General features: G+C 48.2%; 2 protein-coding genes across 2 annotated transcripts; one reads left to right on the top strand and one right to left on the bottom strand.

Annotated features, from left to right (window-relative positions):
• Nucleotides 1-1,573: 1,573 nt before the first annotated feature.
• LOC123152864 (probable protein phosphatase 2C 37) lies at nt 1,574-5,063 on the bottom strand. Its single transcript, XM_044572265.1, has 3 exons — nt 4,949-5,063; nt 4,745-4,833; nt 1,574-1,852 (listed from the first exon to the last, which is right to left on the bottom strand). Exons 1-3 carry the CDS (start codon nt 5,061-5,063, stop codon nt 1,574-1,576), a joined length of 483 nt encoding a protein of 160 aa, XP_044428200.1.
• A 34,523-nt stretch (nt 5,064-39,586) lies between these two features.
• On the top strand, nt 39,587-41,388 carry LOC123151522 (cytochrome P450 89A2). The gene has a single exon (XM_044571218.1). It carries the CDS (start codon nt 39,605-39,607, stop codon nt 41,039-41,041), a length of 1,437 nt encoding a protein of 478 aa, XP_044427153.1. The 5' UTR covers nt 39,587-39,604; the 3' UTR covers nt 41,042-41,388.
• Nucleotides 41,389-72,089: the final 30,701 nt, after the last annotated feature.

Consider the following 72,089-nt stretch of genomic DNA (forward strand, 5'->3'; position numbering starts at 1 on the left):
ATAAGTTTGACCATAGTTTGACCACAGTTTGACCATATTTTGAGTAGATTTGACCAAAATTCAAAAAATTGAAATAATTATTTAGTAACACTAATATTCTTGAATAATTATGTAGTAACATTAATACTTCTTGAATAAGTAGTTTGACCAGATTTAACCAAATTTTTTTAAAAAAAACTGAAATTTGACCATATCTTTTTTTTCCTTTTGGAATTTGAGGATTCTAAAAAATTGCAAACAGGCCGTAGGCGGTCTCCATTGGATGCGGATTTTTGTGCTGAATTTTTTGATATATTATACGTTTTGTTCCAACATCATGTGCAAAAGTTATAGCCGTTTTACATTTTCCCTATACTTTTTGCAAAACATGTCCAATTTTAAGTTTTCAAAATTTCCTAACTAGTAGATGTAGTAATATAACTACCTCTCGAAGGATTTTATTTTTTGAAGTTTTTATCATTTTCTTTTGATTTTTTCAAAACTGAAATGGCGATACACGGGGCGGGGGGGGGGGGGGTAGAGTATGAAAATTGCCCCCTTTAGTGTGGGTTCCCTTTAGTGTGGGTTCGTGGCACGAACCCACACTAAAGGCTTGTCCCCTTTAGTGTGGGTTCGTGGCACGAAACAGTACTATTGGTTAGACCTTTAGTGCCGGTTTGTGTCACAAACCGGTACTAAAGGGGCTCGTGGGGACCCGGCCTGGCGCCAGCCTGCCACTACCCCTTTAGTACCGGTTCGTGGCACGAACCGGTATTAAAGGCTCAACACGAACCGATACTAATGCATATGGTGCCTTTAGTGCCGGGCCAACTTCAAACCCACACTAATGTGTCTCACATTAGACCCTTTTTCTACTAGTGCCCCCTACAATGGACGTGATACTAATTTTTTCTACGAGCCAACAAAGTAACCTGTCTTGGAAGAGAGACGGTGTAAAGGTAGAGAGAGGAAAGAAAGAAATGGATGCGAGAAAGGGCACAAGACTCGGAAGGCTGGAGGATGATGAAAAAATGTTCTGGCGTGAAGTGTTTTTGCGTCACACTCGGAAGGCTGGAGGATGATGAAAAAATGTTCTGGCGTGAAGTGTTTTTGCGCCACACTCGTATGGAAAAAAAGGTTCATCGTGTATATGAAAAAATATATTCACCATCTATTCAAACAAGTGTTCATCATGTACTTGAAAAGGTGTTTAACAAATATTTGAAAATGTGTTCAACACATATTTGATAAATGTTCATCTTGTATTTGAGAATGTTTTCAACACATATTTGATGTTCATCGTGTATTTCAAAAATCTTTACCGCATATTTCAAAGCGTGTGCATAAGAACCAAACAAACTATACACGCCTTTGATACAATAGTAATACGTACGTACCTAAAGCCCCCGACATGGCAAGCCCCCCAATCCCGCAGATGCCTGTTGTTGGAGCTCCACGCTTTGCCTCCGGACGCCTTGACGCGCGCACTCTCGTCCGCCCGCTCCAGCTGTATCCACTCCTCATCAAGCTCAAAATTTTTCCAAAGGAGAAAAATACAATGCGCATGACGCGATTAATCTCACCTTTGGTCCTCTCAAAACGGGATGGCACCATAGGCACGGCATAACACGGCGCGGGAGTCGCCGCAGTTGGCCACCAGGATGCTACCGCGGACCAGAAGCGCCACCACGGCAGTGCACCCCATGACGGGCCATCCCGATTCCGACAACCCCATCCCTAGTGCGTCCGCCCGCTCGAAGCTCCGGTTCAGCACCGCCTCCCACGCATGACACTCCGCCTCTTCTTCATTTTCCGGGCCGGCGAGCTCCTCCACCAAGATGGCGTGCATCTGTTCCCTGCACAGGGCTGACAGCTGCACCGCCACGTACCAAGCAAATCAAACGTGTAAGGTAGGGTGCACATGTGTCGAGTACTCGACCTGGATATGGCGTGGAAGGTTCGTAGTCTGGCCAAGTGAACCAACGACTAGGTGAGGAGAGGGGAGGTTACCTTGGGGTCGCCCTGGCCGTCGAAGAAGGCGAAGAAGTGCATGGGCGAGCCGTCGGCCTAGGCGCAGAAGAACCCGCACAGCCCCTTGTCCGCTGTTGACCTGAACGCCAATGGGCCACATGCGCCACACAGCTCATGCCGTCGCCTCAGCGGGCTGTGTAGGAGAGTCGCCACCGTGCGGGAGCTCTCCCCTTCCTCTGGACCCGTGACGTAGCCCTCCAACTGCTCCGAGGATGCATGGTACCCGGACAAGAGAGGTGAGGACTGGAACTCACCTTCCTCCAACTCCACGGCAGGGTTGGCTCCCGACTCGCCGGCGGCGCTGGCCATAACTACAGAGTACAGAGCACGGATCGACCACGCGAAGGGGCGAGCAGGTTGAGCACAATGCCTGCGGGCTACGGCTCAGCAAAGCCTTCGCTACCAAGCAATCTGCGGGGAAGAAACAGGCGCGGAAGAGGAGGAGGAAGACTGAAGCACTCTCTACTTTATCCTATTTTTCGTACTAGTGATCAATGCAATTTTGTGTATGAATCGGGGCTATAGGTGGCAGGCATCGGACAAGCGTCTTTCTTATCCATATTACTAGTCTTAATTAATTAATGTTTCTCCATTTTTAATGTTTCATTATTTCCTCCTATTTTATGGTCAATCTCAAATGATACTATATTTCCAACTCAAAAATGAAAAATACGATCTTTCATTTATTATTTCTCCTATTGATTCTTAGATTATTTTCTCATATTTTTGTGCCGCTGACACGTCATGAGTTCTTCTGCATCTTCTTCCTTTTAACGTTTCATTATTTGCTTCTTTCTTTTCTCTTTCTCAGACAATATCTTCTATTTATTGTTGATAATTTGCTTATTGTTGTCCCATGTACTAGAAGATAGTGAGAGATCCAAATTCAGAGACATTATGTCACCCACGTCCCATCCTCACCCCGAAGGTGTGTCTAGCATCATCGGAAGGCATATGAGAGTAGTCTTCGTCGGATCTCTCAAGATCCTGTCGGTGCATGTCTTCGATGGATCTGTTTGGATCTAGTGTTCGTTCGATTTCGGTCATTGTTGCGTGCTTTACAGTACCTGACGCTGACTCGGCCCGACCTGCAGTACGCTGTTCAGCAGGTGTGCCTCCACATGCACGCCCCGCGTGACTCCCACTGGACCTTGGTGAAGCGTATTCTCCGTTATATACGTGGCACCATGTCCTTGGGACTCACCCTGACGGCCTCCGCCTCCACCGACCTCGTGGCCTACTCGGATGCCAACTGGGCTGGCTGCCCCGACACTCGACGCTCCACGTCCGGCTACTGCGTCTACCTTGGGCCCTCCTTGATCTCTTGGTCATCGAAGTAGCAGCCCATGGTCTCCCGCTCCAGCGCCGAGGCAGAGTATCGCGTCGTGGCTAATGCCGTGGCTGAGTGCTCTTGCTCCGTTAGCTGCTCCAGGAGTTGTTTTGTGAGGTTCATAAAGCTACTCTTATCTACTGCGATAACGTCGGCGCGGTCTACCTTTCCGCCAACCCGGTGCACCATCGCCGTACGAAGCATATAGAGCTCGATATTCACTTCGTGCGCGAGCAGGTTGCCCTTGGCCGTGTTCGAGTTCTTCATGTGCCAACGTCGCAACAGTTTGCTGATGTGATGACTAAGGGATTGCCTACTTCTGTCTTCGAGGAGTTTCGGTCCAGTCTCTGTGTCTCTGGCGACGCTTCGACTGCGGGGGGTGTTAAGTTATATTTTGTGTTGCATGTATTACGTGTTGCGGCCCATCTCCTAGTTGTGTATAGTTGAGGTTGAGGCCTACCCTATATTTATATATACGTGCACCAGCACCCCATCAATACTAGGATTATTGTATTGAAAAACATCTCTCTACAGTTGTGTTGATATGTTAATTTACTTATATAAACTATGTGATAAGATTTCTCATGGTGTGTGCATTTTGAAGTTACCTCATCAATATCGGATACTCATATTTGTGCACTTAGGTGTTGTAGTCACTGAGTCAGCAATTACTGACGTGCTCTAAACTGTTAACAAATTTATTCTATGGAGAAAAGTGACAAGTCTAAAACAGAGAATGATCTTTTTGGGTACAAGAGAGTTCTTGTGGATGAAACTCATCTGGCTACTATTGGTCGCCTTCCAGTTATGGTTAATTCAAATTTATCTTGGTTGCATGAACTCAGGGAAAGTGACTGCCTTTTTTATTCTGGTGGACACTTTTTGATCAGGGGAATGGAGAAGGTATTATTCTACCGCTCTCTCTTAATTTAATTGATGTATCATGTAGTCTGCAGGATGAAGACGAAAAATGTTCTGGCGTGAAGTGTTTTTGCACCACGCTCCTATGGAAAAAAAGTTCATCGTGTATACAAAAAAAAATTCATCATGTATCCAGAAAAGTGTTCATCATGTACTTGAAAAGGTGTTCAACAGATATTTGATAAAGTGTTCAACACATATTTGATAAATATTCATCTTCTATTTGACAAATTGTTCAACACATATTTGATGTTCATCGTGTGCTTCAAAAATGTTTACCGCGTATTTCAAAACGTGTGCATAAGAACCAAACAAACTACACGCCTTGATACAGTAGTAATACGTATGTACCTGCCACGTACCATGCAAATAAAATGTGTAAGGTAGGTGTACATGTGTCGAGCACTCGACCTGGATATGGCGTGAAAGGTGTTGTAGTCTGGCCAAGTGAAGCAATGACTAGGTGAGGAGAGGGGAGGTTACCTTGAGGCCGCCGTGGCCGTCGAAGACGGCAAAGAAATGCATGGGCGAGCCGTCGGCCCAGGCGCAGAAGAACGGGCGCAGCCCCTTCTCTGATGCCGACCCAAACACCGTGGGTCACATGGGCCACACAGCCGCTACCGTCACTTCAGCGGGATGCGCATGAGAGCTGCCATCATGCATGCGGGAGCTCTCCTGTAACGTAACCGTCTGACTCCTCCAAGGATGCGTAGTACCCGGACAAGAGGGGTGAGAACTGGACCTCACCTTCCTCCAAGGCCATGGCGGGGTTGGCTCCCGACTCGCCGGCGGCCCTGGCCATAACTACAGAGGAAGACTGGAGCGCTCAGCTGTACTTTCTCCTAATTTTTGTAGAGGAAGACCCAAGCAGCAGAGGAGGAAGACAGGAGCGCTCCTGAAGCAGTTTTGCGTATATAAAGAAACGCACGGATCAAGCACACGTATCTTGAAATATTCACCGTCTACTTAAAAACTGTCCATCACATATTTCTAAAAAAATGTTCATCACATATTTGCAAAAAAACATGTTCATTGCCTATTTCTGAAAGAGAATGTGGATCACATATTTGGTAAAAAGTGTTCTACACATACTTTTGTTTCTTTGTATATTGTACTTTCTCTGTCCCATAATATAAGATGTTTTTTGACACTACACTAGAGTCAAAAAGCGTCTTACATTATGGGACGGAGGGAGTATAAGATAGATATGTACAAAGCCAATGTTAATGCATGGAAACAAAGCATGTATGTATGTATCTAAAGTGTAGGTAACTCTGACCCTGACATCAAGATTTGCTAAATCCTCCACCGGTCTCCTTGATAATCACCTTTTATTCAACGGAACTTTGGTCGGAGATAGAGATTCGTTTGCTTAGTGGCCACCCGCGGGTCGTTAAAAGTTTCTCCACCCGCGGGCCGATCTGAGGCATGCCCGTGCACGCCTGGGTCCGCGAGTTCACGAAGGTACGACGGGTGGTTCGGGCCTGACGTGTGTTCCAGGGATCTGATCTAGGGCGCCGGAATTATTTCGCCGAGGAAAGGCCGGCTGCTTTGGCTGTCCGTCGTCTACGGTGATCTGTGTAACCACTATAGGCCTCATGATATGTGTAAGTTCCCGTTGTTATTTTTTGCTCTTCCATGAGTCTTTCTGAGGTTGCTGTCTGAGATTGATTGTTACCTCTTGTCTGTCCGAGATCGCTCGGCCCATTCCTCATTGCAACGTTTTCGTTGACTCAGGTGGCAAGGTTGTCCCAGTGCCAGGCTTAGACTAGTCACAATGGGAGTAACTTAACTAGTAACATCACACATTTCAATACAAAATTGCTTATGTGGCAGCTAATTAATGAGGAGAGAGGGGTTTGTGGTAACTTAGCTAGTTACTGTAACATCACGCATTTCAAGGCATAATGAGTCTATAGCCTAATAAATGAACTCTTTCATGATACCATTCATATGTTACTACCCACTATGGAGGTAGTAACATAGACTAGTAACATCGGCAAGTTACTACTCTATGTTACTCCCCACTGTGAGCAGTCTTAGGCAGTACTTCTTTCTTTTTGGTCTACCTAGGCGGTACTCCTTCCGTAAATAAATATAAGAGATCTAAACGACTTTTATCTTTTCTTCGGGAGGGAGTACTTGTTGTATGAGTGCGCCTCGGAACAACTTGTATCCAAACCCCACGACATGGCAAGCATTCCCCGTACGCGCAGCTGCCTGTCTGCGGAGGCGCACACTTCTTCTCCCGCCGCCATCCCACCAGCGGCTCCAGCTGCATCTATGCATCAAGCTCAAATTCGTATAGCCAGACCAGACCAAAGGAGAGAAAGGCAATATGCATGAGGCAATTAATCTCACCTTGTGGTTCTTGGAAAGTGGCAAGCCATTACCGGCGCGGCAGAGCACGGCTTGGGAGTCCCCGCAAATGGCAACGCGGATTCTGCTGCGGACCAGGAGCGCCACCACGGCGGTGGGTGGACCCCATGATGGGCCATCCCGATGCGGACTGCCCCATCCCCGGCGTGTCAGCCAGCTGGAAGTTCCGCTTCAGCGCCGCCTCCCACGCACGACGGTCCGCCTCGTCATCCTCTTTCGGATGCTCCTTCTAGTAGGAACTTGCCCCGCCTGCCAGCTCCTCCAAAATATGATGTGCATCTGGTCCTTGCACATGGCCGACCTCTGCGTCACCACATAGCAAGAAAATCAAAGTTGTAGCGGAAAGAGCATGGATGGTGTCGACCACTAGACTTGGAGGTGGTTTGGAAGGTTACCTGGGGTCGACGTGGCCGTCGAAGACGGCAACGAAGTGCATGGGGGATCCGTCGTCCGGGTGCAGCGATACGGTGTCCTCCATACCATTTCGCTGATCGAGTCCCCACTCCAACGTGAACCGGAAATTGAGGGACCACACTGCCGCCGCCGCCACTTCAGTTGGCAGCACCGCAGCAGGGGCACCGGCACCAAACCCAATCCATCCCCTTCCTCAGCGACTTCCAGGTACCCCTCCGACTCTGACGATGCGTTGTACCCGGACGAGGGCAGTGAGGACTGCGCTTCACCTTCCACGGAGGCCACGGCGGGGTCGGCTCCCCACTTGCCGTCGACGGGGACGTTGTTGACCCCGGCGTTGGCCAACTACAGATCGACGATCACGGGAGGCAGCTTATTGATTAGAACGGGCGAGGAGGGAGGGCGCTGAAGCAGCAGAGAATTCGCTACCAAGCAAAACTTGTGGGAAAGAAACGAACACACGAGGGGCGGAGGAAAGCTAGAGATGAAAAAGAATCCGGTCTTTGGGAGTGAACCAGTTTTGTGTAACGGACAAGATGTATGGAATTGTGGCTACGCAGCAGCAGGCGACAGACACTTGTTTATCCATTTATTACTCGTAATTAATTTCTCGTCTTTTTTAATATTTCAGCATCATTATCTTCTACTCCCTCCGTCCTATAATATAAGAGTGTTATTGACACTACTCTACTGTGAAAAATGCTCTTATATTATGAAACGGAGGGAGTATCTTCCATTTATTATCTTCTTTTCTTTTTTGGTGAAAAACTTGATTGCTCATTGATCAAACTGACATAGCCTATGACGCCCTCCCTCCCATGCGGCTCTCGTGTCGCCTACCGGGCGCCTCGGGGGCCATCAGATCTTTCGTCGTGCCGCCTCCCCTCATCCCTCTTCCCTCCCTCGCCGCTACCAGAGACGACCACCGGCAAAGCCCGCGCGGGCGCCGGGGAAGGTGGCGGCGGGGATCTCGGCGCCCGGATCAAAACATATTCACTGCATATTTAAAGAAAGTTATTTGTATTTAAAAAATATTCACCGTGTACTTAAAAATGTTAATCACAAATTTCTGAAAAAGTTTGCATCACATATTTGTCAAAACAGTTATGCATAAAAATGACCATCATCTCCTGCTGAACTTGCACAAGTTCCGACGTCGACCCGAAAGCCATTGGCCATACTGTCGCCGCTGCCGCTTCAGCTCGTAGTTGGGGTGCTGCCAACACATTGGAGACATCTCCTTCCTCGACGTAATTCACAGGACCCTCCGATTATGTGTAGCACCTCGATGTGGTGTGTGGGGACCTCCGTAATTTAGGGATTGCCACTGAACCCTCCGACTATGTGTAGGGACACCACAGAATGTAGTGGGTGTCATTTCTTTGTGAAATTTCACATGTGGGTAGAGTGGTCGACCATGTATGCGAAAAAAAAGTTCAGATTTTTTTTGAAAAAAAAATCAGTATATTTTTTCCCGAATTTACTATTCATAACGGGTGTGTGTGTCGAACCATGCCCCAAACAAAATTCATGTTCATTGAAAATCTTGAAATTTTAAAATTTCTCAAGCTGGGCTGAGGTACGTATTTGGAAAGTGTTAAAAGGAAAGCATCAAAAATGGGAAATGACAGAAATAAAAACCTTTCAGTTTTACGGCATTAATTGGAATTGACAGCACCCAACATGCGTTCAACAGTGAACGGCACGCTCTGCAAAGCTCTCAGCAAACTTCCAAATCCAAAGAAAGAAAGAAACGCAGTAGTGCTGGCTGGCGCGTCCAATTAGTGCACACGACGCCGGCCAGAACACAGCTGCGCGCAGATCAGATCAAAGCCCCGAGGAAATCCTTCCCTTCCCAGTTTCAATATAATCCCGGTTTCCTGTTTCTGATTCAGACCGCCCCCACGCGACGTGATCGACGATGTACAACCTGTGCCAGCAGCGGCGATAGGCGACGCCGGCTTACACCGACCGGGGCGAGGGCCCTGACCACGGGTCAAGGTTCCATTCCACCGTTGCCGTCGGCGGTGCCGAGTTCAGCTCGCCAGAGTCCGGGTCCCGCACGCTCATCCAGGCGCAGGACGTCGCCGCAAGGACAGCCTTGGAGGACATCGCCGCCAGGGAAGCGTTGGAGCACCCCTCGTCACCTCCGCAACTACTGACAGGTGAGTATGTATGCGCCCTAGCTAGCTAGATCTCGTTTTGTTCAAGATTTTAGGGCTCCGGTTAGCGCCAGATGCATGCGCCGTCGCCGCTCCGCCCCTCGGCAGCTACTTTCCGGTGTGTACGTCTGCGCCTTAGCTAGCTAGATCATGTTTTGTTCAAGATCCTAGTTCTCCGGCTAGCGCCAGATATATGCGCCGTCGCTGCTTCTCAGTCAACTACCAAAGCAGACGTGAGACGACTCCTAAGAACCTGATCCGCCACAACTGATGGGGCCTCGTCGTGCTCGACAAGATCCCAGAAGATCGACTTGTAAACAGTACATCCAGACTCTATACATATATGTGGGTTATGTTGCCGGTTGTTTGCAGACCACCATATATATATAAGTGGTGTCAACTGTGAAAATGAAGGTTTAAGCCGTTTTGATTGCTAGCTACTCAGAGAGCGTCTAGTAGAAATGGATAGCTTATTGGCTATTGAAGATTATTCTTTTGTTTTTTCGGTTCTCTTGATTGGCCTTTACTACCTATGTAGTCATATAAATGCCCCTCATGCCAAAAATTGATTTGATTTTTTTACGTCTCTATCATGCCGCTGTGACGTTTTTATTCCTGCCACTGAAAATGCTCATGATGATCGTTCACACATGTTTCTTCTATATTTGTGGTACTCACTAATTTATTTATATATTGCAGAAATCCATCTTTCTTACAAGTCACAGTTACGAAATTATGCTCAAGACCTACAGAAAGATTTACATTTGTATAACACCACTCAGAGTGGTCCGCATCATGAACCTATCTTCAAGTCAACAGTGACCATAGATGGGCCGACATTTGGAAGTCTGCAAGAATATGCTATAAAAAAGGAGGCAGAATCGGCTGCTGCGGAAACTGCCCTAGAAGCAAAAATATCAGAGCAAATGCTTATGGTTTGTTTCATCTACTTTTTTTTATTCTCATGGGAGGCATTTTACTTGCACCGCCTCGCCTCTATATCAGCACTAACATCGTTTGACATTTATATGTATTAGTAGTAAACACATCCATCACCCACCTCGGATTTCAATATTCAAGAACTGAGTAAAAACGGTATTGATACACTCACTTCATTTAGTGAGAGTTGACAAACTGGATCTCTATCAAATGTTCAGCATAAAAAATAACCCATATACCTCCACACACAAAAAAACCCTGTTCTCTAAAAAATTAACCCAAACTAGCCCTTTTCCTCAATGCCAATCGGTCTGGTGTTCAACTTGGCTAGACTGCTATGACGTTTTGGCTCATTAAAAACCTGTGCCAGAGGTTCAAACGGCACGTAAATGGGCTGGGTATGCCCACCAACTCAAATTTTGCGACGTACATCGGCAAGTGAGTAGCATGTACTTCGATCAGTGAATGCTGATGTACAAAACCCGCATGCGCTGGAGCAATGCCACCACTGGCGTGTTCTTCAGAGCTCACATTCTGAACATGGTTGCCTTGGTCAGCGCCGACAGCAAGGGCACTCCAGCTCGAACAGAAGGAGCTCCCGTAGGAAGCCAGCACAAACATGTCCACTCACACACAGGTCGTCTTGATCCCATGTAGACTGTAGATGAAGCTCCGGTGTGTGCTCTCCGGAGGGGATGCAGCCCCTCGTTAAGTACACCCCGCTTCCTTGGGGAGCCCTCTCAAGCAGTTCTAAAATAAAACTGTACGGGTCCCGCCCATGACATACAGCAGGAGTGTGTTGACCTGTTTTAGGCCGCAGTCACATTGAATCGTTGCCACCACGGTCTAGCTGCATAGTGGATCCTGATGGTAACAAATTTTGTAAGAGGGGGACAGAAACAATCAACTGAAATTTTGCTCACACACATCAGTAGACCAAATTGAGAATTGTCAACTAAAATTGCAATGAAACCCATGGGATAATGCACACTCCATATGAGATGGCACTCAAATTTCACTCATAACATTTTTTGATGATAAACATGCATACAACACATAAACTGATGACAACAGCACATACTACTCAGTAACAGTTTTTTCTATTAAGAATAACAGTCTTCTAGCTAGCAACCACGGAGCCCTCAGCAACTCGCAGAAAAAAATATTGAATCTAACCAGGTCACCCGCAAATGGCATTTCCATCTAAAGTGGCGTTTTCAACAATATGCAGCACAACCTTAGGCTTGTTGTAGGTGTTCTTCCTGTGAATACCGATGCCATAGTTTCAGCATTTTGCCTCTTTTCTTTCTTTTTGAGGAAGGTCGGCCCTCTGTGGACACGTGGTGCTCTTGTGACATTGCTCCAGGCATATACTACAGAAGCGAGTGTGTTTGCTTGCACCGCATCCATCGGCAGCTTTCTCTTCGCACCCTGAATATCATATGGAGGCTTGTCCCTACCGATGGTTGGTCGACCTGGCTTACGCTTTCGTTCTGGAGCCTTTAGAGCGACGAAATTACCAATGTCACTACCTTTAGCGTCGCTCCCACACCCGCTGGAGGGTGCCCTCACTGAATCGGTTCCTTATCTTTCCCCTTGTCTTGATTCAGTCTTCTAGCTCCATTCCATCCCGCAACAGTGGCTATATATAGGTGTCAGTTTAGCCATTGCTGTCTTCAAGATATTTGCACACTCGTATGCACTTGTATTTGCATCTCCCAGCCTTACAACTTCAAGGGCATGGGTCCACATATTTGAGTGTCCGAATGTTATCGAGTTTACACAAATTTTGCCCTGAAGATGTGCCAAGTGGTCTGGCCGCATATCCCTCAATCTTTTGTCCAACGTTTCACAATGAGCTTTGCCTCTATCTAGTTTATACAAGGAAATCGCGGACCTGCAAAACACATAGTTCGTATGCTTAATTATGCTGCTCAACAATTTTTTTGATTTAGCAGGCTTGCAGCAAAAGCCTTGATCATCACAATAAATATTGTTACCTTAACAGTGTGGCAGCGCAGCAAGCCTGTGTGCTCAAAATTACCACACTCACATATCAGTTCCCTGCCCTCCTCAACAACTTCGACTTTGTACACAACCCTGAACCCTGCACCACTGGTCATGTTTTTCTGGATGGTACCGCCACACAAAATAGGTTTTTCCTTTACAGATCTCATCTACCTTGTACTGCCCTGCTTCATATAGGACCTTGCGAAAATGTTCAAACATACCTCGAGTGTAGATTTCTCTAGCGAGCAACTCCAGCAGTGTGTTCATTTTCATTACTGGATATGTCTGCATGCATGGGATGCATTATTAATACTAGCAGGCGGAGGCATGGCGGCATGCCGTGCCTGTGGGGGAGCCTGTCCATGCGATTCCAATGGTTCATTTTATTGAAAGAAAAAAAGGAATAATGAATTGGGAGAGCAGTTGACCTACCATAAGTTTTTATTTATCTAGCAGTTTCATGCAGATCCAACAGATCCTGCACATTTTCGTGGATCATTACAGAAAAGCCTGGCCGTAGCAGTAGCATCACTATATGGGGTAACTTGATGAGACTTTCCTCCACAAGTGCACAGGAAATAGAGCTTTCTGCTGGTGCTCCATAGGTGTCATCACCATCTCCACCACGCCGTCGTGCTGGTTGAGATCCCATCTACTTCGCCTCTCTTGCTTGCTGGATCAAGAAGGAGGAGACGTCATCGAGCCGCACGTGTGCTGAATGCGGAGGTGCCGTCTGTTCGGCACTTGATCGGATTGGATCGTGATTGGATCGCGAAGAGTACGACTACATCAATGCGTTATATACGCTTCCGCTTTCGTTCTACAAGGTATCTAGACACACTCCCCTCTCGTTGCTTTGCATCTCTCCAAGATTAGATGTTGGGTGTTACGTAGGATTTTTTTTTGATTTTCATGTAATGTTCCCCATCATCACTATTTAAAAAAAATAGTTCCTACTAGTTCAAAAGATGAGTTTCAATTTTTATTTTTAAGAAGCCAACCAAGTAACCTGTCTTGGAAGAGATAGGGTGTAGAGGTTGAGAGTGGAAAGAAAGAAACGGATGCGAGAAAGGAGAAAAGACGAGGAAGGTGGGAGGATGAAGAAAAAAAAAATCAGGCGGGAAGCGTTTTTGCGCCACACTCGTATGGAAAAAAAGTTCATCATGTATTTGAAAAATATATCCATTGTGCACTCAAAAAAGTGTTCATCGTGTACTTGAAAAGGTGTTCCACAGATATTTCAAAAAGTGTTCAACACATATTTGAATAAATGTTCATCTTGTATTTGAAGAATGTTCAACACATATTTGAAGTTCATCGTGTATTTAAAAAATGTTAACCGCATTTTCAAAAAATATTCAAAATATATTTCAAAACATATTCACTCCGTATTTAAAGAATGTTCATTTGTATTTCAAAAATATTTACCGTGTACTTGAAAAACTATCCATCGCATATTTCTAAAAAAATGTTCATCACATATTTGGAAAAAAACATGTTCATTGCATACTTCTGAAAAAAATGTGGATCACATATTTATTAAAAAAATCTTTAACACATACTTTCGTTTCTCTGTATATTGTATAAGATAGATATGTACAAAGCCAATGTTAATGCATGGAAACAAAACGTGTACGTATGTATCTAAAGTGTAGGTAAATCTGACCCTGACCCGAAGGTTTGCTAAATCCTCCACCGGTCTCCTTGATAATCACCTTTTATTTAATGGAACTGTGGTCGATCGGAGATAGATATTAGTTTGCTTAGCGGTGGCCCGCGGGTCGTTAAAAGTTTCTCCGCTGTGATCTGGCCCGGGGCCGATCTGAGGCATGCATGCCCGTGCACTCCTTGGTCCGCGAGTTCACGAACGTACGACGGGTGGTTCGAGCCTGACGTGTGTTCCCAGGGATCTGATCTGGGGCGCCGGAATTATTTCGCCGAGGAATGGCCGGCCGCTTTGGCTGTCTGTTGTCTATGATGATCTGTGTAGCAGAGGTGGCGTTTCTAGAGAGAACCGTGTCCACTCTAGGCCTCGTGATATGTGTAAGCTCCCGTTGTTATTTTTTGCTCTTCCGTGAGTCTTACTGAGGTCGCTGTCTGAGATTGATTGTTGTCTCTTGTCTGTCTTAAGTCGCTCGGCCCGTTCCTGATGGCAACGTTCTCTGACTGAGGTCGCATGGTCGTCCAATGGCAGGCTTAGGCAGTACTTCTTTCTTTTTGGCCTACCTAAGTTGTACTCCTTCCGTAAATAAATACAAGAGATCTAAACAACTTTTATCTTTTCTTCCAGAGGGAGTACTTGTTGTATGAGTGCGCCTCGGAACAACTTATATCCAAACCCCACGACATGACAAGCATTCCCCGTACACGCAGCTGCCCGTCTGCCGAGGCGCACACTTCCTCTCCCGCCGCCGTCCCAACAAGCAGCTCCAGCTGCATCTATGCATGAAGCTCAAATTCGTATAGCCAGACGAGATCAAAGGAGAGAAAGGCAATATGCATGAGGCAATTAATCTCACCTTGTGGTTCTCGGAGAGTGGCTAGGCGTTTCCGGCACGGCAGAGGATTCTGGCACGCACCAGGAGCTCCACCACGGCGGTGGGTGGACCCCATGATGGGCCATCTCGATGCCGACTGCCCCATCCACAGCGCATCCGCCCGCTCGAAGCTCCACTTCAGCGCCGCCTCCCACACAAGACGCTCCGCCTCGTCCTCCTTTTCCGGGGGCTCCTTCGGGTAGGCTGTTACCGTGCCCGCCGGCTCGTCCGCAAGTATGACGTCCATCTGTTACCGCAAGTATGACGTCCATCTGTTACCTGCACAGGGCCGACATTGCACCTTGACGTAGCAAGCAAATCAAAGGTGTAGTGGAAAATACGTGGACAGTGTCGACCACTAGACCCGGAGGTGGCTTGGAATGTTAACTGGGGGTCGGCATGGCCGTCGAAGACGGCAAAGAAGTGCATGGGGGAGCCGTCGGCCCGGGAGTAGCGATATGGTGTGCTCCATACCCTTTCGTGGATCCATTCCCCACTCCGATGCGAACCGGAAAGAGAGGGACCACACTGCCGCAGCCGCCGCTTCAGCTGGCAGCACTGCAACAGGGCCGCCAGCACCACACCCGATCCATGCCCTTCCTCGGTGCCTGCCAGGTACCCCTCCAACTCCGATGATGCATTGTACCTGGACGAGGGCGGTGGGGACTGTGCCTTGCCTCCCACGGAGGCCACGGCGGGGTCGGCTCCCCACTCGCCGGCGGCGGGGACATTGTTGACACCGGCGTTGGCCATAACTACAGATCGACGATCACGGGAGGGAGCATATTGATTAGAACGGGCGAGGGCCCTGAAGAAGTAGATAATTCAATACCAAGCAAAACTTGTGGGAAAGAAACGAACACACAAGGGGCGGAAGAAAGCTGTAGGATGAAGAAGAAAAGAAATCCAGTCTTTGTGAGGGAACCAGTTTTGTTGAACAGACATGATGTATGGAATTGTGGCTACGCGGCAGCGTGCGATAGTCATGTGTTTATCCATTTATTACTCGTAATTAATTTCTCCTCTTTTGTAATATTTCGAACAATTTTTTTCAACTAGATGATACCCCGCGCGTTGCTCCGGAAACCTTGTTAAAAATTTGTATAATAGGTGCTACAAAATGAACTAAAACTAAAGCAACACAAACATTAATTTTAAACATTAAAAACATGAAGCATGTAGCAAAATAATATATAAAAAGTGCAAAACCTCTAAATTATAGTACTATATATAAATGCTATTTCTTGCAAAAGAGAAACATTAACTACATAGGTATTCTCTCAGCATTCAACACATGTTGTCGATGACAATAACAAAAAAAAGTCAACACACATACTGTTAGAGTTAGTGTAAGTGCATCTAGTGCCAGCTCTAGTTGGTTTTGGAGTATTGACGACAAAACTAGTTGAGGGACTAATGTGTTTGTGAGAATTGCAGGATAACACAGGTAGAAGTCCCTCATTGATTCGGTTTTTCTACCAGAGATGACCCCTAAAAATGTATGAAGACATTGATGTCAGATGACCTCTCAGAGCTTTACAAGACAGACCCTGAAGAGGATTACAATCAGCGCAAAACACGAATCCAATGGATTCGACGCTATTGGGCAGAACAGTGGTTCAAGTACAGATTTGTGACAAAGGAATATGCTGAAAAGAATGCCATCAAGCGACCATGGGGAGACATCCTCTACAAAAATCTTCAACCCAGGACCAGAGATGAAGCCATTGCTCAAGGCTTCTATCCCTGCATGGTCCGTGGGCCACAGCCTGCAGATGCACACCCATCGTCACTACTATGGTGCCGTGACGACAATCTGTTCAAGCGCAACTTCCAGTTTGCCACGAAATCAGCGAAGCAGAACAAGAAGTCTTTTGGATTAGACTTCAACCCTGGTCCTTCTGCTCCAAGGGCTGACGGCACACGCGATGCGGAACCCAATGTCGTCGGTCCTTTCTACAACTTTGCAGGACTCATCACCCATATCTTGGTTCAAGGGATAGCCGTGAATGAGCCTGCAGCTGACGCTGAATCAGATGAAGCGCCTGCAGCGCCAACGCCAAAGAAGTTGAACAAGCCCAAAGCTTCAAAGCCTGCCCCTTCACCAAAAATCTTAAGGGCGAAGCCACTGGCAACTGCACCTCCTGAAGACAGTGTGCAGTCCGAAGATTTATCACGCATCTCCAAGCCCCAAAAGGCCAAGATGCCTCTGACACACACCGGCCAAGAGCTAACAGCTGCTGCCATTCTGCGCAATGATGACATTGATCTGTCAAGTGATGAAGATCTTGCAGATGACGCTCTTGAGCAACTCATCAAGAGCAAAGAAGAAGCCGAAATCTTCAACGATCTGCCTCTCTTTGATGTAACCATCATCCACAACTTCATTGACGAGTGGTTTGACACGCCAAACATCAGCTTTGATGATCTGCAGCTACCCATTGGCCTCAGTGTCGCCTTCCAAGGCGCCATTGCTTCAGAGTTAGCCATCGCCCATCGCGTTGTTGAACTGAAGCAGAAGATTGACTATGAGAAATCTCAGTTCAAGAAGCATATGGCCAAGCTCAATGTGCAAGAAGTGAAGAACTTCAAGATCATGATGAACGAGCTCAAGGAAGCCTTTCTGAAGAAACATGCAGAAGCTCAAGGTTCGCGTGAGCGCATGAAGGCTCTGGCTGACAGATGTGTGCAAAATTACAATGAGGCTGAGAAGCGCAAGGCCCTTGGGCGTCCTGGCATCGATCCCAGGATGGCTGCCAAGAAGAAGAAGAAGCCCGCTATGGCTGAACCTGAAGCACCAAGGCAGGAAGCAGATCCCATTGTCTTCCCAACTAGCATTGACTGGCCTGAAGCAAAAGGCCAGGTCAACCGCTTCAGAACTGAAGAAGACCAGGACTACTGAGGCTGAAGCAAGGAAGAGAAAACATTCTGAAGCCTCTGCTACTGCCCCCGCCAAGAAGAAAAGAAAGACCAAGCAGGAACGGGCTGCTCCCACAGAGCCCTTGATTGTTGAATCCATTTCCATGGTTCACCCCGACGCTGATCCACAAGACCGTCAACTGACTGTCCATGAGCCTGCTTTCTCAGAGGCTCATGAAGCTGAAGACATTGGTCACCATGACCATGTTGAAGATGATGCAGTCCTTCCTCAGCTAGAGCACCAACAGGTATCATCGCCTGTGCTAACGCACCGCAAACGCATAAGCATTGGTCGTCCACTGACGCCAATTACACAGGATGCTTCATGGGCTGATCGCCCACAAGAGGAAGAAGACTCTGAGGCCCAGCGAACACCAACTCCACAGGCGTCGCCTGCGTTGCGCCGTCTTCGCAAAGGTCCAAGGCCTCAAGTCTCTGCTGAAGACAATCCGGCTGCATCAGCCGCGGAAGAAGAAGTTCCACAAGCTGCTAACCCCCTGTCCTATCAAGAAGCAGTTCTCGAGTAGAACATGCTTGTGACCGACCCTCCAGCTCGTCAAGTGGTGGATGAAAAATCTTGAGGCTGCCACAACCACCAATGAAGCTAATGTGGAGCGCTCCCCACCAAAAGCATCAGAAGACAGTGTAGCCACTGATCCTGACACTTCTGTTCCTGAGTCTGCTGCCGGTCCTCAATTCGACTATCATGTTGAGCACAGGCCTCAGGTCCAGAAGCCAATCCCAAGATTTCCAAGGTTCCCAGGTCCTGCATCAGCACCTGGCTCCTTCAATATCAATGGCTTCAGGGCAGACAACACATTCTTCAATAGCTCCAGGAACCCCTACTCAAGAGAAAGGATATCATCTGATCGGTTCTGGTGGTATCCTCAGCGAAGCTATTACTCATGCATTCTGTACAACCAAGGTCGCATCTTCCCACACAAGCGCCTTGACATTGAAGCTATAGCTGGTCTGCCCTGTCTGGAAGAAACTTTGGATTGCTTCAAGGAAGTTGGACTGCTGCCGTTCGTTACTGACCAAGAGCATTGGAATGAAGAGCTGCTGCTCCAATTTTATGCCACACTTTACATTCGAGGGTATAACAGAGATCCAAAGACTTGGGTCCTGGAGTGGATGACTGGAAACGTTCATCACGAAGCCAAAGCCTTTGACATCATTGAGCTCACTGGCTTGCCCACTCCTGGCGATCTTTATGAGCATGGCTGTCAGCTTCACAGTGAAACTGTTGAGAGCATCTTTCAAAAGACTGAACCCAATATGAGTCAGATGCTCAGTATGATGAAGCCATTGCCCCAAGATGCTACATATCCCACGGAGTTCTTTGTTGAAGACCTTGATTATCTGCCCAAGACCATTTATCATATCATAAGGCGAACTCTCTGGCCAATCAAAGGACATTCTCCCCATGCCAAGCTGGAAGGTGCAATGAAGACTTTGGTCTTCTATATTCTTCATGGAAAATGCTTCAATACATAGGATTTCTTCATTCGCCAACTTGCTGCATCTGGCTCTGATCTGTTTGGTTTGAAGTTCTACGCCCCTTGGGTGATGCGGCTGATCAAACTCCACTCTGCTATCTCATATCAGCCATCTCCCCACAATCATCGGATCTTTTTGCCTGATGTGGATATGTCTATTGAAGCCATATATCCTGAGCCTACCAAGGAACCTCTAAGTCTTCAGAATGCAGAGCATCAAAATTTCTCTCAGAATGTTGAAGGCGTTGAAGCAGTAACACGTGTGTATCCTTTGGCTGTCACTACCCGTGCACCGCATCCTGCTCTTATTGAAGCCACTGATAGCACCATTGCTCAACGACCCAAGAAGCGCACTCATGTTCTCAATGACCGAGAGCTTCTGGTGGCCCTTCATCAGAAACAGGATAGGCATCATGACTGGCTAAAGCGTCAAATGTAAAGCCTCTTGATGGATGTTAATCGCATTCGCAATCTTGCCACGAAGAACGCCTTTGTTGCTCATGAAACATCTCGACGCACATGGAAAGGGCTGATGCTGCTGTGTTCTGAAGAAGATCTGCAAGAGGATGGCTTCACTGAGCGCTTCAAGTTTGGCTCCACACCTCCTCGCAGAGCTGTGCTGCGACGAACTCCATCACTTGAAGACTCTGAGTTCTCTTCCTCTGCTGCAACTGTGAATGCCAGAGTGATCGAGGATGAAGACTATGCTACTTCACCGCCACCTCCTTCAGCACGCTTCGACTCTGCTCCAAGCTCTTCTGCACCGCCAAACACCACCAACGACCCTGCTGCTTCACCTACTCCTCATGGGAATGAGTAGATGCTCTATGTCTTCAAACCATTTTGGTCCTTACTAACAAAAGGGGGAGAAGCATATGAGTTTGATAGTCTTCAAGCGGGTCCATATGGGCGGGTGCTTTATATTTTGTTTCGTGCTTACAACTCTCGTTTTGCTACATTTGGTTCTTTGAGTTGTAACACTTAAACTCGATGGTCATCTGCTACTTATTTGCCACCTTGTGTTGCGATGATAAATTCCGCATGTGCGACGATAAATTCCGCACTTAGATCATTCTGCAGACGTCCATTTTCCATTATGCATGTCATTATCTTCACATACTTTCTCATGCATAGTGGATTGTCATCACAAGTTGAAGTGGATCTCCACAAGTACAACCTGCCATGTGCATTTGCATTCCAAAAGCAAATTACTTAGATGCACATCTTCAGGGGGAGCCCTTGCAACTTATGAAGACAATTTCTTATCCTTTACAATTTCACAGATTATATTCCCCGTTGAAAACTTGAACTAGTTTGTCATCAATCACCAAAACGGGGGAGATTGTAAGTGCATCTAGTGCCACCCCTAGTTGGTTTTGGAGTATTGACGACAAACCTAGTTGAGGGACTAATGTGTTTGTGAGAATTGCAGGATAACACAGGTAGAAGTCCCTCATTGATTCGGTTTTCCTACCAGAGATGACCCCTAAAAATGTATGAAGACATTGATGTCAAAGGTGGTATATGAAGATATTCACATTGAAGACTATGACAAGAGAAGACACCGCATGAAGCCTATGGAGCTCGAAGACTTAGATCTTTCGTAATTCTTTTTCTTCTGTGTTGAGTCATAGCAACCACCGTACTGTTAAGTGGGGTCCAAGAGAACCAGTCAGAATGACTGAAGTGATGCTTAAACAAAAACCTATGTCTTCGAGTGAAGACTATGAGAGCAAATCTTGTCCAGAGTCGGACAAGTCAGCTTTGCTTGTAGCCCAAGTAAAGTTGCCGTGTGAGTTTAAAATCTGACCGTTGGAACACGTGTCAGTTCCTTACTGACCCAGGGTCATTTCGGAAAAATCAGGTCGGGTTGCCTAGTGGCTATAAATAGCCCACCCCCTACAACCATAAACGGTTGGCTGCTCAGATTCAGAGTACGGCTTTTGTCCTTTGAGAGCAACCCACCTCGAAGCCTTTGAGAGAGAATTCCTTGCGAGGATAAAGCCCTAACCACGCAGAGCCAAAGAGAATTAGGCATCACTTAAGTCTTCTTGTCTGAGTGATCTGAAGACTTATTACACTTGAGGACTGTGCATCCTCCAGCCGGTTAGGCATCGCATTCTGAGGATCCAAGAGACATTGTGGATTGCCGATGAACGAAGTCTGTAAAGGTTTGGGAGTCTACCTTGAAGACTTACAAGAGTGATTGGGCGAGGTCTGTGTGACCTTAGCTCAAGGGGAATACGGTGAGGACTGGGTGTCCTGAGCTGCGTGTTCAGGACTGTGTGTCCTTTGGTTTAAATACCTAGCCGCCCTAACCAGATGTACAGTTGTCACAGCAACTGGAACTGGTCCAACAAATCTTTGTCTTCAACGAGTCACTGGTTTCATCCTTCCCATCTCTTTACTTACTGTTACTCTGTGTGAAGTCATTGTATGTTTGCTCTATTTTTTGTCTTCACTGAGTGACTGTGTGATCCGTTTGGCTTCCTAATATCTTCCTGCCTGATCCTTACTACCTAGCTACTGTTAGTCATTGTCCTTTCACTTCATTGAATACATGACTATGGTTTATCTAGTGTAGTCTAACTTCCGCTGCATGGTAATAGGTTTATTTCTATCGTTTGTCTTCGAAACTTCCATGTTTTGAAGACTTTCATAAAAATCGCCTATTCACCCCCCCCTCTAGTCGATATAACGCACTTTCAGTTAGTACATGGGCTGATAGGGTAAGTGGACACAATTGTACACCAAAAAAATTTAATGAGACATCCATCTCTGTTTTAAGTTTTAACCTGTTTTGCACATCAATCTTGGCAAGTATCACCCTCTTTTTCTATAAAAAAAGAGAGATACACATATGTATCATTATTAATTGTATGCATTTGTGTGTATAAGCATAATATGAAGCAACAATTTGATCTTCCAATACGAGATTTGCTCAAATCTCGATGCACACTCTATATGCCCAGTGTAAGCTAGTGTAACAATACTTGAAAGACATGAAACATGCATCTTACGACTACATAATCAGTTGCACTTTCTTCGGACATAAAACAAAAAGAAGACATGAAAGAACTTATTTTTCTTGTTTTACAACACCGTGGATGAAGGTAAATTTTGGTAGTTCATCAGCATATATTGTGAAATTGACCATGAATATGAAGAAAATAACAGGTGGATGACATTAGTGACAAATATATCAATGGATATGAAAGATTTAAATGGGTACGTGTGCACATGTACTGCAAAGCAACAAACATGTCTGTCTCAACAGTGGAGTAATAAGAAGAGACCACAGGTCAAGCGTAAGGAATGATATACAGCAATTAAGTATTAAATTGTAGTCAGGCCATGACTTACTTTCTTCGTAAAAGTAATCTTGTTCATATATATATAGTTCTCACCTGAAACTTTGAGGCAGCTTATTTATGAACGTATGATGCTTTGTCATAACTCTGACATGTTGTTGTACGAAATGATCAGATATTAAGATTTATTCCAGTAGCATCCCACACAAAAAGTTAGTTAGGAACCATATCATACCAGAATGGATTCCAGCAATCTGAACTTTCCCACAATCCTGAAAATTGCCTCCTTTTTTTGCGCCGATGTGAAAATTGGTTCCACCTAACTGAAAGATTCCAAGTTGTATGATACATGTGAATCTACTGCCATCTGTAGAGACAAACTTACATAAAAGAAAATCCAAGATTTTCCTAATTAATTACATGCCAAAGCATGCAGATATCAGATTGCGCAAGTAACTTGCGTAAGTCATGTACATCATACGATTCCCTTTCTATCAAATAAAAAAGGAAGAGAGTAAATGAATGCCACAACTAGGATGTGGTCCTGTTTTTCTAATTCCACATCAGTCTTTTTCTAGGGGACTTCTGATTAATCTGGGAGAAGACGTCTGTACCTCATTGCCTCCGGTTCTTGATGTGTGATGTCGTGTCTAGTCATGCTCTCCTGTCTCTCCCGTCGGCAGAGCCGCCGCCACACTCGGTCATGCTCCCCTACCTTCTCTCTCACATAGCTGCAAGATGTCTTGTCCTTCTCGTCTCTCCCTCTCAGATCGGTCGAGCAGCTGCAGGCGGAAGGAGCCGAGCCGCGGAAGGCAGGAGGTACAGATCAGTCCTCGACCAGATGGACAGCTTCAGCGGCTAAGAGTAGGATCTGGGCGCTTTGTTCAAACCAGTAGTACGGTGGCACCGCTGCAACTGCAACCTCTATAGTCCGCTCAACATGGACGCGGTGGCGCTCGGCTATCGCTTCCCCAGCCAAAAGTTGGGCCGCCACAGAAGCTAGAAGCCATGGCTGCCAGACCTAGGAAAGGGGTTGGAGCACAAGCTCTTAGCTGCCGCTCATCTTCCATGGAGGCAGATTTCCAACCGGAGAGAAGATCGGACGTGCAGACGAAATGAAGGAGTATATGCGGTGGGGAGTTGAGGAGAAGATGGTGTGTCTCTTCAAAGAGTAGATAGACTATCTGATCGGTTTTAGAATACGAAGAGGAACCGATGCGTACTAAAAAAAATTAAATCACATAATTTGTTTTGTGGTGTTTTTTTTTCTTTGGCTGGGGTGGCAAATTTGCTGAGGTGGTTGGTTGCATGTTGTTGCTGATGTGGATAGGCTGCATGTCAAGAGAAATCATCTAGTGGAGGGCTTCTATTTAGATATAGAAGATATCTTCCATTTATTATCTTCTTTTGTTTTTTGGGGGGGGGGGACTCTTTATTGCTCATTGGTCAAACTGAGATAGCCCATGACGCCCTCCCATGCGGCGCTCGTATCGCCTCCCGGGCGCCTCGGGGGCGATCAGATCTTTTGTCGCGCCGCCTTCCCTCATCCCCCTTCCCTCCTTCGCCGCTAAAAGAGACGGCCACCGGCAAAGCCCGCGCGGGTGCCGGGGAAGGTGGTGGCGGGGATCTCGGCGCCCAAATCAAAACATATTCACTGCATATTTAAAGACATTTCACTAGTGCAGAATCGGGCAATAGCACCGGTTCGTAAGGCCCTTTAGTGCCGGTTCCATAACCGGCACTAAAGTATGGTCACTAAAGGCCCCCCCTTCAGTACCGGTTTAGCACGAACCGGTGCTAAAGGGCAACCATGTGGCAAGAGCCAGCTCCGGGGGCCGGGATCCCTTTAGTACCGGTTGGTAACACCAACCGGTACTAAAATGTTTGGGGTTTTTTTGGTTTTATGATTTCTTTTTCATTTAATTTTGTGTTTTCCATTTTAATTCTTTTTCGTTTGCTGGTATTTTACGGTACTACACATTGTACACGTTATGCATATATATATATATATATATATATATATATATATATATATATATAATTTCTAGTAGAACCAATCATATATATATCATCAATGTCTCACAAACCACCATATTAATTCACACATACACACATGTATAGCTATATACAATTTCTCCTACATATGCATGTTGCCTTCGGAGCCAGTGGCATTAGCCTAATTGGTGCCTTCGGAGCACGATGACAATTGGAAGTGGTTCATGACCTGGTCGATAGGGGCGGTAGCGGGTAATAGTATTCTCCCTTCGGATTTATGACCTGGTCGAGCAAAAATCCCGCTATTTCCTCTTGAAGTGCTTCTACGCACTCCGTTTCTAGGAGCTTGTCCCGCACCTCTTTGAACTGTTAAGAAGGAGATCAATATGCATGTGTATTACTTGTGTGACTAGATATCGATAATGGTATAAAAATTGTGAATAGTGTTCTGACAAGCGTATCCATTCTTGTCTTTGAGATCTGCTCCTTTTGGACGCCATCATGCGAATGTTCTCGCAAACGCAGAATGCACACAGATCAGTCCCCTGCGCCTGCTTCAGGGCCTTTATTACGAGAATGAAATTTAATTTGATCAAATAATAATTAATCAAGCATGATAATTAAAGAGATGGTAGCTAACTAGCTAGCTAGTACTACTTAATTACTTACCTTGGGTCGAAACCATTTCAGCTGTCGTTTCCATTCGCCTTCCATGACGCTGATGAACCTTGCCCAAGCCCTGCCCGCCGACAAAGAAAATGAATAAAGGAGTTATTAAATAGTTCATATCATGAAATGACGAACTAAATAGGCCGAGATATATAGTTAATAATGATTGAAATTACATGTTGACTATCCCAAACAAGATGTTATAGTCACTATTTGCTTTGAGTAGCGAGTCCAGTATTTGAACTGTTCCGGCGTCAACTTTAATGATACACAAGATCCAGTGAAATCTTCATGCACACACGTTTGCATGTCTTAGTTAAGCGGGATATGTAAGCAAAAACATATAGCTAGCTAGTAGGCAAAAACAGAGAATTTGTAGTACAAGAAAGTGTTACTCACTGGAAGTTGTAAGGAAGTAGTATATCTTCATTGTATTTGAGGCGCTTCAAGAACTCTAGCATGCTGTCCTCTACCTGCTTCTCAGTCAACTACCAAAGCAGATTTGCCCGAACGACGAGCACACGGATCCGCCCAGGTCCGCGTCCGTGTCGCCTCCGCCCAGGCGACTCGGGCGTCCCCAACAGCCGCCGTCCACCACCCTTCCTTCGACCACCCCCCTCTCCCCGTCGCCGCCGACAACAAGGATCCACTTCCATGGCGGCGGCGAGGATCTTCCCCATCGTGGCGGCGGCGGATCTAGCTCTTCGACGGTGGCGGATGCTCAGGCGGCGAAGTCTCTCTGAGGCGCCGGCAAGGGAAGGGGGATCCGGTGATCTACGGCTGGGACTCCCATGTGATAGCAAAAAGCAAAAAGTAAAATGTGTAAAAGGTGTTGAAGCAAAAAGTAAAATGTGTAGTACATAATATTAGGGACCACCCACGTGATAGCATGCAGCACCATCCATCACGGAACGTGGGAGTGTCAATTGGACGATAAAGCAAGCGGCTGATGTAGACGCAGAAATCAGTCTGATGATTAGAATCTTTCTCCTTTAATTTGCAGCTTTTCAATTTTGCAACTTACTGTCATGCATGGATCTGTCCTTAAGTCTCAACCAGATGAAAAACACCAATCTGCACGAGTAATTGCACCCCAACACTTATTTTGCCCTAACAACAGTTTATGACTGCAAATCACAAAGCTACCACGACAAAACCTAATGCAAATATGTAAATATCAACATCATATTTTACTACTTTTCCAATCATCCATGCACCCTTTTATAAAGGATTGTCTGTTTTACACTCTCTGACTCTTTTTTCTATCCATGGAAATGTATCATCCGTCCATGTTACAAGTTGTTCCACAAACTCTTTTCGACCAACATAAAACCAACCAATGGTGTCAATTACCTCCAAAGATTGGGTAGAATGACTACCAGGTGATATTAAACTGCACGGTGTAGTAATCTGTAGAATTTTGGAAGGCTTAAGTATATTAGCAAGGTTATCAATAATCAATTCAGAGAGACAAGTTCAACAAATGTTGAACGCCGGAACTGCGTTGGTCCAGGGATAGATCAGACTAGCGATGCGGGTTTAGAACACTAACACAACTAGCAGCAACAGATGATATGCAGTACCTCTTGACAAAAAAATATAATCTCCAAAATAGGGTACATTGAAACTTCCTTTCTCTTTCAACTTTTCCTCTGCTTACCGCAGTATCACTTGGAGTCCCCGAAGAGTGGGACGAGGACCCGAACTCTAACCCTAGCCGCCGGGCGCCGCCACACCTCCAGCCTTCCTCTCCCCGTCGCCGCCGGCGAGCGCCGCCGGGCAAAGCCCGCGCGGAGTCGGCGGCGGTGGGTTTTCCTCCCCTGCAAGCAAGGCGGGCTGCGCGGGGCTGCTGCACTTAGCGAAGGCGAGGGGCGCTGCGGCATGTGACTGGGCGCGGGCTGGCGCTGCCCGGCGCGCCATGACAGCGAGTGGCGGAGCGCGCGCGCCGCCGGCGAGAGGAGGTCGCGGGTCCGACAGGCGCGGGGTCGTTGCGGTCGATCGGGGCAGATCTGACCTCTGCCGGTTTGTGGCTGAAGGGCGACGAGGGGGTGCCGGCGTGCGCGCCGTTGGCGCGAGGAGGCCTCTGGCGCCATAGGAACGGGGTTGGCCGGCCAGATCTGGTCGTTAGCTCGCTTACGGTGGGATGGTTTGGCGCCACGGGCCTTCTAATCAGATGGCTGCATTTCGCACCTGGGTCGGCTGCGTTTTTGGCGTGTGGAGGCAGTAGCGGTGGAGTCGGGGTTGCTAGTGGTGTTTCTCCTTCAAGCGCGTACACGACTGCTCCCTTGAGCGGTGGCGCCGTCCAGTTTGCTTGGGGCTTCACGAGGCTTGTGCAAACCAGATCCAGCACGAGTACTCTTGGCCTTGCGCGCAGTGGTGCGGACGGCGCAATTTGGCTTGGATCACGCCCAGTTCTGCGCGCTGCGGTGCCGACCGGCTATGTCCGGCTTTCCCTCGACCTTTCTTGTGCGCTGCGGTGCGGAGGATCGTCCAGTTCTGCGCACGGAGGTAGAGGATGGCCAGATCCGGCTTGGCTCGCCCAAGGTCTGCGAGCGGCTGTGCGGACCGGCCAGGTTGGCGTGTGCTCGCCGAGTTCTGCGTGCGGCTTCGACGTACTCGTTGTTGGTAGTGTTCGCATGGGGCTGTGATGCTCCGTGGCGTTGGTGGCCTCGGATCCTGGGATTGTTGGTGGAAGGCTTGGCTCCGGATGAAAATCATGCATCGACCTTGTCGTTGCCGACGGTAGCGGCATCCACGGATCTCGTCCTCCTCCTTGGAGGTATCATTATGGAGCCGCTTGCCCTTCCTATCCAACGGCGTGAGATCTCCGTCTGAAAACCTAAGATCGGGCAGTGCCAGATCGGGTGACGGTGGTGTTCTCAACATCGTTTTCCTCCTTGGGGGCGTCACCTGGGAGAATCCCGACGATGGATCCGATGGTCTTCACGATTGATGGTAGAGCTTGGGTTTGTGGTGCTGCCGACGGGTCCATTTTATTTCTTTTCTTTTTGCACTGTTTTTTCGGTGCTTTCCTCCTGTGAGGATTCTTGTAACACCTTCTTCTGATCAATGAATTTGGCAGTTCTCCTGCCAACATTCAAAAAAAAAACTTTTCCTCTGAATGTTTTTCCATGATATTTTTCTCAAGATGATTATTCACTTAAGGTTTTCAAAGCAAAAAGAATCACTCAATTCCGAGTTTAGGCGAGGGGTCAATAAAATCTAGAACCGGTCTAAAAAAACTGTGACAAACAGTGGTCTGAAACTCCGAATAGCAGAACATATTTGCAGTAGCAAAAAAGAATGCTCTTGATAACCTGATCAGCATCGATGACTACATTGCGATAGCAGCACATATTTGTACTTTGGTGTTGAACCGGGCAAGTACCAATAACGTAGATAGAATAGATGCAGACATAATAAAGATAGAGCATGGATGGGTCTATAACATAGATTGATAACCCCAATATGTACTACGGCATACAGGCATGCCCAGCTTTCTCTCCATCGCTGAGGAAATAGTCATTGTCTTCTGACTCGGAATCATCATCATACTCAGAATCAGAGGCATCATCGTCATCGGAGTCGACATACTCGATGTAACCCTGCGTGGCTTGATCAGCATCAGGGGCACAAACAGTGACCTTGACATCTTCTTTGATCTTGGCCCACTGCGCCTTGGTCCATGCATTGATCTTTTTCCTCGCTTCAAGGTAGTCGTAGTCGACCTCAAAGTAGCCATGATTCTGAACCGACTCGCGGACCTTTTTCTGGTACTCCTCAAAGTCGTCGTCAATTCTCTTGAACAGCTCCAGATCGCTCTGGTGGCGCAGCCTCCTCTCGGCAATCTCCTCCGGAGTGTACAGCTCGGCCAGGTCGTCCAGGTAGTCAATGCTGGGGAGGTCGCCCCTCTTCAGGGACAAAATGAGCTTGACATCCTCCGCCGGCACCCGAAACATGGCCTTGTTGCCACCTGACAGAATCTTAGTCGACGCTGCTTCTGCTGTGGCATCACGGGCAATAGATCCATCGGCAGCTGATAGCTTCCCCTCAACCAACATCTTGTCAATCTCTGCCTTGTTGGATTTAGAACGCTAGATCCAATCACCAGGAGCTACACGTACGTTCAAGGCTAACACCGAAGCACACCAGCAGGCTGCTTAATTGATTTCTTCTCAATTAATAGCACATGCACGTATCTTGCCGTAGACCTGCGTACGTGTACTTGACCTGGGCTGGCTAGCTTGATCGATGGGATCGGCGTACTTCCGCGTCGTTGGCGAAACACTTGCGAACGAAACAAACTGATCGATAGATCGCACGACCCTTGCTCTTGCTTTGTATTGCTTTCGTTGTGGATAGGGGCTAGCTTAACCAAACCAAGTCGGCTTCTAAAACTAGTCCTAGTCGGACATGCATACACGCACTTGAAATTAACACGTACATGTATGGACTAATGGACTAATAGCGTCATGTTTAACTCTAGGCCACTGCTAGGCGACGGCGCACCGGCCTAAATTTGGGCCGGTCGCACCGCAGCCCCACGATGCGTGCGCCTCGGGCCGCACGATTCAGCGCTCCTCCCCCCGCATCATCCCCTCCTTCTTCCTCCTATCCGCCTTCTTCTCCCGCATCATCAATCGGAAAAAACGGAGCAACAGCCGGCTGTCGGGGAGAGAAAAGTTGCGGCGAGCGCCGGCGACCTTGCCGTATTCCCCTCGCCTAAGATGAGAGCGCCGCCGCACACGCAGGCTCGCCGCCATCGCAGACCCGCCATGGCTCCTAGGGTAGGCCATGGTATGGTCCTCAAGCTCCCGAAGCGGTGTGACTCGGCTGCGTCCAGGGATGCTGGAACCGTCCAGTCCCGATGCTGCGACCGACGAGCACCCAACCCCCGGCGACCGAAGGATTCAGAGAAAGCTTCAAGCATGAAAAAAAGCTACAACCGGCATAGAAGAAAAAGCTTCAAACATGAAAAAAAAAGCTTCAAGCGGCATCAAGAAAAGATTCAACCGGTGTGAAAAAATGTTTCAATCGGAATGGGAAAAAGCTTCAGCCATGGCAGAAAAGCTTCAAGCATGGAAAAAAGCTTCAAGCGGCATCAAGAAAAGATTCAAGCGGCATCAAAAAAAGATTCAACCGGTGTGAAAAAATGTTTCGATCTGAATGGGAAAAAGCTTCAGCCATGGCAGAAAAGCTTCATCCGGTGTGGAAAAAAGCTTCAAGCGGCATCAAGAAAAGATTCAACCAGTGTGAAAAAATGTTTCGATCTGAATCGGAAAAAGCTTCAGCCATGGAAGAAAAGCTTCATCCGGTGTGGAAAAAAGCTTCAATCGATATGGAAAAAAGCTTCCACCATGAAGCTTTTGAAAAACGAGTATTGGTGAGAGCTACGGGGCGACGGCGAAAGCTGCAACGAGCGTTGATGAGAGCTACAAGTGGCTATGGAAAAAGCTTCAACAGTTGCAGCTCCGGCGCGTTCGGTTGCAACTCTGGCGTGGCCGGGTCCGGTGAGGCAGAGCTCCTGTGGGGCAGATCCAAGCAGATCTGGCCGAGGGCCGCCGGATCGGCTGATTCCCGTGGTCGCGGCACCTTGGAAGGCCTGCAGGCAGTGATGGTAAACCATGGCTGCAGGGCCTGAGAAGGAAGCAGAGAAGGAACGAGGGAGATGAGTGGTAAAGAAGAGAAAAAAAGGAAGGAGAAGGATAAGAGGGATGTATGCGTGCGTGCCCTTTGACCGTGTGGCGCGTGCGTGGACGCGTGACCGGCCGAACGCTCGGCCGGTGCGCTGTTCCCAAACGTTTCCCTTAACTCTAACATGCCTCCCCTCTCCTTGACCCGAACGGATCGTAAGATCCTGCCTGCTCTTGTCCTGTGGACATCGAAAGATCGATCCGTCCCTCTGGCAGCTGCTCACCTTCCATGTAGCTGGATCTCGCGGCTGCCATCCTCACCGAAGCATGGTCGATCCCCCGCCTCCGTATACTTGGCAGCAGTGCACGACTTCATCATCCACTTTCCTGGCTCCTCAACTGCCATGGCCTTGATGACCGGAAGCGCAATCGCGATCCGTATAAAGAAGGGAAAGAGGAACCCTGGGCGAGCGACCCCTTCTTGCCTCACCCTGTCGGTATCGGACCCGTTTCGCGCCCCGACTCGGCCGGAACTCGACGACACGCTAGGCTGGGCCCTGCTGCCCCTGCCTCCCCGTCTCCTCTTCTCCCCCGCCCCCTTCTTTATTTTTCTTTCACGTTCTTTCCAGTGAAAAAAGCTTGCTCTTTGTAAAAACATACTATTGTGTATTTAATTTTACAAAATCAGATGTTTGTATCTTTGATCAAGTTCGTAAAGAAATATTATAACAAATTAATAAATTACAAAAATATATTTCAAGAGAAAAGTAATAATACTGAATTGTTATTATAGTTATTGATGTTTTGCTCTATACATTTGGTAAAATAGAGAGGGGTGTGATTCAAAAAAATGCACCATATATTTGGTAAAAAACTCTTTCCTTGACTGTTCCATTTTGAAATACTTAAAAATCTTGTCAAGGTATGTACTTATTGAAAAAACTTATCAAGCGTTTTGATCTATCTCTATAGATCTTGATGCTCAATATGTAAGCAGCTTCATCGAGGTCCTTCTTCGAAAAACTCCTTTCAAATACTCCATTATGCTTTGCAGAATAATTCTACATTATTTCCGATCAATAATATGTCATTTACATATACTTATCAGAAATGCTGTAGTGCTCCCACTCACTTTCTTGTAAATACAGACTTCATCGCAACTCTGTATAAAACTATATGCTTTGATCAACTTATCAAAGCGTATATTCCAACTCCGAGATGCTTACACGAGTCCATAGATGGATCGCTGGAGCTTGCATATTTTGTTAACACCTTTAGGATCGACAAAACCTTCTAGTCGCATCATATACAACTCTTCTTTAATAAATCCATTAAGGAATGCAGTTTTGTTTATCCATTTGCCGGATTTCATAAAATGCGGCAATTGCTAACATGATTCAGACAGACTTAAGCATAGATACGAGTGAAAAACTCTCATCGTAGTCAACACCTTGAACTTGTCGAAAACCTTTTGCGACAATTCTAGCTTTGTAGATACTAACACTACTATCAACGTCTGTCTTCCTCTTGAAGATCTATTTATTTTCTATGGCTTGCCGATCATCGGGCAAATCCATCAAAGTCCATACTTTGTTCTCATACATTGATCATATCTCAGATTTCATGGCCTCAAACCATTTCGCGGAATCTGGGCTCATCATCGCTTCCTCATAGTTCGTAGGTTCGCCATGGTTAAGTAACATGACCTTCAAAACAGGATTACCGTACCACTCTGGTGCGGATCTCACTCTGGTTTACCTACGAGATTCGGTAGTAACTTGATCTGAAGTTACATGATCATCATCATTAGCTTCCTCACTAATTGGTGTAGGTGTCACAGAAACTGGTTTCTGTGATATACTACTTTCCAACAAGTGAGCAGGTACAGTTACCTCATCAAGTTCTACTTTCCACCCACTCACTTCTTTCGAGAGAAACTCCTTCTCTAGAAAGGATCCATTCTTAACAACGAATGTTTTTTGCCTTCGGATCTGTGATAGAAGGTGTACCCAACAATCTCCTTTGGGTATCCTATGAAGACATATTTCTCCGATTTGGGTTTGAGCTTATCGGGATGAAACTTTTTCATATAAGCATCACAGTCCCAAACTTTAAGAAACGACAACTTTGGTTTCTTGCCAAAACACAGTTCAGATTGTGTCGTCTCAACGGACTTAGATGGTGCCCTTTTTAACGTGAATGTAGCTGTCTTTAATGCATAACCCCAAAACGATAGTGGTAAATCGGTAAGAAACATCATAGATTGTACTATATCCAACAAAGTACAGTTATGACGTTCGGACACACCATTATGCTGTGGTGTCCCAGGTGGCATGAATTTGTGAAACTATTCCACATTGTTTCAAATGAAGATCAAACTTGTAACTCAAATATTTGTCTCCACGATCAGATCGTAGAAACCTTATTTTCTTGTCACGATGATTTTCCACTTCACTCTGAAATTCTTTGATCTTTTCAAATGTTTCAGACTTATGTTTCATCAAGTAGATATACCCATATCTGCTCAAATCATCTATGAAGGTCAGAAAATAACGATATCCGCCGCGAGCCTTAACACTCATCGGATCGCATACATCAGTATGTATTATTTCCAATAAGTCAGTTGCTCGCTCCATTGTTCCGGAGAACGGAGTTTTAGTCATCTTGCCCATGAGGCATGGTTCGCAAGCATCAAGTGATTCATAATCAAGTGATTCCAAAAGCCCATCAGCATGAAGTTTTTTCATGCGCTTTACACCAATATGACCTAAACGGTAGTGCCACAAATAAGTTGCACTATCATTATTAACTTTGAATCTTTTGGTTTCAATATTATGAATATGTGTATCACTACGATCGAGATCCAACGAACCATTTTCATTGGTGTGTATGACCATAGAAAGTTTTATTCATGTAAACAGAACAACAATTGTTCTCTAACTTAAATGAATAACCGTATTGCAATAAACATGATCAAATCATATTTATGCTCAACGCAAACACCAAATAACACTTATTTAGGTTCAACATTAATCCCGAAAGTATAGGGAGTGTGCGATGATGATCATATCAATCTTGGAACCACTTCCAATACACATCGTCACTTCACCCTTAACTAGTCTCTGTTTATTCCGCAACTCCCGTTTCGAGTTACTAATCTTAGCAACTGAACTAGTACCAAATACTGAGGGGTTGCTATGAACACTAGTAAAGTACACATCAATAACATGTATATCAAATATACCTTTGTTTACTTTGCCATCCTTTCTTATCCACCAAATACTTGGGGTAGTTCCGCTTCCAGTGACCAATCCCTTTGCAGTAGAAGCACTTTGTCTCAGGCTTAGGACCAGACTTGGGTTTCTCACTTGAGAAGCAACTTGCTTGCTGTTCTTCTTGAAGTTCCCCTTCTTCCTTTTGCCCTTTTCTTGAAACTAGTGGTCTTGTCTACCATCAACACTTGATGTTATTCTTGATTTCTACCTTCGTCGATTTTAGCATCACAAAGAGCTTGGGAATCGTTTCCGTTATCCCTTGCATACTATAGTTCATCACGAAGTTCTACTAACTTAGTGATGGTGACTAGAGAATTCTGTCAATCACTATCTTATCTGAAAGATTAATTCCCACTTGATTTAAGCGATTGTAGTACCCAGACAATCTGAGTACATGCTCACTGCTTGAGCGATTCTCCTCCATCTTGTAGCTATAGAACTTGTTGGAGACTTCATATCTCTCAACTCGGGTATTTGCTTGAAATATTAACTTCAATTCCTGGAACATCTCATATGGTCCATGACGTTCAGAACGTCTTTGAAGTCCCGATTCTAAGCCGTTAAGCATGGTGCACTAAACTATGAAATAGTCATCATATTGAGCTAGCCAAACGTTCATAACGTTTGCATCTGCTCCTGCAATAGGTCTGTCACCTAGCGGTGCATCAAGGACATAATTCTTCTGTGCAGCAATGAGGATAAACCTCAGATCACGGATCCAATCCGCATCATTGCTACTAACATATTCAACACAATTTTCTCTAGGAACATATCAAAATAAACACAGGGAAGCAACAACGCGAGCTATTGATCTACAACATAATTTGCAATATACTACCAGGACTAAGTTCATGATAAATTGAAGTTCAATTAATCATATTACTTAAGAACTCCCACTTAGATAGACATCCCTCTAATCCTCTAAGTGATCACGTGATCCAAATCAACTAAAACATGTCCGATCATCACGTGAGATGGAGCAGTTTCATTGGTGAACATCACTATGTTGATCATATCTACTATATGATTCACGCTCAACCTTTCGGTCTCCGTGTTCCGAGGCCATATCTGTATATGCTTGACTCGTCATGTATAACCTGAGTATTCCGCGTGTGCAACTGTTTTGCACCCATTGTATTTGAACATAGAGCCTATCACACCCGATCATCACGTGGTGTCTCAGCACGAAGAACTTTCGCAACGGTGCATACTCAGGGAGAACACTTCTTGATAATTAGTGAGAGATCATCTTAAAATGCTACCGTCAAACTAAGAAAAAATAAGATGTATAAAAGGTAAACATCATATGCAATCAAAATATGTGACATGATATGGCCATCATCATCTTGCTTCTTTGATCTCCATCTCCAAAGTACTGTCATGATCTATATCGTCACCGGCATGACACCATGATCTCCATCATCTTGATCTATATCAATGTGTCGTCACGTGGTCGTCTCGCCAACAATTGCTCTTGCAACTATTGCTATCGCATAGCGATAAAGTAAAGCAATTATTGGATGCTTGCATCTTATGCAATAGAGAGACAACCATAAGGATTTTGCCAGTTGCTGATAACTTCAACAAAACATGATCATCTCATACAACAACTTATATCTCATCACGTCTTGACCATATCACATCACAACATGCTCTGCAAAAACAAGTTAGACATCCTCTACTTTGTTGTTGCAAGTTTTACGTGGCTGCTACGGGCTTAGCAAGAACCGTTCTTACCTACGCATCAAAAACCACAACGATAGTTTGTCAAGTTGGTGCTATTTTAACCTTCGCAAGGACCGGGCGTAGCCACACTCAGTTCAACTAAAGTTGGAGAAACTGACACCCGCCATCCACCTGTGTGCAAAGCACGTCGGTAGAACTAGTCTCGCGTAAGCGTACACGTAATGTCGGTCCGGGTCGCTTCATCCAACAATACCGCCGAACCAAAGTGTGACATGCTGGTAAGCAGTATGACTTATATCGCCCACAACTCAATTGAGTTCTAGTCGTGCATATTACATCATCGCATAAAACCTGGCTCTGATACCACTATTGGGGAACGTAGTAATTTCAAAAAATTTCCTATGCACACGCAAGATCATGGTGATGCATAGAAACGAAAGGGGAGAGTGTGATCTACGTACCCTTGTAGATCGACAACGGAAGCGTTTAGTTGATGTAGTCATACGTCTCCACGGCCCGACCGATCAAGCACGGAAACTACGACACCTCCGAGTTCTAGCACACGTTCAGCTCGATGACGATCCCCGGACTCCGATCCAGCAAAGTGTCGGGGAAGAGTTCTGTCAGCATGACGGCGTGGTGACGATCTTGATGTACTACCGTCGCAGGGCTTTGCCTAAGCACCGCTACAATATTATCGAGGACTATGGTGGAAGGGGGCACCGCACACGGCTAAGAATATGATCACGTGGATCAACTTGTGTCTCTGGGGTGCCCCTGCCTCCGTATATAAAGGTTCAAGAGGGGGAGGCCGGCCGGCCATCATAGGGCGCGCCAGGAGGAGTCCTACTCCCTCCGGGAGTAGGACTTCTCCCCCAATCCTAGTTGGAATAGGATTCGCGAGGTGGAAAAGAGAGAGAGAAGGAGGAGGGCGCCGACCACCTCTCTCCTTGTCCTATTCGGACTAGGGGGGAGGGGCGCGCGGCCCAGCCCTGGCCGCCTCTCCTCTTCTTCCACTAAGGCCCACTTAGGCCCATATAGCTCCCGGGGGGTTCCGGTAACCTCCCGGTACTCCGGTAAAATCCCGATTTCACCCGGAACACTTCCGATATCCAAACATAGGCTTCCAATATATCAATCTTTATGTCTCGACCATTTCGAGACTCCTCGTCATGTCTGTGATCTCATCCGGGACTCCGAACAACCTTCGGTACATCAAAACTTATAAACTCATAATATAACTGTCATCGAAACCTTAAGCGTGTGGACCCTACGGGTTCGAGAACAATGTAGACATGACCGAGATATGTCTCCGGTCAATAACCAATAGCGGGACCTGGATGCCCATATTGGCTCCTACATATTCTACGAAGATCTTTATCGGTCAGACCGCATAACAACATACGTTGTTCCCTTTGTCATCGGTATGTTACTTGCCCGAGATTCGATCGTCGGTATCCAATACCTAGTTCAATCTCGTTACCGGCAAGTCTCTTTACTTGTTCCGTAATACATCATCCCGCAACTAACTCATTAGTTGCAATGCTTGCAAGGCTTAAGTGATGTGCATTACCGAGAGGGCCCAGAGATACCTCTCCGACATTCGGAGTGACAAATCCTAATCTCGAAATACGCCAACCCAACATGTACCTTTGGAGACACCTGTAGAGCTCCTTTATAATCACCCAGTTACGTTGTGACGTTTGGTAGCACACAAAGTGTTCCTCCGACAAACGGGAGTTGCATAATCTCATAGTCATAGGAACATGTATAAGTCATGAAGAAAGCAATAGCAACATACTAAACAATCGGGTGCTAAGCTAATGGAATGGGTCATGTCAATCAGATCATTCAACTAATGATGTGATCCCGTTAATCAAATAACAACTCTTTGTCCATAGTTAGGAAACATAAGCATCTTTGACTAACGAGCTAGTCAAGTAGAGGCATACTAGTGACACTCTGTTTGTCTATGTATACACATGCATTATGTTTCCGGTTAATGCAATTCTAGCATGAATAATAAACATTTATCATGATATAAGGAAATAAATAATAACTTTATTATTGCCTCCAGGGCATATTTCCTTCACCCCCCCCCCCTCGCGGATTTTTTTTGCATATCAAAACCAATAGATAAGACTATCAAATAATTGAGATCCTTCTTCTCCTTGCCCTTGCTCTCTTGTGTAACCCAACGTCACTTTTAATTTATAATTTTGATGAATATAAATTGTAACAATCTAAGTTTTGAAATTTTAGATTTTTAATGTATGGAAGATTAGAAGTCGATTGGGGAATATTGTTTTAACATTTCAGATTATGAGTTAGATATATATAAATACTAATGAATAAGGCTATAAGAAGTTAAATTGATAGGTTCGCATCATTAGATTTCAAATTGTTTGTTCAGTACTTTGATATACTTTTTTTTTCAAAAAGATGAATTTGAATCCAGGATTGCAAAGCTGTATTACCTGGCAATGGCGGCATTTTATGCGTCGTTACCTTGGCGAATGCATTGCTCGAAGTTTGCTTGGACTAGATCTTCAGGGTGAATAACCATGATCTAACCTTTGATAGTGGGCTCGAACAACGGAAGAGCTTGCGTGCCATTCTATTCCTGGACGCATCCCTTTTGGAGAACCTTTTCTCGCAATCCTTATGTTGTCATGATATGGTTGGTGTTGATGCTCACTGCTATCACTGTTTTTCATCATTTCGGGAGTTTTTTTTTCAATCTGCAGTATAGCTTTGGTCACGTATGACTTTACTATTTGCCGACATGATATTTTGTGTGTGTGCGTTAGTGTTGGTTGTGTGCATACTCATTATGCACACCCTGGATGAGTACACATTATGATATGCTATGGTACGAGACAATACAAAACACTTTTTGGGAGGGCTCCATTTTTAGTCGTTCCTTTGAGTTTTGTTACGGTTTGTGTCCTGCTCAGGAAGGCGAGACGGCGGCGGTTCCCTGAAAACGGAATAAAGGTCTCACAGCCTAGTCCCCGTTCTGGTGGTGCGTCTATCATCGTTTGTGGGCGTGTGGTGGTGTGTCTCTGGCGGATCTATCTTTGATGGATTTGCTCGGATCTGGTCGTTGTCCGTCTACATTCGTATGTCTTCGGGTTGGATCCTTTTAATCTACGTTATTCTTCACCGGCGGCGGTTGCTATTCTGGCGCGCTGGTCCTATTAGGATTTAGCACGATGACTTCCTGACGGTCTACTACAACAAGTTGTGCCCGACTGTGGCGATGGAGGGGCGATGACAGGGACGCGCCTTCGGCTCGCTTCAGTGCTTGTAATCATCGCTATGTGGTCTGCGGATCTGGATGTAATTTTTATTATTTTTGGTGTTTTGTTGTACTGCGATGATTGAAAATGAATAGATTGAAAGTCTTTTTCACGATTATATATATATATGTAGCACATCTGCTCCCACTTGATAAAGTCCAAATAATGCAGCAAGCACGCTGCACAGAACTGACCGAAGCTTTAGCTTTCAATGGAAGGAAAGGAAACCAAACCAAAAGACTGATGCAAGTGTGAGTGTACATGCATGCTAATGTTATGTCACTCTCAATCATTTTTAGCTAGCATTATGGACGATCGGTCAAGTTATTAATTTGGATATACTGGTTGTGTCTATCAATGCCACTAAAGTATCAATAACAAGACACGATATGACCCACCGGTGCGGCAAGGGTGATCAGCAGCAACCAACAAATCTTGCTATAAAAAGATATGACCTACCTTCTAAAAAAATGAGAACAATATCGTGTCGGGCATGTGGCAGAGAGACGTATGAGTAGTATCAGTGCTACCCTAAATGATTACAGCTATATAAAGGCATACACTCGGCCACACGCACACACACAAGTAACCAACAGGTAGGAGTATCTAACAAATGGAGCTCCTTGTGCTCATTGCTCTTCTTCTCTTGGGCTTGACCGTACTGATCAGGCGGCGTAGCTACATCTACACTACTAGTACCAGTCGTGCCCGTGCTCCAGCTGCTGTGGTGATCCAGAGGATCGCCGATCCCTCGGTAGCCCACCGTGCGCTCGTCGAGAACGCCGATGACTTCTCGGACCGCCCGGTGGCGCCCTTTCTGGTCTTTCTGGAGAAGAAACACGGCCAGTATGGCGACGGCCTAGCCTCCGCGCCGTACGGCCCTCTCTGGCGTGCTTTCCGGTGCAACATCACCTCCGAGACCCTCCACCCGTCGCGCCTCGGGCACGTCACGCCGCTGCAGCGTGAGGCTATCCATGGCCTCGTCGCCAATTTGGGGAAGGAACTGCCGGTGGTCGCCGTCGTCCGCGACCACCTCTACCCTTCCATCTTCTCGCTACTCGCGCGCCTGTGCTTCGGCGACGACGTGGACGAGGGGCATGTGCGCGTCATGGGCTGCCTGATACGGGAGTTCCAGCAGGTTGCCGTCGGAGAGGCTCGGGCCTCGCCTGGCACCATGTTGGCCAAGCTCGCGGAGTGGAGACGGCTGCGCCGGCTCTTGGCCATACACGGGCGGTTGGGCGAGTTGTACCTCCCTCTTGTCGACGCACGGCGGGAGTCCCGACCGACATGCGACGGTGGCGGCCGTCGTCCATACGTCGACTCGCTCATCGACCTACGCGTCCCAGACGGAGGCAAGGGTGACGGTGCAGGGCGGCGCGCTGTTAGAGACGACGAGTTCGTGAACCTGCTGTCGGAGTTTCTGGGCGCTGGCACGGGGACGGTGATGGCAAGCATCGAATGGACCCTCGCCCACCTGGTAAACGACCAAGAGATCCAGAAAAAGCTTCGGGACGAGGTCGACGGCGCCGGCGGGGCCGTGGCCGCCAGCTCCAGCAGGAGCCTCATCCGTGGCATGCCGTATGTGAACGCGGTCGTGCTCGAGACCCTCCGCTTGCATCCACAGGTGCCCTTCGTCCAGCGCCACGTCCATGCCGACGCAGCGGAGGTGCTCGGAGTCGGAGGAAAAACCAGCGGCGACTTCATTGCACAGTTCACTGTTGGAGACATGGGAAGGGACGGCAAGACGTGGATCGATCCGGACGAGTTCCGGCCGGAGCGGTTCCTTCCCGGCGGTGAGGCAGAGGACGTCGGCCCTTTGCCGGGGACCAAGGAGATAAGGATGATGCCATTCGGCGCCGGGCATAGGTTCTGCCCGGGCGTGGGTCTGGCCATGATGAACATCAAGTGCTTCTTGGCTGCCCTTGTGCATGAGTTCGAGTGGGCGCCTCCGGGGACGGAGGGCTGCGCCGGCGTCGACATGACGGAGCTCAACACCTTCATCAAGGCGATGAAGAAACCCCTTTCCGCACGTCTCACGCGACGCACTTAATCCTCGGCGTCTGGTGTTTGTTGTCTACTTTGGCCACGTTGGGATGCATGCATGGCGGCAGCCGTGGTCTTTCTTCTTCCAGTGTGGTGTGTGCCTGTGTCATGGGCGACTCCGTGCCGGCCATCATGCCGACTGACGAGCTTGTGGTGGCCATCTCGCCTCTAGTGTATATCTGTGCACGTCATGATATCGTTCTGTGCTCTTGCTATCTTGTGTGGTTGATGTAACGGTGTTTCCGGCGTATAATTAAGTAAATGTTGCACATATATAGTAAGAGTGCACGTGCAACGCACGGAAGTTTGAGAATTTCTTCAATAATTTGATTAGCTAGATCAACTTTTTGTTCATAATAGTTGTCACAATAACTTATTAGGAGTATGTTTTAATAACAATTGGTCTAACCTGAAATTTTATAACAACCCAAACTTCAACTTTGTCGTCCTAAATATAATCACACACCATGGAGCAAAGCTTGAATTGCAAGAAGGCTCGGTCCTCTCCAAGAAGGGCATACCAAATCATCTCCTTTTTTCATCCACACGGATAGAATATTCAAAACAATGTCATCATAATCAACATGAGCAAAACATAGGAAAAAATAATGAGATGCTATCGTTCTATACGAGGCAATGAGCAGCTTCAACAGCCGGTGTCCTGTCATCTACCATGAAGATTGGGAACTTCGTCACTCCAAGATATCCTTCAATATTTCACAAAATTCCAGGAAATCACAAGTACAATGAGACAGAGAAAGCACTGCCACTGCCACCCATGACTCAGTCCTCGGTAATTCAACATCATGAATATGGAAAGACCAAATAAAGATCAAGAACGCGACATGTCTACCGGATCTGGCTTGCCCGCTCCCTCGCCATGCTCCCATACGTGCTCCCATTCCATCCTACGGCTGTCTTTTTCTCTTTTTTTTTCTAATCTAATCATCTCCCGCCTTGATTTTAAGAGGGTGGGGCCGGACCTTATTTTGTTCCAATTAAATCATGCCACGTATGCGGGAGCACGGATGGGAGCACGCTAGGGGAGCAGGCAAGTCTCGTCCCATGTCTACCCCTCTGCATCCTATAGAATTCCAATTTGTCGGAAGTATTCGCTGCTATCCAAGACCCTGAATCTCCTCCAGATCCCCCGAATTTTCCTGATGAAATCAGTCTGATAGGAAAGATATGATCCACGTAAGCCTTGTGGCAAAATGCAGACATAGTTGTTCAAACCACATAAATAGACATGGCCATTCAGGAAAACATGTGCCACTTGATGCATACAAGAGACCCACCATTTTACATAACTACAATCAGGGTATGTCTTTAGCATCTCCAGCATTGAATTTCTGCTCCACTCACGCGTTGCCGTTCCTCTCCTCTCCACCGCTGCGCCTTTCTGCTCCTCCGCACCACCGCGTCGTTCATCTCCTCCTCCCCTGGTTGCCGGCGCCTAGGGTTTCGGTGGTGCTTGCCTCCCCGCCGCGTCATCGCTCCTGTCCTCACCGCGCCATTTCTCTCCAAACCATCCTCCACCTCTATCGCCGTCGGCTTCCAAAGCTAACAAATCTGAATTTTTTATACATGGCAACATTTTGTTGTTCTGAATTTTTTTTATGCTTGAGCTGCTGTTGCTACCGTTGATGTAGATGTTGTTGCCGCCGGGTGTGTGGGCTCTTCCAGTGCTGCACTGTTCGGCTCTGCATCGGCTGGTGAGTTCCACCTACTCTGCTTCCGTTTGCTGTTGCTGCTGCTGGTGGTATGCTGCTGGTGGTGCTTTCTGTTGTTGTATGCTGCTGTTGATTGCTACTGCTACCGCCACTAGAGGTAGCTGTTGAACGTTTTTTATATTAGTGTAGTGCAAAAAACGCACTTATATTATGGGACGGAGGAAGTAGGTAGCTAGTTTACTGTTAATTAGCTGTTAATTAGGTAGCAATTTTAGATGTTAATTAGTAGCTGCCTGCTGCGACTACTACTGTATTAGTGCTTAGTTTTTTCTTAATGATCAGAACATGACATCTGCAGCAGCTAGGACAACATATAAATCAACATTTTTGTGGAGCATGAATGGTTCATCATTTAATAATCAGTTATTTCAGAAGAAGTTTCATGAAATCCTGTCATCTATAGTGAACAGTGGGTCATATATTTGAAAATATCTATATGTTAGATACAGTTTGGGATATTAAAGTGAACCAAACAACATTGAAAACAATGTCAGTATACCTGGTGTGTACAAACTTGTGTAAGGAAAAATGAACTAGTAAATGTCAGTATACCTGGCGGCTGCGTTCCCTTTGGTCACACGTTGAGGACCGTGATATGCCTTTCGCTTCAGTTTCGGCCATGTCAGACGATGTGCCGATGGGCGTGAGCAGGGCTCTCCTCGGCGATGTGGTAGCCTACGGTGGTGTGCTCCACCATCGGTGTTGGTTCCATTGGTGACCACTTCGGGCATGCCGCAGCTGCCTCCTTATGGATTGTGGTGGCGACCGAAAGTTCTTCGTATGGGTTTCTCCCTTTAGATTCGGTGGTTAACTATGGCGGCAAAATGCAAACTAGGGACGATGGCTTGACGCAGAGGGATGGTTGTGCAACAGCGATCACACATCGCATGTAGTTGCTGGAATTGCGGAAAAGTGATGGCGACAACACATGCTTGACGTCGGTGGTGGTGCTCCTCGAGCACCCGGTCTCGAGCTCCGGGGTGAAAGCCTAGGTATGACTCGAGTTGGTCATACCTGGCAATGACGATGTTTTATGTCATTAACTTGTTGAAGGCATTACTTGGATATGCTTGGACTTGTTCTTCAGGGTGAAAACCTAAATTCTGGCCTTTGGTGGTTGGATCCGGTGACGGTGGCGCTTGAGCGCTGTCGTGGTTCCGACTCTGACAGTGATGTAGGGGGTGAGTATGGAGAGGCTAGATCCTAGCTATTGGGAAGTTGTTACACGCGAGGTTTACAAGTTCAGGCCCTTCTCGGAGGAAGTAATAGCCCTACGTCTCGGAGTCCGGAGGCGGTCGACTGGATTATGCGTGTATGGATTACAGGGGTGCGAACCCTTCATACTGAGGAGGGGGGGGGGTGGCTTATATAGAGTTCGCCGGCCCCCTCCTGCCCTCAGTAATGCAGGGTTTAAGGTACATTTAAGATTGGGCGTTACTGGTAACGCCTCTAATAAAGTGCTATGATGACTATGAAGACTACTTAACAGCTGACCGTTTGCCTACGGAGTGACTGTAGGTCTCCGGGCAGTCGAGTGATTAGCTTCATGGTCGAGTGGTAGCTTCTTGGTCGAGTGTCTTGAACCTGTCGAGTGGGGTACCTTCAAGTCGATTCATAGGTGATTTGTTCTAGGGATGTCCTTGGGTAGGGCTCTTTGGACGGGTCCGTGCCCCTACCCTAGGTACATAGCTTCATCATTAGCCCCCGAATGGATTGAGGTTAGAGTGGGGAAAGAGTTGGGGATCCTTTCCGACCGGTTCTTTGGGGCTGTATGAGTGCCTCGTTTAGGGTCAGTTGTCACGGATGATGTCATCAACCTCTTTCAGTCGCCTTGATCCATTCCAGGCCTTTCGTCGAGTGAATATCTTTGCTTGCGACATGCCGAGTGTTGGTGCGAGCGGGATACTCTGTTTTTGGCAAGTGGTTCTGCGGCCCACGGATCTTACGGGATTCGGATTTTGGGAAGCGCGCGGGACGGGAGCAGCCGCAGTAATCGAAAGTGATAAAGCGAAAACTCCTCGATCCTCGCGCCGCCTTTTTCACCACGTACTGCGCGCGCGTCTGCTGCGGGATTTGACTGGACTGCCTGGGCCTACCAGTCAGCCACTCGGGAGCGGCCCCTTATAAGTTGCCGGCTCGGGGTTTCCAAGCCATGCGCTTCTCTTCTTCTTCCTTCTTCTTCTCTCCCTTCGCCAGCCCTCCCGTGACCTTCGGCCGTACCCTAGCGCCGTTAGCCCGTGTGAGACCTCGCCGGCGACAATGGTGAAGGGCAAGACCACTGCTTTGGAGCGCGCGAAGAAGGTGGCGGCGGCGGGGAAAGGAAAGAGGTCTGCACGAGGCGGATCTTCCTCCCGGACCACCCTGCCCAAGGGTTGGATTCAGGGCGACTGGATGCCATCGGTGCTCCGGCAGGAGGATCTCGACGACATGGTCGAGGGAGGAGCCATTCCCCACGAGGCTGCGCGTCTCCCGGGGAGGGAGATCGAACCTCAACCCCGCGACGGTGAGTGCGTCCTCCTCGCCACCCACATCGACCGAGGGTTTTCTCTGCCTCCCCATCCATTCTTCCGGAGCTTCTTGAATTTCTTCGGAGCGCAGCTCCATCACTTTACCCCCAATTCCATAGTCTATCTTGCCGCGTTCATTTCCATGTGCGAGGCCTTCCTGGGTTGCCGTCCGCATTGGGGGCTTTTCAAGTATATTTTTACTTGCCGCTCTCAGTCGGTTAAAAAGGCCAAGTCGAGTGATGAGAAGACGCAAGTGATCCAGCTGTGCGGTGGCCTGGCGATCCAGACGAGGGGGAAGAGCTGTTTCCCCTCTATCACCTTCCCGGAGTCGGTCCGCGGCTGGCAGTCGACCTGGTTCTACTGCCAGGACCAGGCGACCCCCGGACAGTCGACTGGTCTTCCTCCTTTTTCCCTCGACCGAGCCGAGAAGCCTGTCTCTCTGAAAGTCACGCCGGAGGAAAGGGCCCAAGTCAAGGTATTGGCGGGTCGAGTGGTTGAGCTTGTCCGTGAGGGGGTGACTAGGATGGACCTATTAGAGGTCTTTCTCCAGAGGCGCATCCAACCGCTCCAGGCGCGAGACCACCCGATGTGGCTGTATTCTGGCCTTGATGACACCACTCGGATCCACCCGGAGGAGGTCACCGACGAGATGCTGGAGGGGTGGCTGTCAAGCATCACGGGGAACAAAGACAACCCCCGAGGAGCCAGCAGGGTAATTCCACTCGACAACTCATATGAAGTGGATTAGGTATGTCTTTGTGTCGGATATCTGGCCTTCTGTATTGGTCTTCTTTGGGTAAGTCGATTGACTTTCGTCCTGTCTGTTGTCTTCCAGGCGACCACTGAGATGTACTCGACGCCGAACGGGGCACAAGGGTCGACTGAGGAAGGTGAGGGGAGCGGAGGCGAGAGCGGGGACGACCAGGGCGAGTGGGAGTCCGACGGTGAGGGAGAGGAAGGCGACGACATCTTCTCCAGCGAAGAGGAGGAGGAGGCTGAACCCTCCCGCCCGGAGGGGCGATCCAAGCTTACCCACGATCCAGCGCAGGAACGTGGCAAGGCGACTGCTCCTGTTGGGCAGTCGTCAAAACGCCCTCGGACTTCTTCTCCTCCGCCGACCGGGAAGGCTCCCAAGCACCCACGAGCGACGCCATCCAAGCCGCCCAAGGCCTTGCCCAAGATGAAGATAGCTGTTCCCACCATTTCCGGGTAACAATAACACTTGCTTTCCTTTGTCGACTGTGGACAGATCCTTGGTCGATTCACTGGGCCAACTGACTAACTTTCGAGATTTGCAGTGGTGCAACTTCTGAGGTCTCCACCAGGAATGACGACCAAGAGATGGAGGACGCTGTCACCTCCAACCCTGGTACGATCACTTACGTCCTGCTTTCGAGTCGACTGAAACTTTATTGCGACTCTGGTCGATCGAATGTTTTCCTTGCAGCTCCTCCTCATGTTATTGACCTCCAGGACGACGACGACAACGAACCACTGAGGGTGAAGAGGAAGAAGAAGGCGTTGGCTGGCAAGACTCCGCAATCCACTCCGGCGCCTGAGGCCGTAGTTCAGGACGATGGCGAACCCACTCGGGCTTCCGTGACTTTCGTTGTTCCTCTGACGAGTGTGCGGCCTTCAGCGTCGACTGCGGATCCGTCTTCGCTTTTTGCTGCGTACCCCGTCCCTGAGGACCAAGCGGCTGCTGCGAAGGAGGCTGTACGCCAGGCTGGAATCATGATGGAACAGGTGAAAGTGGCTCGGGAGGCTTGCCAGGCGGCTTATGACGCAAGCTCGGCTCTCCAGAGCAATGTCCAGGTCAGTCGACTTCAACACTTGGTCTGTTTCGATATGTCCTTTGAAGAATCTCTTTTCCGAAGATCTTTAAGTTTGTACACCCACTGGGTGTGTTTGCCAATTCTTGGACGAGTGGGGGCACACTAAGTGCACCCACTGGGTGTAGTCCCCGAGACTACGGTGGACTGCTGGCAGTCGACTGTAGTCTTTAAATTGAGTCGTTGTAGTTGAGTTTCTTCGCTCTGTCTGATCGGGTCATGTCGAATGGAACGGTATCCTGTCGACTGCGGGCAGTTGACATCTTTCTCTTTTTTTACTGTGGGGGCACGCTGAGTGCACCCACTGGGTGTAGTCCCCAAGGCTACTGTCGAATGTTTCGCTTCGGCTGTAGTCTTAGAAACTCCATTATTGTCTCTTAGCTGCTCGGAAACAACTTGTCTTGGACTCGACTTCAGGGGTCGGTCGGGTGGGATAGGAACCGGTGGGGGCACGCTAAGTGCACCCAGTGGGTGTAGTCCCCGAGACTATGGTGGACTGCTGGCAGTCGACCGTAGTCTTAGTATTTATTGCCTTTGTTGCTTTTTTTTACTAAAATTGTAACTCCTCCCCTTTGACTTCAGAAATCTTGTGATCTTGGAACCCGCTTGGCTGACTTGGAGAAGCAGCAAATTCAAATGAACCTTGATCTGGAGCTGGCCAGGACAGAGCTGCAGAAGGTCAGAGACGGCGCCGCAGGTAAGACGCCTTTGTCGACTGGTTAGTTTTTAGGCTTGAGTATCTTTTCTGTTTCTCCGACTCAATCATCATTTTTTTGCAGAAAAACTGAAAGAAGCTCTGGTGAAGAAGGATCAGGACTTGGCTGCTTCCCGTAAGGAGGCTGATGACAAGACTCCTCTGGCCACACAGAAGCTGGCTTCGGTCGACCAATTGGAAAAAGAGAATACCAGGTTGCAGACCGCTCTGAATGAAGCCAACAGGTTGACTGCAAATTGGAAGAAGGAGAACCTCCTCTTGGGCGAGAAGATGGAAGGCATCTCTCGTAGGAGGGACGACCTGGAGGGCTACTTGAGGAGTTTTGCCAAGAAGTTGTACATCAGGCTCGAAGGTGCACATTCAGTTCCGACTGTTTTTTTTGTGTCGACTCAGTTTTACGAAATTTGACTTATCCTTGGGTCGTGTATGCAGAACTTTGCCAGAACTTTGAAGAGGAGACTGTGCGGATCGAAACAGGTTTGGATCCAATCAACTCTCCGGTGAAAGATGAAGCTGCCATGAACCTGCTCCGACTGGAATCTCGTGTTGACGGCGTCGTGGATTACTTGGCTAGACTGAAGGTTGCCATGATGCGGATCGACCCAACGCTTTGGCCAGAGTCTACGCTGCAGAATGATATCGAGTCTATGATGACTCAACTCAACGGAATCCCTGACCGAGTGCAGGAGTGGAAGAAGTCTTCAGCTCGGTGTGGCGCTGACGTGGCTCTGTCTCTAGTCCGCGTCCATTGCAAGGAGGTGCGGGAGGAGAAGCTGGCCACCATCCAAGTCGCCAACACGAGGAAGCACAACTTCCAGGACTTCATGGAGACATTTATTGCTGCTGCTACCCGTATTGCAGATGGGATCGACTTGGATGAGTTTGTCGCCCCTGCCAGTCCTCCTCCTCCTGAGGAATGAAAAAACTTGCCTCAGAATGCCGAGTGTATTTTGTAATCCGTTAAACTCTGCCTTAAATTTTCCTCGGAATGCCGAGTGGAAGTGTAACAGTTAAACTCTGCCGAGCCGAGGGCTCGAGTACTTTGATCTGAGGTCTCTGGGACCTTTTAGGCTTTATTTGAACTTGATTTGTCGTTGGATCTCTTTGTGGATGACCCGTCGAGTGGAATTTGGTCTTTACTCAAAATAAATTTGTGTCTGTGGTGCAGCTCCGAAGGAGAAGGTAGTATTCGATCTACACCCTGTTACTGCAGAGTGGGACGGAGCGCACATTGTATTTGTAGCGAAGCTCTCCAGGAGGAGGTGGCGGTCGACCAACACCCTGTTACTGTGGGGTGGGACGGAGAGCACATTGTATTTGTGGCGAAGCTCTCCAGGAGAAGGTGGCAGTCGACCTGCCCCTCGTCGTCCTTGGGAAATGAGATGTGTTTCATACTTAGGCGAGCGCTGGGCTGCAGCTAAGCCTCCGAGTGGGAGGTTTGCTCTCGCCCAGTAGGATTTCAAACTTAGGCGAGTGCTGACTGCAGCTAAGTCTCTTCGTAGGAGAACTTAGGCGAGTGCTGGACTGCAGCTAAGCCCCCCGAGTGGGAGGTTTGCTCTCCACTCGGTAGGATTTTTCAAACTTAGGCGAGTGCTGACTGCAGCTAAGTCTCTTTGTAGGAGAACTTAGGCGAGTGCTGGACTGCAGCTAAGCCCCTGAGTGGGAGGTTTGCTCTCCACTTGGTAGGATTTTTCAAACTTAGGAGCTAAGTCTCTTCGTAGGAGAACTTAGGCGAGTGCTGGACTGCAGCTAAGCCCCCCGAGTGGGAGGTTTGCTCTCCACTCGATAGGATTTTTCAAACTTAGGAGAGTGCTGACTGCAGCTAAGTCTCTTCGTAGGAGAACTTAGGCGAGTGCTGGACTGCAGCTAAGCCCCCGAGTGGGAGGTTTGCTCTCCACTCGGTAGGATTTTTCAAACTTAGGCGAGTGCTGACTGCAGCTAAGTCTCTTCGTAGGAGAACTTAGGTGAGTGCTGGACTGCACACTACTAGGAAAAGGGCTATAGATGGAAATGACACTAATGGCGCACCAGACATGTGGTGCGCCATTAGTATATACTAATGGCGCACCACGTTCTGATGCGCCATTAGTGTTGAAACTACTAATGGCGCACCCTGCCCACGGTGCGCCATTAGTACCAAATTTTTTTTTGAACTAGTGCGCCTGTCCAAACATACTAATGGCGCATCCACTGGTGGTGCGTCATTACTAGTTGTAACTAGTAATGGCGCACCAGCCAGAAGGTGCGCCACTAAAGTTAATTTTTTTATTATTGTTTTTATTCCTTTTTTTGCAAAAGTACTAATGGCGCACCACCAGGGGGTGCGCCATTAGTAACCTGGATTACTAATGGCGCATGTGTTGCTGGTGCGCCATTAGTAAGTGGGCAGCAACAAGATATTTTGGACAGCCTCTCCTCCCACACTCACTTTCTCCCCACTTCATTCTCTCCACCGCCTCCTCCTTGTCTCGGGTGCCTCCTCTTTTTCACCTCATTTCCACCATAGATTCATTCAAATTAAGTGGTTAAGTTACCTTGTTTTGCTAGGTAAGTAAGGGGGGAAGCTATATTTATGTTGTTCTCCCTACAACAATGTGCACATGCACTTTTTATGGCCTAGCTAGATCTATGTATGTTCGTGGTGTTGCATATGTTTGTGGTGTTGCATATGTGTTTGTGTTTGGAGGTGTACCGGTATTTGAAATGCGATAGTTGCCAATATTTTGCCGGAATGTTGATTCATTTCCGTTTCGGCGAGAATTTTGGCATTAAGCATTCTTATTGGTCCTATTTTTAGGGAAAGTCATGCCAAATTTTTTCTTGGTTCTAAAATATCGTTTTGCTCTACCCCGCAGGCGACCATGGTCCGCACGATGACCGAGGCATCGTGAATAGGTTTTTGAGGTCCGCGAAGGCCGAGATGCTTCAAAAGAACGAGACGGAGATAAGATGTCCGTGTCGAAGATGCATGCTGAATAGCCTTATTGCGGACCCGGATTCCGGGCAGGTGCGGGACCACCTGCTCTTGCGTGGTTTCATGGATGGCTATCGGTGGCAAGGTGATGAAGATGACTATGAAGTCGTCCATGGGGGCCGGGCAAGAAATGAGGAAGGGCAGCAAGACAACCACCGCGGCTCGGGGGGGGGGGGGGCGAGAAGACGAAGAATCCCCAGGAGATGATCACGACGGTGATGCTGTACACAGTCATCATGTAGAAGATGCAGGACATGATGATGATGCCGGCAGAGCAGACGACGCTGGACCATCGATGGGCTGGGTGCAGGACCCTCATATTCAAGAGCTGCTTCTCAAGCAGACGGATAACGCAAGAGCTGCCGCCCGAGAGAAAGGCAAGATGGATCAACTTGAGTTAGACGCGGTTACTCCATTGTATGAAGGATGCAGGCCCGAGGATACCCGCCTGAAAGTAACGCTCATGGCTCTGGAGATGAAGGGAAAACACAAAATGACCGACGCATGCTTCGACGAGAACATGTCATTCTGGCACGAATGTCTTCCCAAGGGGAACAAGTGCCCGACCAGTTTGGAGGAGGCAAAGAAAATCGTGTGTCCTCTGGATTTACCGCACGTGAAATACCATGTGTGCATGAACAATTGCATCATTTATCGGGACGAGCACGCGGAGTCTACCATATGTCCGGTGTGCGGTGTCACTCGATACAAGAAGAGGAAGAAAGCTCCTCGAAAAGTGGTGTGGTACTTTCCGATCACTCCTCGTCTGCAGCGGTATTTCGCGGACCCTAAGGTAGCAAAGCTCCTGCGTTGGCACGCAGATAGGGAGGAGAAGAAGCGAGAAGATGACGCAAATGATCCGGAGATAGATAAAAAAGACAAGATGCTGAGTCACCCTAAGGATGCGAGCCAGTGGCAAGCGTTGAACTTCGAATACCCAGAATTTGAGAACGATCCAAGGAACATCATGCTGGGCGCGAGCACCGATGGAGTCAATCCGTTTGGCAGCCAGAGAAGCACACATAGCACCTGTCATGTGTTCGTGTGGATGTACAACCTTCCCCCCTGGTTGTGCATGAAGAGGAAGTACATTCACATGAGTATGCTAATTGAAGGGCCGAAACAACCAGGGAACGACATCAATCTGTATCTGGGGCTGCTGAAATAGGAGATTGACACGCTGTGGAAAACGCCAGCCAATACGTGGGACGCCGCAGAGAAAGAATATTTCCCTATGAGAGCCGCACTGCTCACGATGGTGCACGACTATCTCGGTTACGGATATCTTGCGGGGCAGGTAGTCCACGGATTTTCTGGATGCGTAAGGTGCATGGATGACACAACATATCGCCAGCTAGATAGAGATCCTGGGTCTTCGAAAACCGTGTTCATGGGACATCGAAGGTGGCTTCGCGACGATGACCCGTGGAGGAAACGCAAGGATCTGTTCGATGGTGAAACCGAACCCCGGAAACGCCCGTGTACGAGGAGCGGCGAGGAAATAGACAAGCTGTTGAAAAATTGGAAAGACTGCCCACTGCCGGGAAAGAAGCAAAAGGCGCCAGAGCCGCTGCTGAAGGTATGGAAAACGAGGTCTGTTTTCTGGGACTTGCCGTACTGGAAGATCCACCGTGTGCCTCACAGCCTTGATGTCATGCATATCACGAAGAACGTGTGCGAGAGTCTGCTTGGTACCCTGCTCAACATGCCAGAGAGGACCAAAGATGGGCCGAAAGCAAGGGCAGACTTGAAATCAATGGGCATCAGGCAGGAGCTTCACGCTATATATGATGATGATGATGATGATGATGAGGCGAAGCAGGACACAGAAAGTCGTCGCAAAGGCAAAAAGGCCAAGAAGACCGGAAATGACTACCCTCCCGCGTGCTTCACTCAAAGTCTGGAGGAGATCGAGCAGTTTTTCACCTGCCTCCTAGGAGTAAAACTTCCTTACGGTTACGCGGGGAAGATAAGCAGATACCTAGACCCAGCGAAGCAGAAGTTCAGCGGGATGACGTCTCACGACTGTCACGTGCTGATGACACAGATACTTCCAGTTGCAATCCGTGGGATCATGGACGCGCACGTCCGTGAAACGCTATTTAGCCTATGCAACTTCTTCGACGTCATCTCTCGGAAGTCGATTGGCGTGAGGCAACTCAGAAGGCTACATGAAGAGATCGTGGTGATACTATGCGAGCTTGAGATGTACTTCCCGCCCGCATTCTTCGACGTTATGGTGCATCTGCTGGTCCATATAGTGGAGGATATCATCCAACTCGGGCCGACGTTCCTGCACAGCATGATGCCGTTCGAAAGGATGAATGGTGTCATCAAAGGATACGTTCGCAACATGTCACGTCCAGAGGGAAGCATAGCCAGGGGCTTTTTGACCGAAGAGTGCATCTCCTACTGCACGAATTATCTAGGCATCGAGAACCCCGTTGGTCTGCCCGTCAACAGGCACCTCGGCAGGCTCGCTGGATGGGGTCACCGTGAGGGTCGCCGCGAAATGCATGTCGCCACGATACAAGTTCCCCGCTGAATTTGAAAACACAAGCCTCAAAGGGAATAAAGTGAACAATGCTGCCCTCATGAAGATGAGCAAGGCCCTGTCTACTTGGAAAAGCAATGTGAAGAGAATGATCGATAAAGGTGAGAGTTATCAGAAGATCAAGGAGAAAAATCCTTCGATGACCGAAGATGACTACAACGACTTCAAGATCAATTGCTCGAGCACCGCAAGCTCCCAATCAAGTGAGTGGGGGAAACAAATGCGGGAGCTGAACATAGGGGAACACACACTCGGTCCCGGCGGTTACAGAGTGGCGGAGCCTATATGGGACAAGGAGGAGGCGGACCGTGCCGAGCAAGGCCTACCGCCCCTCTTCGATAAATACGGTGACAAGCAGACCAGGAACTTTGTCAGGGCCCGGTACAAGAAGGACCCGAAAACAAAGGAGCTTACCATGGATCCGAAGACCAGGCAGCTTGAGCTTGTTCTGGTAAGGAATACACCCCCACGTAATTAGCTGCATATGGTTGCATTCTAATTAATGAAGCCAAATTTCTAAATGGTTCACATTCCTTCTGCAGGCGACTGAAAGCAGTAGCGCGGGGTCGACTAAGAGCAACCCTTGGGACACCAGTCTAAATAGGGGGTTGAATGTAATGAAGAACAAGGATAAGCTCAGTAAGCCGACGTCAGCTGGTCGTGTGGCCGGCAAAGGCTTGTCGACAAAATGGGGGTCATACTATACCGCTGGTGTGCGGAAGGAGAAAAAGACCAGCTTGGAAAGCCAGGCGCGAGAGGTTCAAGAACTCAAGGCACAGGTGGCGTGGATTCCGGAGATTGTCCAGGAGCAAGTGGAACAACGACTCGGAGAGACGATCACCGCCCTTGTGCCTACCTTGATCTCGGGGTTGAGTGCGTGGATTGCGGGCGGCCAACAGGGGTCGCCCCCGATTCCTAGCTTCACGGCCAGCAACTCGCATAATGCAATGGCGGGGCCATTGGTGCCACCGGCGGAGGCGACATTGGTGTCTCCGAGCCGGCACGGGAGCTTAATGCACCCGGGGTGTACGCCGGCCGACACCTCTGCAGCAAGCGGCACCTCCATCAACTGCACGCCCGCCGTTGGCGGTGCGTCGACATTAGCCGAGCTCGACGCCATCATCACGGTAACTAATTAAGCCTCTCTTGGCCGAGGACTTCATCTCCTTGCCTTTGACTGGGCATCCCTGATGCCCTACATGTTTTCGCAGGGGCCGCCGACGTTCCGTGTACTCTCCTCCACTTCGTGAACAACGAGTTGGTCGATGTCGCCAAGGGCAAAATCGTTCAACCGGGCAACCCCTTGTTCCACGGTACCCAGATGCCACCCAACTTGTTTAGGGTTCAACTGGTTCGGGTGCTGCCAGGCTGCAACGACTTGTTACCTCCGATTCGACCCGTCGGGGCCGATGATGAAGACGTGATGACCCTCAGCGCCTGCCTGAGCTGGCCCCTGCTTTGGCCGAAAAGCCAGATTCGTTTGGGGGCGGGGGACACCACCCCAAAGACAACACCGCCAGTCGTGCCAGCGCCAAGTCGGCCCCATGGCAAGACCGCCGTAACGGTGCCGGACTTCCCTATGCCACTGGATCCAAACATGCATATGGCACAGGATCAGAACGACGACGACGACGACGTTGATACATTTGGCAACGTCGATCAGTACTTTGCCGATCATGGGTACGATGGCGACTTCATGGGGCCTCCTTCTCAAGAACCAAACCCAACAAAAGACGTGTGCGATCTAGCTGGTACCGCGGAGAAGCCATGTTGCAACAGGCGCCGTCTGACGTTCAGCTCTCAGGAGACGCCTCCAGCTGCCGACTTCATCGAGCCTCAGATAGGCGAGGTGCGAAATATTATCAGGCCCAACACACTCAAGAAGGCGGTCTGTGAGCAGAACTCGGTCCCATTACAGGAGAAGAAGAAGGCACGCAAAAGAAAGACTAAGAAGGGTGCGAGCCAGCCGGCACCGAGTACGATCCGTGCTCAGGACGGGCCACCTTCACCGCAGGATATCTTTAGGAGGGTGCATGTGGCGGGTAGGGCGATGCTACCGACAAATATGCTCAATGCTACAACCGGTGCTGTGCTGAGTCTGCATGACAGTGTTCTTTCTTTGGAGAAGCGGCATAACAGGGAGAAGGATGTGGCATACCCAGTTTTCGCGGCCAAGGTGCCAGAGGGCAAGGGCTTTGTGGATAACTCCATCGGGCGTACTATCGTCCTGCGTTTTGATGACATCCATGCTATGTTGAACCTTCATCCGCTGCACTACACCTTCGTTCGGCTATTTTCGCAGACTATGGAGATGCGGATCATTCGCGACAAGACCCCGGACATCGTGATAGTCGACCCCTTCTACATGCGTGCCAAGATCTTGGGCAGCGCTGGGGACCGGCAAGTCGCGAGTTCTTACCTCGAAGGCGTCATTCTGGCAAACCAAGATAAGGATAACTTCCTCGTGCCTTACTTTCCCGAGTAAGTCCTCCCCTCATCCGGCCCGTAACATATGAGTTCTTACATTTCGATCGTTTTTCTTTTAACATTCCGTGTTTTCTGCAGTGACACACGTTGCACGCTCATCCTCCTAAGCCCCAAATATTCCATGGCCACGTATGTCGACCCGGACCGTCAGTCGAACGTAGACTACAGAAATGTCAAGAAGGTTCTTGATGATGTTCTCCCCGGCTACGCCAAATCTGGAGGCACCTTCACCATGCCTATTCGTAAGTACGGCAAGCACGTGTTCTCCCACAATATGATGTTCTGCTGCGTCAAGCAGCCGCCTGGCGGTCAGAAGGGTGCCTACTACGCCATCCATCACATGTGGGCGATCGTACGGGACCATCATCAACTTCTGCTACCGAGTAAACTCAAAGATTGGGCCGCGAGCGTGTCGGCAATCCAGGACGCGGACCTCCGACAAGAATTCTTTCGCATCCAGTCGGAGTTTGCGGAAATCATCCATCAAGATGTCCTTCGTACCTCAGGGCAGTTCTACCTCAGAAATCAACCGTCCAACAGTGACATCGACACAATGCTACAAATGCAGGCTGACAACGACCGTTATTTCATGACTCCCACGATAGACGGCGGCTTCATCCACGCTCCGGTCCCTTGAGTCGAGTCGAAACATCGATTGGCTCATGTTGTAATTAAACTTTAATGAACTTGTAGTATGTCTCTTTGGTTTCAAGAGTCGTTCAACTTAGATGTAATCGATGCTATTAATGTCTTGCTTTTCTCTTCCGATCGTTCTGTTGCATAATTATATATTGCTTATGTATTGTTTGTGAATTGGTACTAACGTTTCGTTTGGCTAGTGCATAGCGATGCCGACGTATGTCGTGTACAAGGGTAAGGTTCCCGGAGTCTACGATGACTGGGAGGAGTGTCGGAGACAGGTTCACCGATTCAGCGGTAACAGTTACAAAGGGTACACCACTAGGGCCGAGGCCGAATCTAGATACGCCCGCTATCTAGCGGGAGAGGGGAGGGAGCGTTGGAGGAACCGGATGAAGACGAGTTTCATCGTGATGATGCTCATCATGATGACCGCAGCTCTCTTCTATGTGATGGTAGTTTAGATGATCGATATCGACTTGTAATGTGAAGACAAACTCGCTACTCGCGGTCTCGAGACTTGTAATATAATGTTCTATCTTTGTTCGGTCTTTTCAATTCGGAGACTAATATGATGAATTGTATTCAAAGACTAATCTTCTATTGTATTCGATGAATCTGTTGTTGATGTGTGCTGTCTATATTTTGTCAAATTATACATTTTGTAACCTGTGCAAAAAACAGAAAATAAAAAAAATAAAAAAACCTAATATTCATACTAATGGCGCATCACATGACAGTGCGCCATTAGTATGACAAAGCATACTAATGGCGCATCACTGGTAAGTGCGCCATTAATATGCCATGGTTACTAATGGCGCATCCAGTGGTGGTGCGCCATTAGTATGCCAAAGCACCTGGATATACATGGCCCCTGGGAGGCATACTAATGGCGCACCCTGACCTATACTAATGGCGCACCCACGGTGCGCCATTAGTATACCAGATACTAATGGCGCACCAGGTGGTGCGCCATTAGTAAAAATTACTAATGGCATGCTGTTAATGGCGCACCACAGATGCACCATTAATGGCCATACTAGGTGCGCCATTAGTAGGGGTTTTTCTAGTAGTGGCAGCTAAGCCCCCGAGTGGGAGGTTTGCTCTCCACTCGGTAGGATTTTTCAAACTTAGGCGAGTGCTGACTGCAGCTAAGTCTCTTCGTAGGAGAACTTAGGCGAGTGCTGGACTGCAGCTAAGCCCCCGAGTGGGAGGTTTGCTCTCCACTCGGTAGGATTTTTTTTTTGAACTTAGGCGAAACGGATTCGCGGCTAAGTCACCCACTGGGGGTTTTCGTATGTAAACAAAAGTGACAGCAATCATTGGAACACTCTTGTCTTTGATAAAAATGAACTGCGGAAGTTTCTCTTATTACATCTTTATAGGAAGGAACTTAAGTGTAAAAGTGGCGGAGCAGCTCCGCGTTCCAAGCTCGCGGCTCGTCGATCTGGCGATCAACATTGTAGAGGTGATACGCTCCGTTGTGGAGGACTCTGGTGATGATGAAGGGGCCTTCCCAAGTAGGAGCAAGCTCGTGTGGTTTCTGTTGATCCACTCGGAGGACCAAATCTCCTTCTTGGAAGGCTCGACTCTTCACATGCCGGGCATGGAATCGACGCAAGTCTTGCTGATAAATGGTCGATCTGATCATGGCCATCTCTCTTTCTTCTTCCAGGAGGTCTACTGCATCTTGCCAAGCTTGTTCTGCTTCATCTTCGGTGTAAAGCTCGACTCGGGGAGCGTTGTGAAGGAGATCACTTGGCAGAACGGCTTCGGCTCCACAAACAAGAAAGAATGGGGTTCTTCCAGTCGACCAGTTAGGGGTGGTCCTTAATCCCCACAGAACTGAGGGAAGCTCGTCGACCCAGGCACCTGCCGCGTGCTTGAGATCAGGCATTAGTCGAGGTTTTAGTCCTTTGAGGATCAGACCATTTGCTCTTTCAGCTTGTCCATTCGACTGGGGATGAGCGACTAATGCATAGTCGACTCGAGTGCCTTGAGAGGCGCAAAAGGCTCTGAACTGGTCTGAATCGAAGTTTGACCCATTGTCAGTGATGATGCTGTGAGGGACTCCATATCTGAATGTTAGTCCTCTGACGAAACTAATAGAAGTGCAAGCATCGAGGTTCTTGATGGGTTTAGCTTCAACCCATTTGGTAAACTTGTTGACTGCCACAAGCACATGGGTGAAACCGCTCCTGCCTGTTCTCAGAGGACCGACCATGTCCAGTCCCCAGACAGCGAAGGGCCAGACGAGTGGTATGGTCTTCAGGGCTGATGCGGGCTTGCGTGACATGTTGGAGTAGAACTGACACCCCTCACACTTGTCGACTATCTCCTTTGCCATCTCATTTGCTCTTGGCCAGTAAAATCCCGCTCGGTATGCTTTGGCCACAATGGTCCGAGAGGACGCATGGTGACCACAGGTCCCCGAGTGGATCTCATCAAGGATCATCTGACCTTCTTCAAGTGTTATGCACTTCTGACCGATTCCAGTCGCGCTTTCTCTGTACAACTGTCCTTTTATGACTGTGAAGGCCTTGGATCGACGGACGATCTGTCTAGCCTCTTCTTCGTCCTCCGGGAGTTCTTTTCTTAGGATATACGCGATGTACGGTACCGTCCAGTCGGGAGTGATCGCCAAGACTTCCATGATTAGGTCGACCACGGCAGGAACTTCGACTCCAGTCGGATCTGTGGCACTTTTCGGCTACGGGGTTTCTTCTGTGAAGGGATCTTCTTGGACTGACGGCGAGTGGATGTGTTCCAGGAACACGTTGCTGGGAATGGCTTCCCTCTTGGAGCATATCTTTGCCAGATCATCAGCTGCCTGATTTTTCAGTCGGGGAATGTGATGAAGCTCCAACCCCTCAAATTTCTTTTCTAGCTTTCTTACTGCGTTGCAGTAACCGGTCATAGCCGGACTTTTGATGTCCCACTCCTTCATCACTTGATTAACCACTAAATCCGAATCACCATAGACCATGAGGCGACGGACGCCGAGTGAAATGGCCATGCGTAACCCATACAAAAGTGCTTCATACTCTGCTTCATTATTGGAGGAATCAAAGTGAATCTGGAGAACATATCTGAGCTTATCTCCTCGGGGGGAGACTAAGACTACTCCCGCGCCGGAACCATTAAGCATCTTAGATCCATCGAAGAACATGGTCCAGTGCTCCGAGTGAACTTGAGTCAGAAGTTGCTGTTCAATCCACTCGGCGATGAAATCTGCGATTGCTTGGGACTTGATAGCCTTCTTTGCCTCGAACTTGATATCTAAGAGAAGGAGTTCAATCGCCCACTTGGCCACTCGACCAGTTGCATCTCTGTTGTGCAGAATCTCTGACAGTGGGGCGTCGCTGACGACTGTAATGGAGTGGTCAGAGAAGTAATGTGCAACCTTCTTTGTGGTCATGTAAATCCCATATACAAGCTTCTGGTAATGGGGGTATCTTTGTTTTGAAGGGGTCAAAACTTCAGACACGTAATAGACGGGGCGCTGAACTCTGAAGGCCTTTCCTTCCTCTTCCCGCTCGACCGTAAGTACTGTGCTGACAACTTGTCCTGTGGCTGCAATGTAAAGTAGCAAAGGTTCTTTGCTGATTGGGGCAGCAAGCACCGGCTGGGTGGAGAGCAGAGCTTTGAGATCTGCAAACGCTGCATCAGCTTCTGGATTCCACTCAAATTTGTCAGACTTCTTCATCAGTCGGTAAAGAGGCAACGCCTTTTCACCGATACGAGAAATGAATTGACTTAAAGCGGCCAAGCAGCCTGTAAGCTTTTGGACATCGTGCACGCGTACAGGACGCTTCATCCGGAGTATGGTGCCAATTTTCTCAGGATTGGCGTTGATCCCTCGTTCGGAAACGAGAAAACCGAGTAACTTTCCACCTGGAACTCCGAATGTGCACTTTGATGGATTGAGCTTGATATCATACCTCCTGAGATTGGCAAAGGTTTCAGCAAGGTCAGCCCGCAGGTCGGAACCTTTTCGGGACTTGACCACGATATTGTCCATGTATGCCTCCACATTCCGACTGATTTGAGTGAGTAAACACTTCTGAATCATTCTCATGAACATGGCTCCGGCGTTCTTGAGGCCGAACGGCATGGTGATGTAATAGAAGCACCCGAATGGAGTGATGAAAGCTGTTTTGATCTCGTCGGGCCCATACAGACGGATCTGATGGTACCCGGAATAGGCGTCTAGGAAAGACAGTCTCTCGCACCCCGCAGTCGAGTCGACTATTTGGTCGATGCGAGGGAGGGGAAAATGATCTTTCGGGCAGGCCCGATTGATATGCTTGAAGTCAATGCACATGCGGAGCGACTTGTCCTTTTTGGGGACCATGACGACATTGGCAAGCCACTCGGAGTGGTAAATCTCTCAGATGAACTCTGCTGCTAAGAGCCAAGCCACTTCCTCGCCAATGGATTGCTTCTTCTGGACGGAGGACCGTCGAAGATGTTCCTTCACAGGCTTGAATTTTGGGTCGACTCGTAGACGGTGCTCAGCCAGCTCTCTGGGAACTCCAGGCATGTCAGAGGGTTTCCATGCGAAGATTTCCCAGTTCTCACGGAGGAGCTGGATGAGCGCTTCTTCCTATTTGGAGTCGAGCGACGTCGAGATGTGAGTCGGAGCAGCGTCGGGGTCGGTCGGGTGAATGTGGACTGTCTTTGTTTCGCCGGCCGACTGAAAAGGTGATTCTGAGGCGGGCTTCTTGGCTCGCAGCAATTCACTCGGATCGGCAGTCTTTTGGTACTCTTTCAGCTCGACTACTGCCATCTGAGCGTCAGCGATCTTTTAGCCTTTCTGAAATCATTCTTATGCTTTCTTTCGGCTGCCAGTAACAGTGATCACACCTTTGGGGCCAGGCAGCTTCAATTTGAGATACACGTAACATGGTTGAGCCATGAAGCGTGCGTAAGCTTGCCTACCCAAAATGGCATGATAGGCACTCTGGAAGTCCACAACTTCGAATGTCAACCTTTCCTTGCGGTAATTCTTTGAATCACCGAAAACTACATCAAGAGCAATCTGGCCGAGCGACTCGGCTTTCTTCCCAGGAATGACTCCATGGAAACTCATGTTGCTGGTACTAAGTCTGGACATCGGAATGCCCATCCCTTTCAAAGTCTCAGAGTATAGTATGTTAAGGCCACTGCCGCCGTCCATCAATACTTTGGTCAGTCGAGTGCCTTCGACAACTGGGTCGACCACCAAAGCTTGCCTCCCAAGGGTGGCAATGTGCGTCGGGTGATCCGACTGGTCGAATGTGATGGCAGTCTGCGACCACTTCAGGTAATTGGGTGTTGCCGGGGCAACCATGTTCACCTCACGGTTAATGACTTTCAGTCGACTCTTGCTCTCAACATCAGCAAAAATCATCAGGGTGGAATTGATCTGGGGGTATCCATCGTCACTGTCTTCTTTGTCTTCAATCCTGTCTGGCTCTTTTTCCTTATCTTTGGGCTGCTTGCCCTGGAACTGCTGGATCAGGAGCCCGCACTGTCGAGTGGTATGCTTTGGGTAAATAAAATTACCCTCTTCGTCTTTCTTGGTGTGGATGTGACATGGTAAGTCCAAAACATCATTCCCGTCTTGATCTTTGACCTTCTTGGGCTTCCAGGTGCCCTTGGGTTTCCCCTTGAAATTTCCCTGGGCAACGGCCAGGGCCTCCCCGGGAGTAGCTGGCTCGGCCTTCCGCTTCTGTTTCCGAGTGGAGTTTCCTCCAGTTTCTTGGGCGACTGCTTTGAGCTTGCCGCTTCGGAGTCGGTCTTCGTCTTCACCATTAGCGTACTTGGTGGCGATCTCCATCATCCGATTCAGAGACATCTCTCCAGTTCGACTGAACTTTAGATCAACTCTCTGTATTTAACGCCCTCTTTGAAAGCGCAAACTTCTTGATGGTCTGGCACGTTCTCAACTGTGTGGTGCAGCATGATCCACCTCTGGATGTAATCCCTCAGTGTTTCATTCGGCTTCTGCACACAAGACCGTAACTCTGTGAGGCCTGCAGGTCGTTTGCATGTTCCTTCAAAGGTCGTAACAAACACTCGGGAGAGGTCCTCCCAAGTGTAGATGCTGCTAGGTGCCAACTGATTCAACCACGCTCTGGCTGAGCCCTCCAACATAAGAGGCAAATGCTTCATGGCCACTTCATCATTGCCACCGCCAATCTGTACAGCCACTCGGTAATCTTCGAGCCAAGTGTCAGGCTTGGACTCGCCGGTGAACTTGCTGACTCCAGTTGCCAGCCTGAAATTGGGAGGAATCACTGCGGCCCTGATGGCTCGACTGAAGCACTCTGGCCCTGAAACACGTACTCTGCTGCTGCTGGCAGGCGCATCTCTGTTGTGGCCCTCTCGATGAGCCCTGTTCCTGTCGACCAAACCTTGAACGAGGATAGACCTCGCATCAAAGCCTGGGTCTCTGGGGTCGACTGAAATCCTCTGCCCAACACTGTGAGGGCGTCTGTCATCTTGCCGTCGAGGCGCATATGACCCGCTCCTCGGGGGAGAGGTTGGCACTCGACGTCGATCATCTCGACCGAATCGATGATCATAATGCGCATTCCTCCTGTACTGATCATGCCGGTCATCACGTCCCTCATGCCTCGGGGGCGATCTCGGGCTGTGGGCCGACTGGACTGTGTCTGCTGCAACGGATCGACTGTGGATCCTATCCCTCGACTGAGAAACGGCGGAATTCTGGTTTCCTGCCGCCCGGAGCAATGCTCTGATCTGCAACAAGCCCCTGCCTGCCTCTGACTGGGATGGCTGAATTGATTCTGCTATACGGGCTGCAGCGGCCAAATTCTGAACTGGTGTTCGATATACCTGAGGCGGTGAGAAGAGCCGGCGCCGACTGGACTCGGGAGCTAGCGGACGTCGACTGGACTCGGGAGCCCGCTGACGCGCTTGCTCGTCGAGTATTCACTGGAGATTCTCCAGTCGAGTGCGCTCGGCCAGGTTAGCAAGGTGCACGTCCTCCAAGGCCCGGGCCTCGGGGGTTTCTCCGACAATAGTAGTGTGGAGTGCGTCCATGTTCCAGCGGCGAAGCTCCTCTTGCTGTAACGACGTGAGAGGTTCGGGAAGATACTCATCGTGGGGACGCGACGGGTCGCCTCCGCCCGTAGCTCCGTCAGCGCGAGGGAAACCGGGGGGACTGTGTGCTCCATCGACCGCCAGAACCTCAGCCGCTGGGTCGCTGCTGTCGCACTCGGATGCGGTCCCCACGGAGCCAGTCGAACAGGCCATAGAGGGACTCGACGGGCTCGATTGCCGCAACTTGTGGGGCTGCCGACTGGCGGGCCATGGCGTGCCTCACCCACCGCTGAAGTCTCGACTGACCGGAGCGCTTGCGCTGGTGGGAGACAGGGCGGGGAGACGATGCAAGGGTCGACCGATACTGGGTCGACGGTTGCCGCAGGAGGACGCCATGAATGCATGCGCGGAAGTGCGTCGCGCCGCAGACGGGGAGCGCGTCAATGTCGAGTGGTGCCTCCTGAAGCCAGGCGGAGTCATCGGCGATGACGGTGAGCGCGCCGAGACGGATCTCGAGGCCCTCCACCAAAACTCTGCCAGAAACCATGATCAAAGGGATCGGAAAAGATCGCAACTTCTCCAACTAACTACTAAGATTCTTGCCCCATGGTGGGCGCCAACTGTCGTGGTTCCGACTCTGACAGTGATGTAGGGGGGTGAGTATGGAGAGGCTAGATCCTAGCTATTGGGAAGTTGTTACACGCGAGGTTTACGAGTTCAGGCCCTTCTCGGAGGAAGTAATAGCCCTACGTCTCGGAGCCCGGAGGCGGTCGACTGGATTATGCGTGTATGGATTACAGGGGTGCGAACCCTTCATACTGAGGAGGGGGGTGGCTTATATAGAGTTCGCCGGCCCCCTCCTGCCCTCAGTAATGCAGGGTTTAAGGTACATTTAAGATTGGGCGTTACTGGTAACGCCTCTAATAAAGTGCTATGATGACTATGAAGACTATTTAACAGCTGACTGTTTGCCTACGGAGTGACTGTAGGTCTCCTGGCAGTCGAGTGATTAGCTTCATGGTCGAGTGGTAGCTTCTTGGTCGAGTGTCTTGAACCTGTCGAGTGGGGTACCTTCAAGTCGATTCATAGGTGATTTCTTCTAGGGATGTCCTTGGGTAGGGCTCTTTGGACTGGTCTGTGCCCCTACCCTAGGTACATAGCTTCATCAAGCGCAGCTCCATTCCAGAAGGTGTTGCTATTGAAGAACCTTGTCATTCATGTAGTGTCATGAGATGACCGGTGCAAATATGATCATTGTTGTAGTTTGCCGACCGTAGATCTGATCGTTTTGGGGTTTTTCCTCACCTACATATAGTTTTGGACTAATATGACTTTGCTATTTGCATGTGTGTTTTGTGTGTGCGTGTGTTGGTGTTGGCTGTGTGCATCCTAGCTATGCAGAGGCCGGGTGTGTTCATTATGTTTGTATCCTCTTGATGCTCCATTTTGAGCCAATATAGTACACCCTTTATCGAAAAGATATCATGGAGTGACACATTCTTAATCTGCATGGACTTTGATGGATCATGTAGATGCTAGGATCCACATTAATGAAGATCACATTAACATCTTCAGCATAGCCAACTGTAACCACTTGAAGCATACACGCGGCCACTGCTTCCGGCTCAATAAGCTTCTCCAGATTAATGACCCTGCTTGTTGCTTCTCCTGCTGTTGTTGCTTTGTTGATGTTGTGTTGTTGCTGTTTTTAGTAAGTTGATTGCACATGGTCTGAATCGGGTAGCAGGATAAGGTCTATCGATGCATTGTGATTTGCTTGCTCTCTTATTCTCATGGATATTGCCTTATGTAACTTTCTAGTTTATGCAGTTTAAATGGTTGTGCTTAGTAATTGCGTCTAGCTTGTACTTGTTTTGGGTATGCATCGCTATTAGGTATGTAGTGTGTTAACTTTCATTCCGATGATGCTTCCTTCCGAAAGATATGAGAGTGAGAGATGAGATGCTATTGGAGAAAGGATACCGGATATTCGTAGGTGGTCTGTCCTTCTCGTCCTTCTCCTTTGAGACCTTGGTATAGCAGGGGGAGAACGAATGGACCGACCATCATCGACGGTCGAAATAACATTGAGAGATGAGAAAAGTTATGAGTGGAAAGATACCGGTTGTTGTCGTAGGTGGTCGTTGGTTCTCATATCTTTTTGTGAGACCTTGGTAACGCAAGAAGGGATGGGAGTAACGACCCTTACCGAAATTCGAAATAAACAGGCAAGAAGTGCTCCACCATATATATATGCCACCACTTGAGAGGTGAGAGAGTTGTTGAAGGGAGCATGGGCGGACTCAAAGCCAACTCAGAAGAAGAGTTGTTATGTATTCTTCATTTAGTTTTCAACTTTGCAAATTTTAGTTTTCAACTTTGCAAATTTTAGTTTTCAACTTTTCAACTTTGGAGGAGAATGGCGCCCCGCCGCCCTCCCGCGACCGAGTTTTGTGGTGTTTGACTCCGGGAGTCGGGTCGCTACGCCGCTGAGATCACCTGTGATGGTGATTGGCTATTGCTTGGCACGTTTGATACCCGACCTCACCGTTCATGCGTATGACGCAGTGGCTTCCATATATGGGTGGAAACTAGTGATGGAAATATGCCCTAGAGTCAATAATAAAGTTATTATTATTATATTTCCTTATTCATGGTAAAGGTTTATTATTCATGCTAGAATTGTATTGATAGAAAAATTAAATACATGTGTGGATACATAAACAAATACCATGTCCCTAGTAAGCCTCTACTAGACTAGCTCGTTGATCAAAGATGGTTAAGGTTTCCTAACAATGGACATGTATTGTCACTTGATAATGGGATCACATCATTAGGAGAATGATGTGATGGACAAGACCCGTCTGTCAACTTAGCATATGATCATTTAGTTTATTGCTATTGCTTTCTTAATGTCAAATACATATTCCTTTGACTATGAGATCATGCAACTCTCGGATAATGGAGGAATACCTTGTGTGCTATCAACTGTCACAAGTAACTGGATGATCATAAAGATGCTCTACAGGTATCTCTGAAGGTGTCTGTTGAGTTGGCATGGATCGAGATTACGATTTGTCACTCTGTGTATCGGAGAGGTATCTCTGGGCCCTCTCGGTAATACACATCACAAGAAGCTTGCAAGCAAAGTGACTAAGGAGTTATTTACGAGATGATGTATTACGAAATGAGTAAAGAGACTTGCCGGTAACGAGATTGAACTAGGTATGAACATACTGATGATGGAATATCGGGCAAGTAACATACTGACAGACAAAAGGAATTATGTATGTTGCCATAAGGTTCGACCGATAAAGTTCTTCGTAGAATATGTAGGAATCAATATGGGCATCCAGGTTCTGCTATTGGTTATCGATCTGAGAGGTGTCCCGTCATCTCTACATAGTTCTCGAACCTGTAGGGTCCGCATGCTTAACGTTCGTTGATGATATAGTATTATATGAGTTATGTGATTTGGCGACTGGATGTTGTTCGGAGTCCCGGATGAGATCACAGACATGATGAGGAGCTCTGGAGGTAAAGATTGATATATAGGACAATGCTATTTGGACATTGGAAAGGTTTCAGAGTGTATCAGGTAATCATCGGATGACCGGAAGGGGTTCCTAGAGGCCCTAGGAGGTCTATGGGCCCAATGGGCCAAGGGGAGGCACACACCAGCCCACAAGGGGGCTGGCGCGCCCTCTCCCCGGCCGCCGGCCCTAGAGAAGGAAAGGGGGGAGGGTTAGCCCCTCCTGCCTTCTCCCCCTCATGGGAGAAAGGAAAGGGGGGCACCCCCTACCGCCTTCTCCCTGGTGCCAAAAAAGGAAAGGGCGCCAATGGGAAAGCGCCCAAGGGGGCCGGCCGGCCACCTTGGGGCACACCCAAGGCTGCCTCCCCTCCCCCAACCTATAGATATGAGAGGGAGGGGCGCCACACAACCCACGACAATCTCTTAGCCGTGTGCGGGGCCTCTCTCCACAGTTTAGTACTCTGTCCAGTTTCTCCGTTGTGCTCGGCGAAGCCCTGCGGGAACGAGTTCAATATCACCGTCACCACGCCGTCGTGCTGCCGGAACTCATCTACTACTTCGTCCGTCTTGCTGCATTAACAAGGCAAGGACATCATCATGCTGAACATGTGCGGAACGCGGAGGTGTCGTACATTCGGTACTGGATCGGTTGGATGATGAAGAAGTTCTACTACATCAACCGCGTTAATAAACTCTTCCGCTTTACGGTCTATGAGGGTACGTAGACACACTCTCCCCTCTTGTTTCTATGCATCTCCATGGATAGATCTTTCGTGTGCGTAGAATTTTTTTTGTTTTCCATGCAATGTTCCCCAACAACTAGCTGACCTAGATTTCCCTGAGGATGCCAAACATGCGTCCTTGCCCCTCCTTACCAGATGTATTCCCACATGGAGGTGAAGGCACGCTGCCTGGCCAAGATGAATAAGGAGTACATGGATAGGTATGCTGAGGCCAATGTGCACCTTGTGGTAGCGGGGCGTGATTTTTGGGCCAATAAGGAGAAGGAGTAGAGAAAGAACGAGGACACCGAGATGGATGCCAGAATATCCATGGAGGTCGACCAGCTTCTCGATGAGCTCGATGAGGTGGGTTACTTTATGGACGATGATGGGGAGGAGGTGCAGCTGGCTACCCGCACTAATGGTGAGGTAGGCCCCTCCATCAGATGCCAAGAGGTGGTTGACCTTGTCTCTGACGATGATGACCAGGACTAGCTTCGCAGCATCCTAACTTGCACCCCTCAAGTCTCAACCAGATGCAAACACTAAATTTGTAGGAGCAATGTGTTGGGGAACGTAGTAATTTCAAAAAATTTCCTACGCACACGCAAGATCATGGTGATGCACAGCAACGAGAGGGGAGAGTGTTGTCTACGTACCCACGCAGACCGACTGCGGAAGCGATCACACAACATAGAGGAAGTAGTCGTACGTCTTCCCGATCCGACCGATCCAAGCACCGTTACTCCGGCACCTCCGAGTTCTTAGCACACGTACAGCTCGATGACGATCCCCGGGCTCCGATCCAGCAAAGCGTCGGGGAAGAGTTTCGTCAGCACGACGGCGTGGTGACGATCTTGATGTTCTATCGTCGCAGGGCTTCGCCTAAGCACCACTACAATATGATCGAGGTGGAATATAGTGGCAGGGGGCACCGCACACGGCTAAGGAACGATCTCAAGGATCAACTTGTGTGTCTAGAGGTGCCCTCTGCCTCAGTATATAAAGGGGCCAACGGGGAGGGGTTCGGCCGGCCCTATGGTGGCGCAGGAGGAGTCCTACTCCTACCGGGAGTAGGACTCCCCCCCAATCCTAGTTGGAATAGGAATCCTCGAGTGGGGAGAGAGATAAGGGGGGCGGCCACTTCTCCTAGTCCCAATAGGACTAGGGGAGGGGGGGAGGCGCATAGCCCAATTTGGGCTGCCCCTTTCACCTTTCCACTAAAGCCCACTAAGGCCCATATGGTTCCCGGGGGGTTCCGGTAACCTCCCGGTACTCTGGTAAAATCCCGATTTCACCCGGAACACTTCCGATATCCAAACATAGGCTTCCAATATATCAATCTTTATGTATCGACCATTTCGAGACTCCTTGTCATGTCCGTGATCACATCCGGGACTCCGAACTAACTTCAGTACATCAAAATGCATAAACTCATAATAACTGTCATCGTAACGTTAAGCGTGGGGACCCTACGGTTCGAGAACAATGTAGACATGACTGAGACACATCTCCGGTCAATAACCAATAGCGGGACCTGGATGCCCATATTGGCTCCTAAATATTCTACAAAGATCTTTATCGGTCAGACCGCATAACAACATACGTTGTTCCCTTTGTCATCGGTATGTTACTTGCCCGAGATTCGATCGTCGGTATCCAATACCTAGTTCAATCTCGTTACTGGCAAGTCTCTTCACTCGTTCCGTAATACATCATCCCACAACTAACTCATTAGTTGCAATGCTTGCAAGGCTTATGTGATGTGCATTACCGAGAGGGCCCAGAGATACCTCTCCGACAATCGGAGTGACAAATCCTAATCTCGAAATACGCCAACCCAACATCTACCATTGGAGACACCTGTAGAGCTCCTTTATAATCACCCAGTTACGTTGTGACATTTGGTAGTACACAAAGTGTTCCTTCGGCAAACGGGAGTTGCATAATCTCATAGTCATAGGAACATGTATAAGTCATGAAGAAAGCAATAGCAACATACTAAACGATCGGGTGCTAAGCTAATGGAATGGGTCATGTCAATCAGATCATTCAACTAATGATGTGACCCCGTTAATCAAATAACAACTCTTTGTTCATGGTTAGGAAACATAACCATCTTTGATTACCGAGCTAGTCAAGTAGAGGCATACTAGTGACACTCTGTTTGTCTATGTATTCACACATGTATTATGTTTCCGGTTAATAAAATTCTAGCATGAATAATAAACATTTATCATGATATAAGGAAATAAATAATAACTTTATTATTGCCTCTAGGGCATATTTCCTTCAGTCTCCCACTTGCACTAGAGTCAATAATCTAGATTACACTGTAATGATTCTAACACCCATGGAGTCTTGGTGCTGATCATGTTTTGCTCGTGGAAGAGGCTTAGGTAACGGGTCTGCAACATTCAGATCCGTATGTATCTTGCAAATCTCTATGTCTCCCACCTGGACTAGATCCCTGATGGAATTGAAGCGTCTCTTGATGTGCTTGGTCCTTTTGTGAAATCTGGATTCCTTTGCCAAGGCAATTGCACTAGTATTTTCACAAAAGATTTTCATTGGACCCGATGCACTAGGTATGACACCTAGATCGGATATGAACTCCTTCATCCAGACTCCTTCGTTCGCTGCTTCCGAAGCAGCTATGTACTCCGCTTCACATGTAGATCCCGCTACGACGCTTTGTTTAGAACTGTACCAACTGACAGCTCCACCGTTTAATGTAAACACGTATCCGGTTTGCGATTTAGAATCGTCCGGATCAGTGTCAAAGCTTGCATCAACTTAACCTCTTACGGTGAGCTCTTTATCACCTCCATATACGAGAAACATATCCTTAGTCCTTTTCAGGTATTTCAGGATGTTCTTGACCGCTGTCCAGTGATCCACTCCTGGATTACTTCGGTACCTCCCCGCTAAACTTATAGCAAGGCACACATCAGGTCTGGTACACAGCATAGCATACATGATGGAGCCTATGGCTGAAGCATAGGGAACATCTTTCATTTTCTCTCTATCTTCTGCAGTGGTCGGGCAGTGAGTCTGACTCAACTTCACACCTTGTAACACAGGCAAGAACTCTTTCTTTTCTTGATCCATTTTGAACTTCTTCAAAATCTTGTCAAGGTATGTGCTTTGTGAAAGTCCAATTAAGCGTCTTGATCTATCTCTATAGATCTTTATGCCTAATATGTAAGCAGCTTCACCGAGGTCTTTCATTGAAATTTCTTATTCAAGTATCCCTTTATGCTATCCAGAAATTCTATATCATTTCCAATCAGTATATGTCATCCACATATAATATCAAAAATGCTACAGAGCTCCCACTCACTTTCTTGTAAATACAGGCTTCTCCGAAAGTCTGTATAATACCAAATGCTTTGATCACACTATCAAAGCGTTTATTCCAACTCCGAGAGGCTTGCACCAGTCCATAAATGGATCGCTGGAGCTTGCACACTTTCGTAGCTCCCTTTGGATCGATAAAACCTTCCGGTTGCATCATATACAACTCTTCTTCTAGAAATCCATTCAGGAATGCAGTTTTGACATCCATCTGCCAAATTTCATAATCATAAAATGCGGCAATTGCTAACATGATTCGGACAGACTTAAGCATCGCTACGGGTGAGAAGGTCTCATCGTAGTCAACCCCTTGAACTTGTCGAAAACCTTTTGCGACAAGTTGAGCTTTGTAGACAGTAATATTACCGTCAGCGTCAGTCTTCTTCTTGAAGATCCATTTATTCTCAATCGCTTGCCGATCATCGGGCAAGTCAACCAAAGTCCATACTTTGTTCTCATACATGGATCCCATCTCAGATTTCATGGCTTCAAGCCATTTTGTGGAATCTGGGCTCACCATCGCTTCTTCATAGTTCGTAGGTTCATCATGATCTAGCAGCATGATTTCCAGAACAGGATTACCGTACCACTCTGGTGCGGATCTCGCTCTGATTGATCTACGAGGTTCAGTAGTATCTTGTCCTGAAGTTTCATGATCATCATCATTAGCTTCCTCACTAATTGGTATAGGTGTCGCAGAAACAATTTTCTGTGATGTACTACTTTCCAATAAGGGAGCAGGTATAGTTACCTTGTCAAGTTCTACTTTCCTCCCACTCACTTCTTTCGAGAGAAACTCCTTCTCTAGAAAGGATCCATTCTTAGCAACGAATGTCTTGCCTTCGGATCTGTGATAGAAGGTGTACCCAACAGTATCCTTTGGGTATCCTATGAAGACACATTCCTCCGATTTGGGTTCGAGCTTATCAGGTTGAAGATTTTTCACATAAGCA

This window comes from Triticum aestivum, chromosome 7A (assembly GCF_018294505.1).
Source record: "Triticum aestivum cultivar Chinese Spring chromosome 7A, IWGSC CS RefSeq v2.1, whole genome shotgun sequence".
Classification (NCBI taxonomy): Eukaryota; Viridiplantae; Streptophyta; class Magnoliopsida; order Poales; family Poaceae; genus Triticum; species Triticum aestivum.

What these genes read in the sequence shown, in the direction of transcription:
- LOC123152864 (XM_044572265.1), bottom strand. Translation starts at nt 5,063, where the DNA reads ATGGCCAGGGCCGCCGGCGAGTCGGGAGCCAACCCCGCCATGGCCTTG. An exon ending in ATCCTTGGAGGAGTCAGACG is followed by an intron (nt 4,834 to 4,948) that starts GTTACGTTACAG and finishes GGTCGGCATCAG; the next exon opens with AGAAGGGGCTGCGCCCGTTC. An exon ending in ACGGCCACGGCGGCCTCAAG is followed by an intron (nt 1,853 to 4,744) that starts GTAACCTCCCCT and finishes GTGGCGGTGCAG; the next exon opens with CTGTCAGCCCTGTGCAGGGA.
- LOC123151522 (XM_044571218.1), top strand. Translation starts at nt 39,605, where the DNA reads ATGGAGCTCCTTGTGCTCATTGCTCTTCTTCTCTTGGGCTTGACCGTA.